Genomic DNA, 65,916 nt, shown 5'->3' with positions numbered 1-65,916 from the left:
TATATGGTGTTTGGCGGACTTGAGTGCTGCAATAGAGCTTAAGAAATAATCGTGAATCAGTTAGGGCCATAAAAGGTCATGGGGAGAGCTTAAAAAAAGCACATCGAGGAAACAGAAATGTGAATACCAGGAGCTGCTGTTAATAAAGATAAGGGATTATAATCCTAGACAAAGCTATTGCTATAGCAGCATGTCCCAGAACTTTTCCCCCACCAAAAGGCTGGAGGGGAAACCATGGTCTTGGGTAGCTGCATGTCCTCAGTTCTTCATGCTGGGGGGACTCGGGGTCCCCCAGCCCCTTGAGCTGTGCCTGGGCTGGGCATCCCACGGGGGGTCTCTGTGGGGCTGCAGCCCGGCCCATGTGCCCACTGCCTGGCCTGGCTCCCGGCGAGCCCCCACACCGCTCTGGGTACTCGGGTTTTAAGGCTGATCCGAAACGGTCTGTTTTCTTTCTGGGAACTTCCCCACCACCACTTCTGTTTTCCTCAATGAAGAAGTCAAAGTTACATATTTTGGAGAAGGAAAAGTGGACATGAGTCAAAACGCAGCCTTATGAAGAAAGGGAGCAGCTGGGGGGGAAAGAAAGTGGAAAGAAATTTTTCTGAAAGTGAACAGTTGTGGAAATAGAAATAGTATTTCCATAGTATTTTCATAGAAATGGTATTTTCAGATGTAAAAGAAGTTTCAAGGGAATATTGTTACCTGTGTTTTTTCTCCTTTGAGACTGTCTCGGACAACAGCCAGCACTAGGAGAGCACTGGCTCTGCTAGTCCCAGATACGTCCCACATTGCTTTCCTCTGTTCCTCTTCATGTCTGCTACCTACCGTGGGGACAATGTACGAGGCACACACCATGTGCATCACGTGCTGTGCTCCTGCCACTGTCACCTCTGCTGCCTTTTTATTTAACTTCCGCAAAGTCTCAGCTGACCAGCTGATATCCAAGCCTTACATCAACCTTTACTTACATTTATGAGCCCAACAGGGGAGGGGAGGCTTGGTTGCTTAATTCTCCGATGATACAGAAAAGCAAAGTTTCTGAAGCACCTGCATGTGCCCCTCCAGTCAGCATTCTGGTTAAAGTGAAGGTCTGGAAAACAAAACCCTTCCCTCAGGAAATGCACTGGATCCATGGAGGGAGCCTTGGGCTCATTTTCCTCCTCGCCAAACAAGTGCAGGGTTTGGTTTCAGGGAGATGAAGCCTCTCCTCCCCGTACACCTTGCAGCCTGGTGAGCTGACCGGTCTCCTGGCCAGTGGGACAGTTGGTCTCCTTTGAGCATGCAAAGAACTGGATTTGGGCTGTGGATACAAGAGCAATTCCACCTTCAGGTGTGCTTTGAATGAAAAAATTCCGTTCAGCTTTTGAAGGAAAAGGGCTGAGACACTCGAAGTCTAGGAAAAGACTCCAAGAAACAACCCGCTTTGCCACAGAGGTAAAGTGTAAGTTAAAAACTTTGAGAAGCACTGGCTACCCGGCTTCTGACAATCCCTCTGTAAGCCTTGGTGGGCAAGTTCCGCACCTTTTTTCCGTGCGGTGAGCGTTATCTGCTCAGTGTCAGCACTCCAGGAATAACCATGGGGTGAATTGCCATAGAGATTTGCAGCAGGATAATTGCCTCAAACACAAGGATAAATAGCTTTTTCTGGCATTTGAGGGGCCCCTTAAGTGAACGGCAATAAACTCTATGTGAACAGATGTTTTCCCTCTTTTTTTGTCCTCTTGCATCTCATCTATAATTATGCACTAAAATGTTCTTGTCTGGGTTGCTGAGAGCAATCTTGCTGCTGTTTGTCTTCGCAGTTTAAGACTGAGCACTTCAGCACAAAGATTCATTCAAAAAGCCCTCGATTCCTAAAGGTTCCCATCAGTGTGTGCATCAGCGATCCTCTTCTTGCCTTCACCTGAAGCCTGAGGGAAGAGTGAGAAGTCAGCGGGAACACGTGCCTCTTCCAGCCGTGGCTCTGCGGCTCCCAGCGCTGGGGTCTCTCCCTGCCTACGCCGGTGCCAGGGGCTCCAGCTTTGGGCTTTGGGCATTGACAGCTGCAGCTCAGAGTAGTTGCTTTTCCTTTGCCTTTCAGGGGGAGGTAAGTGCCCTCTGAGGCAGTCCTCCCCGCTCCGTGCCACCTCTGCTACGCTGACCGGACTGCAGGCAGGCGGCAGGGCAGGCTTTCCTCTGTAGCTGCTGGCTTTGCCTCTAGCCTTGCCACCAGGACCCTTGCAGGCACCGGGCAAGCTCTGCAAAAAGCCTTTACGCTTTGGGGAGTGTGCACTTTACCTCCTGGCAGAGTACGGAGAAATGACCTTGTTCCTGAAGAAATTCAATGTGTTCTGGCAAAGGGATGTCCTCCTAACTAGGAGCCTACAAGCGAGACGGGAGCTGGGGCACAACCACAAGCGTTAGCCTGGCTGAGTGTTCATCGCCTGCGGAGGTGCCTGTGTCTTCACAAACCCACTTTGTCCTTCCCAGCGCATCTTTGAAGCGTCTGGCTGGCCTCTGCTTTCCCCACCCACGGCTGAGGACGGGGGCAGACGCGCTGTGGGAAGACACGTGCCAAAAGAGTGCCCCTGCGGTAACACCTACCCATCTACAAACGCTCAGCTAAGGAGGTTATTCCACTTCGAATTGATACGGGTACCTCTGCATCCCTGATGCTGCTCTACATAGTCCTATGGGCAAACTGCCTTGAAAGGAGCCTGTGGGAAGAGCACAGTTTTATCCTCACCCTCTGGTCCTGGCCAGGCTGATCAGCTGCAGGGGAGCTGTGGCATCTTTTCTGCTGAGGGCAAGACCATTTCCCTCCTTCTCATGAGGATTTTGTTTAAGACATTTAAAATGTAACCAGTTGGAGGAGAGGATTGGCTGACCACATGGTAATAGTTTAGAAAAGCAACCTTTTTGTTATAGATAAAGGCAGTGACACTGAATTTAATGTCCTGCAAAGATGGGATGCTTTTCAGACATGTGGGTGAGAACTTTATTAAAGGTGGATTCATATTATTAAATCTATTGAAGGTGGATTCATATTATTAAATTGGCCTGCATACTGGTCCAGGACATTTTTGCACACCTCCTGTCCTATGAAAGCTACTTTTTGCCCATCAGGTCCACAAAGGATGCTGCCAGCCACTCCCAACTTTTATTTTATCCTATTGCCTTTAATGAGACATAAACTGTACAGACACATGCCAGTATATCAAACAACATCGCGAGACAGACTGCAGAAAAAGTGCAGCACAGGGCATTAATGATGGGTCTTCGCTGGTTTGTGAAACTGCTACCCTGGAACATGTCGCTGCTGCTCTTCTCCTCAGCAGCCCCGGCGCTTCGGCTTGCACCTCTTCTCCCCTTGGAGAGACCTTTTCTCCAAGCGCTTGCAGATGAAAGTCACTCTCAGTGATCAAGCTGTGACATCTGCTACATTACTCCAGTGCCGTTGCCATCCCTTGTATACATCCTTTGGCATTTGTACTCTACTAGGTAAACCCATTAAAAACATGTAATAAAAAGGCTTATATAACTGTTTAAAGCCATAATTACTACTCCAGCTGTGGTGTTTTGTGGAATTCTGAGCATTAGAGAGTAATCCTTTTGCCAAATTACATTTTTTAATGAAAGGTACTCATCCTCGAGCTTAGAAGTGTAAAAAATGCCAGTAAAATCGATTGCATCCAAAAAAAAGGGAGAAAGCTGAGCCCAGAGTAATGCTAAGGTAATCTTTAAAACATACAGAAAATAGGAGTTTGTAATAGAAACTCAGGGTAATTTTTAAGCAAAGTTGGACATCTGTCTGGGATTACAGTACAGATACAGGGGAAATACCGGCAACAAACTAATATCACAAAAATCTTTGTGCAATAGCACATGAACTGCATTCGAGCTATCACAGCTGAATTCCTGTAAACTGAAAAGTCTTTTTAAAAAAATGGTGATAGTTGTTTTCAATTTTTATACCACTATCTGCTCAATAAAATTGCCAGCCCTTACTTTACAAAGCAGGCAGAGTTTTGCTTGTTCAGAATGATGAGGCAACTTAGTAAAAGGCAGACTGCAAAATCACTGCTGTTCCTCTCCAGGAGTGAAATACGGCTGCTGGAGGCAACAGTCGCATTTGTAGATACCATGATGATAGGGTTAAATAAATAAAGCTAAGGCCCAGGGGTAGCAGAGAGCTGCAGAGCATCTTCTACTGAAGGGCCATCTTGTTCCCCTTCTTATTCCTGCAGCGCACGTGTGCACACAGGTACGGATATGTCGGTGTGCGAATGCACAAGAGCGTGACTCGGAGGTAAATCTTGATCTGTACTCCCCTCTCCAGGCCATTCATTACCAACGATCTCTTCCACCAAATCCGGAGCACAGGGCGAGGCTGTGGTGTTTGAATCGCTCTGTAGCTGGAGGGAAAAGAGAGCTTCATGCCGAGCTGCCGAACAGCAAGGTCCATCTTGCGTTAAGCTGCCTCAGTAGCCCGCGAGCTTGAGGGGAGCTGATGGGAGACTGCATGAACATGTGGTTTTTTAGCTGTTACCTTCAAACCTACCAGCGGCGAGCTGAGAAGTGGTTTTAATGATCCAGGCAGCTGAGCTTTAGCCCTTCAGCCGTTCAGACACGTATTTCTCAGCTGCGGTAAGTGGGTAACAGACCAGTGGGCCAATTCACTTCACCGCTAACATCTAAAAGATAACAGAGATTCTTCCTCTGAGTTTTCGGTGGGATTTAAGGCATGGGAAGGAGTAAGGGCTGCACACCCCTTGCAGAGCTGCTGGCTGCCTGTGGGCTCCAGGGCGGCCGGTCACTTGGTGTGTAGAGAAATGCTTCCAGGAATTCCAGCTGCATTTTTAAGCAACAGAGGAGAGACGGGGCTTGCACCGAAGCCATCACCGAGAAATCACCCGGAGAGCTATAAAGATTTCATCCCACTTTCCTCAGGGCTACAGCCCGTAAATACGCAAGACAATAAAACAGGCCTGGACCAAAGCTCTGACTCCTGCAGACTCGGGGTCAGATGCAGACGTGTCTTCTGCGGGGAAGGTCGCACTGTGCTTCTCTTCACGCAGCCATTTTTAAAATGACCTTGTGAAAGTTCCTACACAAAACCTCTCTGTTTTCATGCGCTCAGACCAACGTCACTCTGGTTTTCAAAGCACTAGCCGGGAGTGTAGGAGGGAGGAGAGGGAAAAAGGTCTTCCTTCCCTCTTTCCGGTAGATTTTGGCAAGGGGCTCATACCAAATCCAGCAGGGTTGTTAAGTAGAGTCAAAAAGAGCATTTTTATTCATTTACTCATTTTATAGGAGGAATGTTTGACTTCCACTAACAGCCCTTGGAGAATCCAAGGAATTCCCAGTCGTACTTTTCCTGCCTGGGATTTTGCACAGAGATCTGGGCAGACATTGTGACTAGCCAGAAGACAAACAGAAGCCTTGACAGTGGGTGGAGGCAGAAGATGGATGGTGGTAGGCAAGATGTTTGAACTGAAAATGGCCGTAAGAGAGGTCAATATTAAATAACTGTTGCAAAGGAGAGATTTTGCTACCAACAACATCCCGGGCAAGATGTAATATATAAGCAGAAAAGACAGCACCAAAGCAATGAATTTCCATTGATGTTAAACTTCTTCCTTCCAGAGGTTTAGCACTGTGCTCTCACCATAGACAAATTTGTAAATGCAGGAGGAATTTTATATTTTTAAAGACTTTTCCTGGAGAAATGAAGGGAGCTGGAGAAATCTGTGGTGCCTACACAGAAAGCAGATACACTAGGACCAATGTCTGATCTTGGTTATCAGGGCATAATGCTCGCTGCTCTCAGCAGAAATTGCACACATATTCAGAGTCGCTCTTTCAGTTACCCCTTGCATTACGTGGCAGTACTTTATGCTCTATTGGATCTGGCATGACGTGTTTTCCTCTAACACTATCCATCTTGCTTTGGGGACAACAGGGAGGGGAGGCTGTTGGCTGCCTGACTCAAAGAGTGAGCATGTTTAGCAGAAGCTGTGAAACTCTGCAGAAGCTGTATTTCCCAGCAATCACCTCAAAAAGGTCCATCCTCCGGTTGAACTGGAGCTGTATGCAATACGCTGCAATTTTAATTGGCTTTTCTTCTTAACAGGCGTTGCTCCCATACAGGTGTCTTTGCAGCTGATTCCTGGGGAAAGGAATTAGTTTGGAGAGGTGAGAATATTTAAGGTACAATCTTAATTCCCATTGATTCTCATGCTAATCCAGATAAGATTTCTCACTGTTCCTGAGATTTCCTGAGATCCTTCTGCATCACTGTTCCCTTTTCCTCTATCTTTAGAAACTCGCTGTTGTGTTTTAAACAGGCAGACTTACATTCAAAAGAGATGGGGGACAAGCATGAGAAATTCAATGCTTTGTTAAAATACCAAAGCAAAATGAAAAAAAAGTAAATTCACAAACTGTTCTTTATCAGGATCACTCTTAGCATACTCACAAATTGGGGCCGATTGGCTTTCTAAGGAAGGGAATGTCTTGTACAAGGTCAGCGTTTACAGTTACAGCTCAGCGATGACAACAGTGGCTGGATTCAAGTGTTTGAGCTTTCTGTTGAAGCTATACAATGAGAGAAGAACAACAAATGAACCTGTGATGCTAAAACCAAGAACGACCTTGTGGTTTTTATTCTGTTCAAACCTCTTTTTCTGAATATGCGTTGTTCAAGCTTTTAGGAAAGCTCTGGTTTCTCAAGATCTAAACTTCAAGAGAGAGTTTTAAAATGTATTTGGGAACTTTATACATTCTGAGTCTTGACCTTTATACTCGTGCCTTTAAGATTTTCTCTATAACCATACAAACACAAACTTTTATTTTAAGAGGACCTTCACACTCCCTTATTTATTGACCAGGTGCTGATATTCTAAAACAATCTTGGTCCTAAGAATTTTGTGATATAATGATTTTGGCTAGCAGTACTGCGAGTCTTGTGTCTTGTCACATGTATCCCTGCATTTAGCATACCCGACGTACGTCTAAACCTCTCTTCCCTGAGCAGCGGCATTACTTCTGTCCTCCAGATGAACGATGCCGTTTCACATGGAGGAACAAAATGATGCACAGGCGAGCCCGAGCGACCTTCTGTTGATGCACTCCATGCAATGCTCGCGGATGGAGCCGGGTGTCCGTCCTTTCAGCTGATTATCAGTCACGGTTGTTGCAGTCACACTCACCCTCTGCCCTCACAAATGTGTTTCCTCCCTTGCACTAGCACCAGGGCTTGTCTGATCCGCTCGTGAGCCTCCTAAGGCGGGGTAGAAATGGAGGAAAAGCGTGTGGTTGTCAGACAGGTCAGCAGCTGCCAGAGCCAACTCGCTTCCCTGCGGCAAGCAGCAGCGCCTGCCCAAGGCAGGGACGGGGACCCCTGAGCAGGGGCAGGGGAGAAGTTCTCTGACCTGCACTGCAGTTCCCCAGAGTCCTAAACCACCCAGAGGCTGGTCCACATTGGCTGCCTGAAAGACAGAAGAGAGACAAAAAGGGTATCTGGGTTAATTAGGAAATTGCTCCAGATGGAAAGAGGGGGGTTTTGAGTTATTTTTCAGCTGGGTCATTCCCCTGGTTTGGCTTAGCTTAGGACAAAGGAGCCCCCCTCCTGCTACAGGAATGGCAGGCAGGACTGTCACCTACCCCCTTCCAAGAGCAGCCTGCATTTCGGTCAGATTAAGACAACCGTGGTCCTGTTTTAACCTAATTTAGAAGAACAGCTTACCTAGAAAAAGAGGACAGCAATGTTTAAGTGGCAGGGAGCATGCACCTGGCCTGCTAGTGCATCTGTGCTTGGAGCCACGTTTGAAATCCCACTTCTGCAGCCAGGTCACGTCTCCCTCCCTCACCTTCCTGCCTGCAGCTCCTCCGTCCTGCTGCCAGCAGGTCTGGTTGCTGGGCTGCTGGCGGGCTCCGCTTCTCCCAGTGCTCCCCTCTGCCCCGCTCCCGGAGCAGCAGCCAGCTCCGGCTCTGCCCCAGGCCGTCACCAGACCGGAGAGGTCAGAGAGGAGCAGCGCAGGCTGCTGCCGGGGGAGAAGACAGCGGAAAGGAGGGAGAAGGAGCTCAGTGCAGAAAGCCTCTCCCCTGCCAGCAGACATGGCAGGGGTGCCGGAAGCACAACGCTGCACGCAGGGCACAAGAGTCACAACCTCTCTCCCCTACTTGGCGAAGAAACGGGGAGTAGCTTTGCGTCCGCGTCCTGCACATCCCACCTGGGAACACACTTAATTACTCACTGAGCTGCATGTGCTGCAAACCGGCTGCCATCGCCCTCCTCCCCGTTCCCGCAGAGCTTGCCTCCTGCCAGCCACATGCCTTCCCACCTGTGGTTCCTGCTTCAGAAAATCCCACCAGCCACCACTAGCGGTCGTTCAGCCTTGTGGCTTAAGCCAAAAGCCGGCCTGTGCACTTCAGTATTTCTGTGTAGCATGTCCCATTTCGAGACTTCCCGCGGAGGTGAGTGGGATGCCCGGCCCTCACGCTGCCTTGTCGGCCCTGCTCAGCTCACCTGGAGCGCTTCCCTCACGGGTGAGACCAAGGATGTGTCATGAAAACTCACGGCTGGCCCATGCCGACTGGGGAGAGAGGCTGGGACACAAAGCGTAGACTTACCCGAGTAGTTCTTCTATTCATGCGCATGAGGTGTCCCGGTCAAAATGGAACGCCTCAAAACTGTGGTTTCAGACAGGGTTCTCATACCCTTCAAACGTTCAGGTCCAACACGATTTGCCCAATCACTAACGCCCACACTGCCGATTACGAACCATAGTAGAACTTTGCAAAGGAACTCTATTCTTGCTGCATGTCTGTTGATCCAGACGTCCCTGGAGCCAGCCTTGCCAGAGTCCCTTGTCTGTAATGCCAGATGATGCTGGGATAACGCCGGACGATGCTGGGAGGCTTTCAAAGAGGTGTCAGAGGGGCTGGGACACTGGCATTATCTTGGCTGTCCAGGGGTATCCTTTATCTGTGGTGGAGAGCTCTAACCTTCCAAGAAGCAAAGTCCTTACTTCCAGAGCCAGTTTGTTTTACTTAACCCCGAACAATACCAAAGTCTCCAGTAAAATTTCACTACCCCCTTACATATAAGGTGTATATGTATATATACATATATGCATATAATGTGAACTAATATATAGATTATATATATATATAAACAAGCTAACACACTTTCACCCGGAAAAGATGGGTTGTATTATACCAGTCTATAAAGACGGTTAGGGAGGGGGCTTTTCACAACAGATGTCGATTGTTCCGAGGGCAGCGTGGGTCTGGGTGCATGCACGAGTGACACGCACCCGTGGCACTCTACGCGGCAAGGACCGCGCCAGCCCCACGCTGCTGCCCGGGCACTGACCCACGCCGCCTGGGGCAGCCGCCGCGGGCACCTCCGGCGCCCCGCAGCCCCCGCCGGGCCGGGGCAGGGGCCGGGGCATCCCGGCCCCTCCCCGGCCAGCCCCGCTCGGGGCGGGGTCTCCCAACTTTCGGCGGCGGCCGCGGGGCCTGGCCCGCCGGCGGCATGAACCCTGCGGCGGGGCGGCCAGGGCCGGGCAGGGCGAGCCCCCGCCGCCATGCCCAAGGAGCGGCCGCTCTGGCGGGGCCCGGCCTTCCGCCTCTGCCTGCTCTCGGCCGCGCTCTTCCTCTGCCTCCAGCTGGGCATGAGGCGGTCCTGGTGCCCGGAGGAGAAGCCCCGGGCGGCAGCGGCGGCGGGGCGGGCGCCCCCCCCGGCCCCCGGCACGGAGCAGCACCCGGCGGCGGCGGGGGGCAGGCGGCGGGTCACCTACGTGCGGAGCGGCCGGCGGGGGAGCGCCGCGCCCGGCTGCTGCCCCATGCAGCCCCCGGGCGGCCGCCGCAGGAAGGTAGGGCGGGCTGGCGGGAGGTGCGAGGGGAGAAAGGGGCAGCCGTGTCTCGACAGGAGTGCCGCTGTGTCGCGACAGGTGCCGGCGACACGGCGCCCGCTCTTCCCCCTGAGGAGGAGCTGAGGATGACCGGGCGCCTGGGGTCTCCACGTGGGCCTGTGCTCTGCGGCCGCTGGTGGATATCCATCTGTCCGCGCCTCGGTTCACAGCCGTGGCCTCTTCCCAGTGCGGAGATGTTGCTGGTACCCGAAAAGCGGTGGCTGGCAGGTGTTGGTGAGGTGTGTTGGCCGGCGATGGGGGCTTCCTAGCGCGGCATCTCGTGGTCAGGGATTTTGGAGCGATGCCGTTAAGCAGCAGGAAGGGTGGAGACCTGGGTCTGGACAGGTGGCCTTGGCTTGGAGTCACCAAGCCTGCTCAGGAGGCTGAAGCACCCCCGACGGGAGGAAGCTGGGGAAAGGCCTTGGCATTCTCACCATCCCAATGCCATTTCATTGGGTGAAGGACTGTCAAGAAATGATTCTAAGACATGGTCTGCGTGACAAATAGTGAGTTAGTTAATGAGTTGGGAAATGGACCTGTAATTACGTTCAGACATGGTAATGACTGGTAAAGCCTGGAGACATGAGTACCACAGCGGGCATGTGGAATTCAATAAGAGTGAGGAGTGCCAGGACTAACCCCTTCCCCCAGTTAGCCACATGTGCGACCAGCAGCGGGATGCTGCCTTCTTCAGGAAGCTCTGTGCCACCTTTGGTTTTGGCAGATGCTAGTCTCTCAGGAATCACTTACAGATTCAAATGTGTATTCCGTTGAGGTTTTGGGGGTTTTTTTTGCAATCTTTTGCGGGAGAAGACCCATCTTTCAAAGGCTGGGAAGAGTGGTTTGTCACTTATCTTGAGGCCGCACTGTTGGGATGCAGGGGTAATGGTCTATGTGGAGATGTGCAGATGCTTAAAGAAGCTGGAATGGCCATGAAGAGGTGCAAATGGGGTTTTGTTAGAGGTGAGACCACCTTCCTGGTCAAAGCAAATAACTTTCTGATGTTTGACTTGGCAAGAATAAAACCAGAGGTATCTGTAGAATGGCTAAACCTTCTCGGGTCCTTAAACTGAAGCTTTATCTGGGGTTTGCTCAGTTTTTGGGGAACTGGCTACCCAAAACGTCAGACACCTTGTGATGTCCATCTGAGTTATGACACACTGTGGTCACGCAGGTGGTGTAGAAGGCATTAGCTCAAATCAGGGTGGGCTTTGGGCATTCTCGTTTGGCCGCTTTCAGCCCAGGTGCTTTCTTGCAGATCATCACTGTGCAGTTGGGGAGCCGTCCCAGATCAGGTGCAGGAAGAGAGTGCCGTGATGTCCCTAGTAGTGTATGAATGTGTCACCAGAGATGTCTCTGACTGCAAGAAAAGATACGCTGAGTGGAGAAAGAGGCTCTGTCAGTCCCCTGCATACGTTAATGCAAACATAACATAGGTTTCATTGCGTGGAAGTGTATTGCGGGTGACGGGTGCCCATCTTCTTCCTGCTAAATTGCTTTGTGCTGCTCCTTTTTGCCCTGCAGCCTTCTGCACCTACAGTGACTCCAGACTCACTCAACGAAGAGGCCTTTTGCTAACATGCAAACCACCACCTGAGCAGATGTCCTGTGATCACAGCGTCTCATTTGCACATCTGCTTTCTTTTCCTCACCTGTGTGCCCCCTGTGATTTATTTTTTATTTAAAGATGAGGTGGACAGTGAAGTCACGTGTAGTTTGAATTTTTGTTGTTTTACCTCGTCTTCCATGGGGAGCTGTGACGGAAAAGTAAAACTCCTGGTTTCCTGAAAGGTTTAGAAGGAGAAATGAGATAATCCCTTACTTCCTTCACCACTGTGGCCATGATGAGGGCGACACTGTCACGTATTTCTTCAGTCCAATGGCTATGTGGTGTCCTGATGTGCTGTGATGTTGGTACCATGTTGAGGCATCTAGATCTTGCAGTGTCAGTTTTTGTGATTTTTGTTGTCAATGCCGTGTTACTTGGTATTCTCCTAAAGCCCAGCTTCTGAGAGACTGTAATTATTGGAGAGTTTTAGCATTCATGGGAGGAAAAAAAATTGTAAGCATGTGGATTCAGACAGTTTCTTGAAAACGTGTGCTAAGCATGGCATCAAAAAACAGGAGGTAAAAGCAAAGCATTTCCTAATTAAATTTCATGATTTTGGATGAAATCCTAGCAGAGAACTAGCAGTAGGAGAAGGTGCTCGTCATACCGTGGATCCAGCAGCGCCTGGCAGTGTTGGAGAGCTCGAGGCCCTGGGAAGCCCACGGTACGTTTTGGTGCGTCTCCAGGTGAGGTGTGTGAAACATCACTGCTGTGGTTTGTGGTGTTTGGCACATTGCTGCTGAGGTCTCATTTGAATCACACTAATTGAGTCAAGTGAAAAATATTAGTAAATATACAGGGTGGAGTTACCAGGTTAAGTTTGAGACCGTCAGGTGTCTTCCATGTTCAGCTACTTGACTTGAGCATGTTACTTCAGGCTAAGAAAACCTAAAGTGAGGGTAAGGCTTTGGAGACAGTGCGAGTGAAATGCTGGGAACTGAAATAGAGCTGTTCGATAGAAATGCAGGGAGGAAAAGTGATGAGAAAACAAAGTAGAAGCAGTCTGAGTACTGCTATTTTTTCTTGTGGAAGTGGAGAATATGCATGATAGCTAAAAAAACCCCCAAATGGGTGATTTACTTTGGTTTTATATATTTATTTATTTTTCATCAGGAAACATTGTATTTCACTTCGGGCTGTTTTAAGACAAGACGGGGGCTTTTATCAGAAAAGGCTGCTTAAATTGGTGGTCTGTGGCTTCTACCAGCAGCGCTGGAGAAAGACGGCAGGGAGAGGGGGTTCTTCTGTGCTGTACCGGGTCGGGGTTGCTTTTTGCTGGGGGTTTTAGATGCTTTCCTGTCTTCTGTCTGTCCGTAAGTCGTTGTCAGTCCATTTCGGAAGACTGCAGAGGCTTTCAGGTATGTGGTGGGGTTTTTTTGCCCCCTACTGCTGATTGTGGTGGTGGTGGAATATGTTGAGATATGTGAGCCAGCAGGATGGCAGTAATGAAAAATCAGCTCAGCCAGACTTTGCTCTGTTTTCCTAGAGTCACTTGGTTGTAACTCTGCTCACACTTACATCACTGACTTAATGCACAAGACTGGCAAACAGAGTATTTCCATAGATCAAGTGGAATATCCTACTTTGTGGCCATATTAAAAAAAAATCTGCAAAAACATACGAGGAAATTATTTGATGCCTACTTTGAATAATTTTAAGGTTTCCTGAAGCAGAGTTGTGTTATTTATTTACCAAGCACAACTGCAGTCAAGCAACCAACACCACCAAAAGGGGGAAAAAAAAGACCCAGGCAGGATGAGAAAGACGGAGACTTGTCCCTAAATGCATCCGCAGGAAACTGCCTGTGCAGTCGTGCGCTTTTCCTGACCGCTGGTAAATCTCCGTCAGCGGAGAGGGTGACTGTACAGCAGACGGCGGGGTTTGACCACCAAGGTTACAAGTGTCTGGTCGTGCCTTAAGATGCATGCATAAAAAAATGCTAACTGAAAGCAGCAGGGAATAAAGTAACTTAGCTGTGTGGCAGCTCTGGGAGCTGCGGGAGCTGCCTGCTCTGGTGCCTTTGGGAGCTGTGTTGCTCCCAGCTGCTTTGCTCCTGGTGGAGCCTACAAAAGAGCAGACGCTGCTGCTCTTGCTGACAAATAATACACAAAATTGGGCACTGAGAGCATATGATGGCCATCTGAAGAATGGGAAGAGTTAGACGTTGTGCGGCAAATGTAAAGCAAATGGAAGTTTGTAATCTCATTTGTATTTTGGTGGGAGCGCTTAAAACTGTGTTGTTGCTATTAAAATTCCCAGCTACGTATATAAACTGTGATTCTAAGATCTGGTTGTGTTAAGCACTGATCTGGTAACATATGGAGCAGGTAACAACTCCAGCTACGTGGAAACATGCAGATTTTGCCACATGTACCTGCTCTTGCAATAGGTATTAGTAAGGTCTGTGCCCACATAGCACTGCAGATGCGTGAGGTGAGTTTTAAAATGTTATTGCAGGGTGTGATGATAAAAAAAAAAATCTTGCATTTGGCATTTGAAATAACAGCAAATTCTTATCACAGTGATTGCAATAGCAAGGTTATTTTGGCTCTCGTGCTCTGAAATGGAGAGGAGCTCAGGACTCCGAGAGTCTGGTTAAGAAGAGCTGGAGTCCTTTGCTTTCTGGGCAGATTTATTTCCGTGGAGGAGGAGGGGGGGAAAAAAAAAAAGCATATGGTTATGCATGAAAGAAAAAAGGCTGATGTTAGTCCGGGCAGGTGTTTTCAGCTCCTGCAGTTCCGCTTGCTGATGCAGTGGAAACGAAACTTTTCTCTCCTAAAAACCAGGGTTCAGGGTCTCGCTTTCTGCGTGGGCGTAGCTGGGCTGTGCAGTGGAGGACTCCTGGAAGGCAGGCTTGGAGAAATGCTTGAGGCTGCTAGGCTGCAGCCACAGGTGTGTCTTCTGAAAGCGTGCCTCCGGGAAGAGAAGCAAATTGCTAAATTTAGTGTGAGAACTGTAATATCAGCTGGAGATCACTCTGTCTGTTGTTGTGGCTGTCCAAAGGCGGGAGCGTGGTGCCCTGCAGAAGTTAACCCGATGTTATTTTGGATGCTCTTTCATCTCGTAACTAGGGATATAAATATGTTTGCCTTCAGTGATTAAAAGCTAAGAGTTAGATTTTGCTGCTGGGCCCATTTGTGTTTGTCTGGGATTATAATGTATTTTGAAACATGAAGTATCGTTGCCTAAAACAGAACAATCTTTTGAGATTATATTTTTATAGGTGTTACTTACTCTTGTATATGTTTGTGTTTTGGTTCTTTATAAATACTGATTGTCTTTTGCTGTTTTCTGTTGAATTGCCTTTGGTTTTGATTTCTTTTTTTTTAACAGGGTCTATTACTGCTTTTCTGCTGTAATGACTGTAACAGTCTCATTTTTAATGTAACAAATTATTTTGGAGTGATATCTTTGAAGTGACGTGGAATAACTGTTTTGCAATTAATAATATGGCAGGTTCAAAATTACTTTATGCAATTTAGCATAAATTTAGCATTATTGCTAAGATTTTACTTAAATTTTACATTTGATTTTTAATTTTAAAATGATGATGCTACTTACGCTTATGTCAGTGATATGTAGGGCTTATGCAAAGAGTCCTTTTTAATTCTTCTATAAATCTAGTAAATAAATGTATCGGATGTTTTCATTGTCTATTTGTATGTATAATGTTTTCAAGCTGACTTCACATCTTAAAAAAATCTGGTAAACTTTGGGTACTACTTGAATAGGAACTTAGTCTGCCTCTTGAAGAGCAGGAGCCAGCGTTCTTGGAGAGAACTTGGTTATTCTGAAGTCAAATGTATCCATCTGTTTTTCTGTATCCCACAGTGTAATAGCTGGCCTGCTTTGGATTGGGACTTAACTTTTATAACAGTTTATTCATTATGTATGCCTGGAGCAATGTTTGAACATTACAGCAAAGTTTAACATGTCGGGGCTTTGGAAAGCTGTGCAGCGAGCCACGTCAGGCTGTGTTTAAAGATTTGCCCAGGCTAAGACGAAACAAGGGAGCTGCTGGGGCAGCCACAGGGGTCAAGGCAGCCTTTTGGACATCCTAGTGAATTTAAATCCAGAGCTTATTCCAGGCACCTCACCTGTGTACCGGACGGAAAAGCTTTGCAGCGTGCAGCACTCTTCTCTAAATGCCGGGGCGAAGAGTGAATAGCATCCTAGCTCTGATGAACGTGAGCTGCAGAGGAGTGCGGTGCGGAAGAGCTGGATATTGGTTATTCTTTTGAGTGTCCCTACTTCTGGGCACCTCCTTTAATAACAGGTAGACAGACTGGAGAGAGTCTCAATGGGAGGAAAAAAGCGTTAAGAGGCGCAGGAAGCCAAGCCTGCAGGGAAAACCTGGCAGAACTGGTACTTGTTTTGAATAGGGGAAAGTGGGTTTTGAGAGGAATGTGCCAAGACTCTTCAAACTAAAAAAAATAATTTTTTTTGAAGGGCATAATGACCAATTGTTCCCTAGGTTCACTGCAAGTAGGACAAGAAGTATCTGGCTTAATTTTCAGGCAAGATATTAGGAAAATGTTTTAACTCTGTGGTTGGGTAAGCAGTGGAAAGGCTCCCGAGAAAAAATGTGAACTGTGGGTATCCACACAGGGAAGGTCTAGGTATCCTTAGTTGTGCTTCAGGGCCGGGAGGTAGAGTCAGTCAAACTCCTGAAGTCCCTCCATCCACATTTACCGGCTCTGCAATTAGAGAAGCAGTCTGGCAGGTACAATGTGATTAGCCAAGCTAGAATTTAGCCTGAACAATGATCCAACATCAGTGTAATAAAAAGAGGTAATGGGGTCTTTAAAGACTATCTGAGATCCTTGACCTGGCTTAATACATCACTAGAGAGGCCAAACCCCACCATCATTGTGGGATCATCATCACTGTGATGACTTAGTGGACCCCAGAGGAAGAAACATTACATGACAACTTTTTTTCCCTCCAGCGCTTGGAGGTCACTTACCAAATACCAGCTGACCCAAAGTTGCTCAGCTTGTAAGATTAGCACAAGGTAGGAGTTCATGGCTTCAGGCCATGAGTACCTGGGGAACAGCTGCGAGAGCCTTGGTTGGTTTTTGTTCAGATATTTGGGCTAATAGCAGAGACTGAGAGAGGTTATTTTGTTTGGAAGAAAAGAAAATGCTTTTATTGATAGCAGTTTTCAACAGCGGATAACCAAACGTGGGGAGCACCAGCCAGCTTTGCCTGTAAATGGGGCCAGCTGAGGCACTGGATGGTACCCAAGCATGGGAATCCTTCTCCAGGTAGCCAAGTAGGGGCAATACTGGGCTTTTGCTGTATTTTAACTGCAGATGAGATGTGTTTACGGTAGATAGTGAAGAGGAGATGGTGATGTTTTTTCTGACAATGATGCCGCTTGTGAGGTAAATGATCACTCAGAATAACTTTGATTCTTACTCACTTTTTATTGCCTATAATAGGTTCTTCCTTCATGAATTTTTGAGAAGCAGCTGGGGAATATTATCCTTCAGAAAGTCATTACAGCTTTATGAAACTTAATTATATCCAATAATATAGACTTCGTCCAAATACCTACTCAAGGGTTTCTTTCAGCATATAAAGACAGGGTAATAATTTTTTCTAGATAGCTGTGGCACAGAAAAAACATTTTTCAGGGTATGTAAGCTTTCCTATTTAAGGACATGACCCAGGGACCGAGGTGGTAATTTCCTCTGCAGATGCCTTGCTCCATGATGGCCATTACAGTTGTGCCATCTTTTTCTTGAACCAGGCTAGGTGGTCCACGTGCCCTATACAGAACGTGAATCCTTTGTGACTGTGACAGAAGAACCCCATGCTGATTCAGTCCTATTTGCTGTCTTCAGCTCAAACTGTTAACCCGGACCTCTGTGTGGGGAAGCGACCCACACTGCCCTCCTGCCCGCACGGTGATGCTCAGAGAGCAGCTGAGCAGCTCTGGACATGGCCTCTGTGTCCCACTCAAGGGCACCAATTCAGTAAACGGGTCCACTGCTCTCACCTCTTTCTTCACCCCGCCACCGTTCACCGTGGTTGGGGTACTGGATTGCATCGTCTGGCAGACTGCTAGTTATCGGACCTTATCAGCAGCGAACGAGCAGGACTTCCCTTCAATGTGCTGTGCACATGCTTGGAGGAGGAAGGATGTCTTCTGCATGAGAGCAGCTGTTGAGCAGGAGGTGGGAGGAGGTGAGCACTGGTATTAAAGTCAATTGTACAGCAAGTTATGGTCTTGTCATGGCAAAAGAGCAAGAGTCCCTGCAAGCTGGAAATTTTGACAGCCTTGAAGACAATGAGCACAGGTAATATGAAAAATTATCTTTTGACATGTTTCATGTTTTATACTAGAAATAATAGAAGTGAGGACAGTTTTGAACACGCAGCTTTCCTTGCTGAAGCAGTTCTCAAGGTGGCCAAGCTTGCTTCATTCTTTTCTAAAACTTCCTTCTTTAGAGAGAGAAGAGTTTGGAAACAGAGATGTGGGATAAGTAAAATTCTCCCAGAAAGCGTTAGAGTTTTTCCTTTGCATCTCTGACCATAGCTTGCCTTCTTATGAGACAAATACTTGATTGCGTCACTAGTAAGGTTTTCATCCCAGTGGGTTCCGTCAATTCACATCAACATTTGCCCGTCCAGCCAGGCAGTTAACACACACGTGCGTCTGCTTGAAGGCTGCATGGTAGGTGGTAGCATGCCGGACATCTCTCATGCTGCTTTTACTGACCTGTGGACACGGTTCAGAGTGAGTTGCAGGTGGTGGATCTTTGGTGTGAACCCAGAGGAAAACTCAAGTGGCCCATGTCAAGGCACACAGTACTGAAATCCAGTGGTGAAGAACAAATCCCTTTAACAGCTGCCAAGTGTTAAAAGACAAGACAAGTGTAAAAAGACAAGTGCATCATCTCTCTTACAAAGCAGACATAGAATTTGGAGGTTTGGACAGCATCAATGAGGGACCTCTGGTCCTCACATAAGCAGTTTGGTTTGGTTGTGGTAGACCATGCTGTCCTTCTCCTGCAGCCTGGCAGTGACGGCTGCCACTCACGGCAGCGCTTAGATAAAAGACTTAGCGCATAGGTGAGAAAGTCCATGTGAACCACCAATAATCTTCGATGGCATCCACAGCAGCCCCCTCTTACCGCTTATTCTAATACTAACTTGGAGCTGTGTTTGTCTTGGACGGCTGTTCGGCGCTCCAGAGCCGTGTGTGGTGGATGTGAGTCATTTAATCAGCTCGAGTGTTTTCATAGCTAGCAGATATGCACCGAGATACTTTTATGTATGATGAAATGTTGTCCAGAGCCCTTCTGTGCTGTTGAAGTCTACGATCAAATGGCAGTGGAATAAGTAAAAGGGGGGGGAAAAAAAAGATATTTAATTTTTCTTTGAATTGTGGTATATAGCATGTATATCCTGGAATCTGTAACATACATTACTCACCCTGATGTTATGTTAGTGTTTTTGTATGCAAAAGTGACAGGATGACATGCTGTCCTATTTTGCATTAGCAAATCTCTAAGGGTAATAGACACCATGGGCACAAATGGACTGATGGCTTCGGTAACAGGTAGATGAAAGCCTTAATTTTGAACTCGCTCTTAGGGCAACAGCTTGGTCAATTTAAGCAGGAAATGGCAGAAACGTTCCCAGCTGTTTATGCAGTACTAAGTGGAAGAGTTTGGATCTTCAATGAGACATGTTTTCCCCTGCTTGGTCTTCTGTCCTGTCTTTAGTAGTCTTGCTTTTAAATGTGCCGTCAGTCTCAGGTGCCTCCAAGAAAGGTGCTGGCCGTGAGGTGCTCATGGACTGCACTGTCAGGCAACGGGTGGACAGGGTATCCTCGGGTGACTGCTGACCCCTTGAAGAGCACAAGTCCTGGGTCTGGCTCTGGGGCCACCCCTTGGTGGTTATTTTGCTTCCTTTTTCATTTTTTGCAAGGTTTAAAAACTAGTCCCATAACTTATGTCCTCCCTGACACATTTATAAATATGATAAACAAACCTTTCCTTATGCCTTTGTGTAATGGTAACTGTAATAGTTCCAGCAGCTGTTACCAGGTACACAGAAACCTTGCTTCTCACCAAAGTCTCTGCAGAGGGACCCTTGTGAGGAATGTCCTTTTTGTTGCCACCTCCCCCCTATGCAATGGGGGCTTCTCTTGTCTCTGGGACTATAGGACCAGGAGGAGTTCTGTTGGCTGTTGGCTTCTGAAGTCACTTAAGATTTTCAGGTCAAGCCAACGGGCTTGGGTTTTAGATGCAAAACCTCTGGATTTATGTGCTTGTTGAAGAAAGAGCTAAGCAATAGCTCATCTAACAAGTGTCCCACTGAGGTTTGCTTCAGGTTCCACTTTCTGATAGAGCTAAGGTGCAGCTTTAGTTTTGCAGCTGTAGGTTTTTCTGGAAGTGACAAAATTCTGGGTTGTTTCCAGGACTGACCTTGTGGCTCTTGCAGACTAAAGGAATTGAACCATCCACCCTTCTTGGTGTGTGGAAAACTAACTTCGTGGGCCTTGAGAGCTTAGCAAGGAAAGGCCTGCAAAGAGCCAGTTAGGCAACCCATCTCTCTTAAATAGGGGATGCTCTGTGTTCGTGCTATCAGTTTTGATGAGGTAATAAGTCACTATTTTTTTATTTTTTTGTCTGTGCGTGACGGAGTGGTCTGCTGGGGAAAACTAACCTACATGAAAAGTAAGCAAAGAAGCAAATATTGGTGACGTGCCGGGGGCTAGACCTGGCTGGGAAAGGCATGCAGTTGAAAATGACGTTAGAACCAGGGAACATTAACATCGTAGAGCCGCTGTTGCTGCTTTAACCTCCTCTGCCTTGCCCCATCCACCCCCAGCCCTCTTCCTCATTCCTCTCCTGGTAGCTAGCTAAGTCAGTCAAATAATTAACTGGGAGCTTCAAAGTCAGTGCCCTTTATTTAGCATCCTCTTTCATATTTTACAAAGAGACAGTGTTTGAAATGCTAGGGGGAGGAGATGGTAATGTCTATTGACACAGCATGTAATGTTAAATAATACTTGCCACTTAGAAGCCTAAAAATGATAAGAATCGGTTTGAAATCCTTCCTGCTCCCTGCAGAGCTGACGGCACTAGTGGAGGATCGAGATTTATCCCAGAGAGGAACGCTGCAGGGTAGGAGCTGCCTGGAAAAACCCCAAAGGAACAGTGAAATTCGTTAATACTGATGTCGTGTCTCATTTTGGTCTTTCCTCACAGTTGTTCTGCAGCACTGAAACTTTCAAAGAAGTGAACTTTGTTTCATCTTGAACAGGGCAAAGCAATGGCATCTTGTTCCTTTTCCCTCACTCTTTTGAGAAAATGAAACAAGAAGCAATTATGTGTCAATTGGCTGCTGCTGAGCTGATGTGTTTCTTCTTAATTCGCTGTCTTGATTAATGGTTTGATCTTGCAATCATTATTCATTATGAAATCTGTGGGAATTCTGTGTACATCAGGAGTTCAGGGTCAAACCATGTAGCTGTTCAGTGCTATATTCTGTATAACTCTCAGAATTAGTAATAAAACATTGGAAAATGTCCTTAACTAAAGAGGATGGTGCATATTTGCCCAAGCCCATCCTCAATAGGCTTATGATACTTGGATCTATACTTGTCTTGAACAAAAAATATTTTAAATTGTGTGCTTTGAAACAACCTTGGTTTTCTTCTCTATAAATTGGAAAATAAATGTGTCGTCTTGTACTTAAAATCCTAACCACTTGTAAGCTAGCTCTCATATTCCCTTTCTAGACATGGGGAACTAATTGCCCAACACAGTGTTTTATTTTGGTTGGAAGACTTTCACATACTGCTAGACTAAGGGCAGTAATCTGTAATCATATTAAAAACAAGAAAGGGAGTATGTTTGTAGACATTTAAAGTTAGTGTACATTTCATTCTGCGGTGCTCCGTTACCTTATTTTATGAAATAACTCTTGTATGAAATAAGGAGTTGAAGAAGAAAAAAAAGTGAAGTTTGGCTTTTTAAGTCTTCCCTGGCTATCAGGTTGTGCTGGTTTTGGCTAGATAGAGTTGGGATAGAGTTAATTTTCTTCATAGTAGCTAGTGTGGGGCTGTGTTTTGGATTTGCGCTGGGAACAGTGTTGATAAATACAGGGATGTTTTCCTCACTGCCAGGCAGTGCTTACACAGTCAAGGCCTTTTCTGCTTCTCACATCACCCCACCAGGGAGTAGGCTGGGGATGCACAAGAAATTGGGATGGGACACAGCTGGGACAGCTGAGCCCAACTGACCAAAGGGCTATTCCATACCATCCGACATCATGCTCGGTATATAAGGCTGGGGGAAGAAGGAGGAAGGGGGTACGTTCGGAGTGCCATGTCTGTCTTCCCAAGTAACCATTACACGTGATGGAGCCCTGCTTCCCTGGAGATGGCTGAACACCCGCCTGCCCATGGGGAGTGGTGAATGGAATCCTTGTTCTGCTTTGCTTGCGTGCGCGGCTTTTGCTTTGCCTGTTAAATTGTCTTGACCTCAACACACGAGTTTTCTCACTTTTACCCTCCCAATTCTCTCCCCCGCCCCACTGTGGGGGAGTGAGCGAGCGGCTGCGTGGGGCTTGGTTGCGGCTGGGGCTAAACCACGACACAAAGTAAAACCCAGTATGATGAAATGAACTGATGGTGGGTTGGAGGGATGGAAGCCCTTAGGAACCCTTTGTGAATATTTTCCATCTTACCTTAGGTTTTCTGCTGTGAAATCTAAATACCTGTAGAAGTCACTCAGCCTTTCGGTTTACCCATGGGTAAGAATTGATGTTTACTTGCTTTATATTCTAGATACCTAGTGACAAACACTGCTCTCTCCCGCTCCCCCGTCATGGAAGGTCCTCCTGGTCCTTGCCCAGGAGGGTCAGGTAGAGGGGAAGGGGTTTTTTAATGCTTCAGATCTCTCCTTAGGCTGGAAGGTGTGGTGGACCATTTCTGTTTAGACATTTGCACTCCACTTGGATGAGAAAGCTGTGCAAGTGTGAAATGATCTTATTTGTGTGAAAGCATTAAGTTTCACTTTAAAGACCACCTTTTTCCCCGGTTCTTAGCCTCAGGCAGAGCCTGCTGAAGTCAGTGGATAGGCTGCCAGAGGCATCCCTATCTGTAAATCACAATTAGAGTGCTGGAATTTGCACAAAATAAACTCAGCTTATTTGGCGAGCTGAGTATTTACTGATGAATTCTGTTTGTACGCTGTGGTTTGGATATCGCAAAGGAGGAGGAAAATAGCTTTTTTTCCCCCCCCTTTTGTATGGTTTATGACACCTCCCATACTTTCTCAACCAAAGCATTTTATATAAAGCAGTTACGAATACAGATTGAAACCGTGGTCTTGCCTCTGCTTAGCTAAAGTCTGAATTTGACAAGCAGTGACCAGTAGTTGCTGTATCTATTTCTTGCTGTTACCCTTAAGTGCTGGCAAAGGCGTGCAGACACTGGAAATAATTCAGCTGATTGAGTATTGCACTGCTTAAGCGGTTTCAAGAATTTGCTTCCATAAATTTCAATCTGTTCTGGCTCCTGGTTTTATCTCCATCAGACACAAATTATCAGGCTGTCAGCCTCTGGATAGCGCTGGAATGCTGCTGCCCGATTTATTTATTTTATTTTATTACCATAGCAAAGGAATCCCACTTGACTGTTTTTAAAGCCGTGTGTCTCTCAGTGGAGTAAAATCAATCTCTCTTTTAATAAATGTAGGTTTCTCCCTGATGTGTCTGGGATTTCCAGCGGCAGAGCTGTCAGTCTTTGGTGGCCTTTGAAGGTCTGAGGAGGGGTTCCTGGTGCAGCGCTGCCCTTTCCTACCTCTGCAGTTCCCAGCTCCATTGGTTGCAGTGGATCCGTTCCTCAGAGGCAGCAGGGGGTGGTAGTTACGCTAGGTAAATAGTAAAATAAATGCAGTGCTTTCCAAATTCATAACTACCTACGAATTAATATTTTGGCAAGCATTCTGAAACACGTGCTTCCTGTAGGTCACAAACCTGCACCCAGGGTGATGTACATTAGTTGCTGAAGCCCAGGTCTACCGGTGGATTTATGGGGAGGGTGTCCACAACCACTAATTTAAACCTGGGAAGCTGGTTCTCAATACCCATTTCCTATGTAAGTCAGGGTTGTGATGTGAACTCAGTGAAGCTTTAGTCACCTAAATGCCTCTACAGATCTGGCTGTGTCATGTTAGTTTTGGAAGATGCTCTTTATTTTTCCAAAGCCATATCTTAATTCTTAAAGTGATATAAATTCTGTCACTTAAAGTTGGTGCCGAGCACCCTTTATTTCTGCGTCTGCTTTTCTTACGAGACACTTGTTTAGGGGAAAAGACACAAAACTAGAAGCAGAGTTGGAGAGAGCTTGAGCGTGGGCTTTGCGTGTGAAATGCTGAACCTCCCCGGGTGACGAAGTTGGTGTTTTGCATCGAGGTCGCTGGTGTGGCTTGCCTGCAGGTTAGGCCAGCAGTTCCCCTGTGAGTGCGAGAGCTGTGGTTTGTATGCGTGTGGCTCCGTTTCATGCCCTCAGATGGGAAATCAGAAGCAAAAGGAGCAGAAAATAAACATGAATATTAACAAAGGAGAGCAGAGGTGATTACTGCCTTTCCAGGGGTGGTTATGTATGCGTGTTCAGACTGATTTGCTCTACAAGGGTAAAGACTCTTTTGATTTCAATTACCGTGCAGTGGCTCAACGCTTTTCTAATGGGAATTGAAGTCAGAAGACGGTTTTCTTCATTTCAATTTAAAACTTTGCATTCAAGACGTATTGCTTTTTGCCTTTTCCCTGCAAAGCGTAAGAGTTTTACTTTTGGTGCAAACTGCAGCCTTGGGAAGCAAGTGCTGATAAACTGCTCTCAAGTAAAGCCCTCTGGGTGATGCTAAGAGCTGCATAAGTTGGTTCTTGCAGCAGTCGAATCCTACTCCCAGGCAGACAAATGTGTGCTGCACTGCAGAGGCTTGGAGGAGGTGATGCACAGAGAGCTCAGAGCTCACGGAGAGTTAAGTCCATCCTTGAAGTTCCCTCTTTAATAAAATAAAACACACATGTCTGGACACAGAAACACCTCTAGTTATTAAAATTCTTCATATACAAGTAGTGTCAAAAACTCATTTAAATTGAAGACACCCACTTATTAATGCAGAAAACGCTTTTATCACAGGACTAGTTTCCATAGGCAGGGTTTACTCTTGTGAGTAGCCTTGCTGCACAGGAGAGCCTGCCTGTTTATGTTGCTTGCTCATCTTGGCACAAAGTTTTTGTTCCTCAGTTTAATGTTCCGCCATCAAATCTTTGGATAAGATTATGGAGCAGATCCTCCCGAAAGTTATGTCAAAACATCCTGAAGACAGGGAGGTGGTTAGGGACAGCCAACATGGCTTCACCAAAGGCAAGTCATGCCTGACTAATTTAGTGGCCTTGTATGATGGGGTGACTGAAGAGCTACAGATGTCATCTAAGTGGACTTCTATAAGGCCATTGGTATGACTCCCCACAGTATTCTTACCTCTGAATTGGAGAGATACAGGTTTGATGGAGAGACAGTTAGATGGATAAGGAATTGGCTGGATGGCCGCATCCAAAGAGTTATAGTCAGTGGCTCAATGTTTAATTGGAAACCAGTAATGAGTGGTGTCCCTCAAGGGTCCATGCTGGGATCAATACTGTTTACTTTGTGCAACCTGATCTAGGGGAAGATGTCCCCCATGACAGGGGTGGACTAGGTCACCTTCAAAGGTCCCTTCCAACCCAAACCCTTCTGTGATGCTGTAACACACTACAGTTCTATAGCGCTGGAGTTTGTCCATGGGAGGGACTCCCTGTGTGGCCTGCTTGTTCCTCTGCACCAACCTAATGTGTACAGAGGATGGAGCAATACTGTGGTGGCTGGGTGCGAAGAAGGCTGTGTGCTTGTGTGCAGTCTTGTCAGAGGTGCCTCTGCTTTAGATAAACTCAGAAAAGTAAAAAATGGGGAAGTAGAAAGATTTCCTGTATTAATTTTTTTTTCAGCTCATGATGGACTTTGTGCAGCACATGGAAGTTTCACTGTTGGAGTGGAAATTCTCAGTTTAGGTGGCTGCATTTCCCTGTGATACTCCCAATGCCTGATGCCTCAGAGGGAACCCACTGCTTTTCTCTCAATACAGGCACACACATGCAGAGCAGGAGTCTATGTAGCAGTTTCTGCAATATGATTTCTTAAGCAAAAACCTCCTATGCTTAAGAAAGACAAACTGCAAAGAAAAATAGAAAATAATAGTAATATAAAGAAAAAAAGGGAAAGAAACAGTTCAGACATGTAAGGTTGGGATACCTATAAAGCCAGCCGTGTTAGAAATTAATTCGCTCAGAGCTTTAAATATGAGTCATAGTCACTTTGAAAACCTGCATTTTAAATTACAGCTTACTGAGCCTGTGCATGTCCCCGCTACTTCTGACTTAACGATGTAGCATAGCATGTTTTTACAAGTGTACCTCTTGTGAGCCCTCTGTATGATGCTGATTACATTGAGCTAACGGGGACCACGTGAACTGCCCCTTCTCAAGGAAGTCTTTGCCAAGGCTGAGGCATACTTGTTCTTTCCTATTGACACCTCTGCTTTGAGGTGGAGTTTGTTTTACTTGTGCCACATATTGCTGCTCCAAACAAAACATTTGGAGTTACTCAACCTTGCTGAAGAATAAAGGGCAACTAAATGTTGCTTGAGGCTTACAACTAAAGAGTAGGCTCAGTCCGCTAAAATACAAGTTTTTCTGCAGCATGGCATGTATGATTAGTCTGGTCTGGGGTTCCTCTGCTGTGATGTTGAATGTCTACGGTGTAGGTGTTTCTGAGCCTGTCCTCCAGGCTTCCTTTGCAGGTCATGGAGAGACATGGACATTTCCAGGGCGTGACTCATCGTACTTATTTTAGACATCCACTCTATAGTGAGATGAATCATTCCCTTAAAAAGCCTGTCTGCCTTGTCTGTCCCGTCGAACAGCTTAACTCCCCAGCCCGCTGTGGGAGCTTGGTCCCTTGTTGTCCACACTGCAGGAATGCTTCTTCACTCCCGGCTCTCCCTTGGAGTCACCCAGCTAATTGCCTCTGAAACTGAACGTGGGCGTTCACCAGGGATCGTTCGCTGCCGGAGCCGCTCCGTGTCGTCAGCAAGAGGAGCAGCGTGCCAGGTTTGGCCGCCTCCACCCTCAGCAGCCCTCCCACTCATCTCAGCAGGCTTTGCACTTGTTGCGTGTCCCTCATGAGGCGTGCTGGTGTGTCCCGAGAAGCCAGTACTTGGGTGGGCTGCAACACGCTGCTTTCACTATTTAAGGTGCTTTTGAAATGGGGGAAAACCCAAAACAACAAGACCACTACAAAATAATATGCTCAAGGTCACAGGTGCTCCAGACGGAGCCCAACTATGTCCAAGCCCTGTAAATCATATCTAGGGACAATCTGCTCTCGTAAGGGCGAGCCTTCAGGGATGCAATCCAGTAACTATACATTTGCCGTGTACATGTCTGAAATTTTGCAATTTGAATACCACCCATTGCATTTTAAACTGATAAAACCCCTGAAAAATTTCACCCACGAGCAAGCTTTGTTCCGCTGTACCCTTCTACAAGGGGTGAGCACGCTGATATGCAGAGTTTAACCAGAATGATTGGAGATGAGGATGTGTATACGGTTTATTTGTATGGATAGCAAATATTTATGGTTATTGATGGAGTTTATTGCCACAAGTGCTTTCCACTCACATTTGGTCCTGCCTCTAATGCAAAAAATTATTGTGGCACAGTTTAATCAGAGGATTTAGTATTTTCCCCTTGCTTAAGACGTCTGTGTATGTATTGACAAGTCTCTTGTGTCTTTGTTGGAAGCAACAGACTGCTTGGCAGGGCAGTGGGATCCCCAAATTTTTGTTTATAAACATGGCAAATATGTTTCTGTATTTTAATAGGCTGCTAAAAAGGAAGGAGATTGAAAGGAGGGAAAAAACAGTTACTGAATTAAAAAAGATAGAAGTATGGAAAATTTACTAATTCCCTTTCAAATGTAAGCAGAAGGGAAGGGAGGGGTTGGGCTGTTTGAATTCCTGCATGGAAACTAGGATTGATCTGGAAAGAAGGTAATGATTTATGTGTTCAGGTTTATGCTAGGAAAGCCAGAAATTTTGCAAACCTACAATTTTACACCTGCTGGTTTGTGAGCCCTTTGCACATGTTGATTTAAGCTTTATGTTATGGTTTCAGATTTTTAGGACAAATGATACCATATGTATACTACAGATTATTAAGCGATTACCAGATGACTATTGTAGATGGCTGATGAGGGAGAAAAAATCTAGAAAGAAGCGATCTCCAGAGAAAAGTCACCACAGATTATTGTCAGATTGGTCTGAAGGAAACATCAGTCCTTATCCTTAAGTGTGAAGTACCTGGAAAAAAAATCGGACCTTCAAATGCGTCCTAGTTTTCCTAACAAAGCAATGACATTGCCTTAAGATTTTCTTTGCTCTGTGGTTATCTCATGTGGTGAAAATTTATACATCCCTCCGGATTAACAGTTTCTGGATATCCACTACCCTTCTAGGGTAGCTGAAGTCAGTGTCTGACCAGTGCCTGTGATAAAGGCTTACTGAAAACTGATTTTTCTTACAATGCTAATGTCAGGTAAGGTGTCCATAAGTGGAACAACGTAAATAGAGCGTTACTTCAAGATATTTGGTGTACTATTTTTTAAGCAGCATTGTAGCTTTCCAAGTACTGTCATCTCTCTATATTGTGGAATCAGGTTATATTGGTTTTTGGGAAACACAGTCATGGTGTCTTGTTGGGTAAGTCCTTACCCTAGGGAGGTAGCACACTGATGGCGATAGCCAGAGACGCAGAACATCTTGAACCGGTTTTCTGGCTCTTCCTGGGTGACCTTGGGGAGGTCTGTCTGAATTTCATATCCAAAGCTGCATAATACGGACCGTAATGCCTCCTCTGCTCCTCTCATGTACCTGCCATAGAAGCCCCCTGTGAAAGGAGCTGCTCCTCAGCCCGTTTTGTACAGCAGCCACAGGGACCTGCTCTCGGTTATTTACTCCAGAGGTTTCTGTGATACAAGTGAGAAAATCCAAATCGTGATGCCACAGTCAGGTTTGCTTTCAGTAAACGAAACTGCAAAGTCTAGAGGGGTGGAAAACCTTCTCAAAATAAGGAACATGTGTTTATCAGGAATGAACCTGGTTTTCACAAAGCAGTTGGTTCATGGGGACTGGGTGCATTTTATCTGCAGAGTTTATTTGAGAAGGCTTACGTGGAAACACTATGCAACAAGCTGAAAATTACCTGAAAAGCTATAAACAAAGGCTACCGACATACATAGGGAATGGCTCCTTCAGGAGGATATTTTGTGAGTCCTGAACATACCCGTACCACATCACTGACACTGGTGAGTTACCCGCTGCGAGGTTGTACCTGGTCCAAGAGAGATACTGGAGTTTCACCCCCGTTCATCATCTCAGTCGTGAATCTCCTTGTACTGTAGCTGTTGAAGTGCCCCAAATGGCTGTTTAGGAGGTGTTAGGAACAGACCTGGCTGATGTATTTGCTAGAATGGCACTGGTGAGGCCACACCTTGAATCCTGTGTTCAGTTTTGGGCCCTTCACTACAAGAAGGGTGCTGAGGTGCTCGAGCGTGTCCAGAGAAGGGCAATGAAGCTGGTGAGGGGTCTGGAGAACAAGTCTTACGAGGAGCGGCTGAGGGAACTGGGGTTGTTCAGTCTGGAGAAGAGGAGGCTGAGGGGAGACCTTATCGCTCTCTACAACTACCTGAAAGGGGGTTGTGGTGAGGTCAGTGTTGGTCTCTTGTCCCAACTAACTAGTGATAGAACAAGAGGAAATGGCCTCAAGTTGTGCCAGGGGAGGTTTAGATTGGGTATTAGGAAAAATTTCTTCACTGAGAGAGTGGTCAGGCATTGGAACAGGCTGCCCAGGGAGGTGGTGGCGTCGCCATCTCTGGAAGTGTTCAAAAAACGTGTGGATGTGGCGCTTCAGGACATGGTTTAGGGGACATGGTGGTGCTGGATTAAAGGTTGGACTTGATGATCCTGAAGGTCCTTTCCAACCTAGTGATTCTGTGATTCTGTGAGAGGGGCTGCTGCTTAGTGAGGGACCAGGGACCAAGCGTGGAGTTTGAGAAGCTATTCAAAAGCATTGCCGTCAAACAGGAGCTCAGGTCTGACCTCTGTCACAAAAGTAGCATTTATGTAGTGCTCCTAAATTTAAAGGACTGTATAAAGGGTTGATCTCTCTCCCTCCCCCCCCCCCTTTTTTTTTAAGTGAAACCGCATTGTTAAGTCACTGGGGTTTTTATCTTCATACTCGTGTGTTTATGGATACATTTTGGAGACACCGTGGAAAGGCAGTTTGTCACCTTTAAGATTTTAAGAACCTGAGAGAAAGCCACGGTGGCTCTTTGATATTGCACTCTGCTGAAAAAGAACTTCATTCACACGGTTAATTATAGGGATTTTTTTTTTCTTCCCAGTCAACTCTGTGCAGAGGAAATTCTTGCTGAATGGTGCCACAATGGCCACCCTGCAATTCCCCTACTTAACGAGCTACTTCTCACACAAATAGACTTCAGAAGAACTGGGCACAGATGTTTAGGTGTCTGGGTTTTCTTTTTTTTTTTTTTTTTCCCCCCCTGAAAACGATTGTCAGTCTTCATTTTCGTTTCAGCTTTCAAGCCTGTTGGAACGGCAGCATTCCTGTCATTGCGAACGTTATTCAGCCATGTGAACTCTGACTCATTTTGAAAGATTACAGGCATTTTGCTCCCCGGCGTGCACCTATCCTCCCACTGTTAGCTGTTTGCAGGCTGCCTTCCGCAGCCGGCGGGCCAGGGCTACGTGCTGCTGCAGAGCTTGCTTGCTAGCTTCCTTCCAGCCTTGTGCTGTGCAGGGTGTAGGAGCCCGTGTCTGCTGCAGCCGGCAAGTTTCAAGGTGGGAAATGCTACTTTTGTCTGGAAAAAGGAAAAAAAAAAACAAAAAACCCCTCAATGTCCTTTTCAGTATCTCTTTACAGTAAAAAAACCCCAAAGAGCAAACCCTAAAGGATCAATAAACCTCATACAGACCTCCTGGCTCACGTTCACTCCAGACTATGGTTACTTAGGCTGCAAAAATATCAATTAATGATATTAGCTTAAGGCAAAACTCCATCTGGTCTGGTGATCCCCTTCAATCACCTTTCTTTTCTAGTTTCGCCTTCTCTTTTTCTTTCCCGCGTTCCTCTCTGGCGCCAGAGGATCCCCGCTGTCACCGCGCTGGCTCCTCACCTGGTGCTGCAGACCGGTCCTGTGCGGGGGCTCAGCACCTCGCTTCTCCGGTCTGCCTCCGTCCTCTCCGGTTAATCGCCGTTTCCTGTACGTTTTCCAGGGCTTCCTTTGAAATAAGGTCCTGTGGGAATCCCGAATGGGGTTTCTGTTGGGTATTTTATTGAATGTCAACACGAGCCTATGGGGAAAAAAAACCCCCATCCTGTTCATTGTGGAAGCTCAGTTAATTGGGGATGATTAAAGGGAAGCTTGATACTACCCAGCCATAGAAGTGAATTATGGCGCCTGAAGATGAAAAGCCAGGGGGAATCAATCTTAATTTAGTACAACTTGACACCGTGTTTGTATTTTTATCTACTTGAGGGCAAGAGATAACACGTTTAAACTTCCCAGTGTGACAGAAGTGGGCAGAATTTGGAGAAGGTGGCACAGATGGGAGCGCAGAGCCCCGTTGCTCTGCAAGCATGTGTCTGAAAGACCTCTTCTGTCCCATGCTGTCTATGTGGGAAGTGTTGCTGGAAAAGCTGACAGGATCCCCAAGGTTCAGAGCTGAGAAGCCTCGCAGGGAGTGCAGAAAAGCATCCACCAAAGCTACTTCCCTGGGCCTATGAAAATGAGGAGTGGTAGGGCTATGGGCAGCCACACTGACATTTTTTCAGGAAAACCAAAGAATTCTGGTGTATGTCATCAGGCAAGTGTGGGAGAGGAAGAGGACTTTTCTCAAAGGCCTCAAGAAGCTTGCTTTTCTATTGAATCTAGATTTTAAAAAAGGAAAGAGATTGCTTGCAGAGATTTCCTTTGGCGATTAGTGTTTGCAGTCCAAGTTCTTGTTTCCGTGGACATTCAAGTGGCGATACATGATAGATATAAAATTAAAATTATTTCACTGTTTTCAGATGTTTTGCTAGAGCATTTAGTTATTTAAATCTTGTTTTTCTCCATGTGTTTCTACAAGCCAGGGCTTACTTGGGAGTCCTAGAATAACTGTGATGATACGTGTATCCTGGATGAAGAACCCTTTCTTTCTGAATTACCTACATCTGCTTTCAAAGCTGATCATGATAAATCAGTTAGATGTTCTTTCACTGTAGTTCAAACCCTACTTTTTTCTGAAATGACTTTCATGTGTAGGAAAGCCTCTAGGAAACTCTTCTTGTTTGAAATATCTCCTTAATTTATTAGCCTTTGCAATTTATGCTTGTACTGTGAAATGAATCCTGTTCCTTTAAGGTGTTTTTTGTTTTGATTTGCTTTGCAGACTGTAAGATGGCACATTGAACTACAGCCCTGGGCAAGTCCAACTCCCTCCCTCGACTATGAGGCCCTGAGGTTCCTGAAGTACATTAGCACTTCTCAGGTAGGTTTTTCATTTCAGTCTCCATTTAGAAAACAGTTTGCCTGGCGCAGGCTGTTCCCTCTCAGGTAAGGAATTAACCTCACACCAAACTGTTTTCGAAACTGCTCTGTTTCTAAAGTTGCTTAGCCTAGCCATGATGGTCAAGATGAATGTAAAGGTCAAAACACAGGGTAGAAAGAATGCATTATTTCCTTGCTTTTTATTTCCAGGTGGGTTCGTGTCCTGACAGGAGTACAGTATGGCTGAAATTCCAGATGCGGTTCCTCTCCCGCTCGCGCTCTCTCTTTTTCTCACTCTCAGACACAGAGGAGTACAGAGCACTCTGTAGTGAGAGAACTGTGTATTCAACCACTCCACCTCTGAATAATAATGTGATAACCAGACTCATTTTAGCTAAAAAGAATGCATTTGAGCTTCACAGTAAAATGAGAACAAGTCATCAGTCCCTAACTTGGACAAGTTGTCCCAATGGTACCAATAGAATCCTGATATTTTGAGGACAAAAATGATGGCCTGGCAAATTAGCTGGTTTATGTGCTTTTTCAAAGATGACATTTCCAAATCCAGAATGCATTGACAGATACTTCCAGGGTTCAGGATATGTGGAAATTGGGCCGCCATGTCTTCATGGAGGCATCACTTCTGCATGACAGCATTTACTCATACATTTCCTGTAATTAAAAAATGGAGAAGGTTCTGGATGCCCACAGTTCCCACAGAGCGGCTGCTTTTGGTACCCTGGTCTATCAAGAATTGACCGTTGAATACAGAGTTAACTGCACCATCGCTTAGACTGCAGAGCAGCAAAAAGCCTCAGGTGCTAATGTCACTGAAATGTCATTCACATACAAAATTCTTTGTTAATGCAATGCTTTCAAGGCTGAGACAGAAGATTCATTTGAAACACGTCTAAAAATATGCTGCTATGCTGATGGTGTCCTGACTGGGAGGGTAGCACTGTGTTCACTTACCCTCCAGCTGTGGGTACCCCTGGGTAAGTGCTCAAGAAAATGACATCTCTGCCTCCACTCGGGCCAGCAGTGAGAGGGCAGGAGGCAAGATGATGCATGCGCAGACAGCAAGAGATATGTGTAGAGCTGTTTGTTTTGTTGTACAGAGTTTAGGCTGCGGGAGGCATATTAAGCTGAAAACATCCTTCATCTCAGTGACTTAATAAACAGTGGCAGATGCTGCTAAACTCCACTAGTTGGGTCAAAGCCTACAAGGACATCAATTACTAGAGAGTTTATTGCTTCTGACACACTAATCGAGAAGTTTCGTTCCCAGAGTAACTGACCCTAGTTGCGGGGGTGGGACATAAGCATAAATGAAAACAAAAAATGAGAGAAATCCTTGTTCCTGACCTGGCAGATGTTATAGGATTAATAACTGACAGGATAACACCATCACTAGTATGAGCACTTCTGGAAACGGGATCCTGCTTACGTAGATGAGCAGGGGATCTCATTTTCCTTGTTTGCTGAGCAAGCATCTACAAATTACTGTCCCTGAGTTCAGCTCCCTGCCGTTAGTGTAGAATGGCTCACGCTCCTGGAGGGGGAAGATGCCGTGTCAGCAGGGTCAAGGTGCGACCAGAAAAAGCTTTTTCAATGCTGGTATCTAATGATCAGAAGAACCATCTTACATGTACTGTTGTTTGTATGATAGTAGTGAGTAGAAGGCCAGAACAGGACATGAGTTCAGTGCATCAGGATCTATAAATCATGCAAGAGACTGGTGGTGGTGCTAAAGGCAGAGTTCAGTTGTTTGTTTTTTTTTAATTTTTGATAGCAAGAACTGTTAAAATTGCTCCAAATTCTGAGTGTTGTAATTGCTCATAATGCCATGAGTCAATTAAGTGGCAGCATTGCAGAATCTTAGTTTTCTGTAGAGAGCACACTATTCTTCTGTGTCTTAAAATTAGTGCCGGTTATTGCAATGCCATTTATTCCTTGATTGTTATGTGACTGAAGGGAAATGGTTAATGGGGCGCAGTGCAAATCATTGCTTGAAACTTAGTGAATCCTGAGAGCGGCATGAAGAGGTACTGTGTTAGCTTTTATGAATTTTCCGTGGGAATTATGAGCTGAGCAGGAGCAGGGAGGTGGTGATGCAGCATGCAGCTCTTTGGGTGTAATGCTCCAGGTAATGATCTTTCGGAGCTTAAGCTTCTTAAAGAATGAGAGTTTTATTCACTTTATTATAAGGCATATGGTGGAGAGTGCCTACCACAGCAAAGGCTGGATTCCAGTTTTTACTCTCACCCCTGTGTAAAATAGTTCTGTTTCTGTGGTTGTAGGTGGGGCCAGAGCTGTGCTTTTTAGTTTGGCTAAAACCCAGATCTGAGCCTGGGCAGCCTGCTCTAGAGGAAGGAAGGAGCAAGACGAGAACAGTCAGTTCAGGACTGATGTTTAACCTGGTTTTGTCTCTACTACTGTTCTTTCCACCATTTATTGTTGGCTTTCTGGCAGTGCCAGCTCCCATCCCTGCAGCCAGGGTTGGTACTGGGCCCAAAGAACAACTTTTCGTCATGATGGCTCAGCTGGGTTCCTGCAACTCTCCTCAGTCTTTGCTTTCCTATCTGTGTGTTAGCAGCCTGTGCCTGCCTGTGCCTGCACCCCCTGAATTTGATGGCTGGGCTGCACGTGGTTTGAAAAGCCCTTCAACAACCAGCTGTAAGCCGATGCTGGTGCAGCATGGCACAGCCTCTCTTGGGCAGAAGTAGCCACAGCTTTGGTGCTTGCTTCTGCTTCACGTTACTGCCTTACCACTGCTACGGCGACAGCCGTACCAACAGCACTGGCCTTCCGTCGCCTGCTGGCTCCCGAAGGCTGGAAGGGCTGCAGCACCCCCCAGCTCCACGCCTGCCTTTTCCAGAGCAGGTCTGGAGGAGGAGGAGGAGGATGGTGCCGAGTGGTGTGGGAGAGCCTGGGGGCGAAGCGCTGGCCCGAGCCGCCGGTGCGGCGGGCAGGGGCTCGTCCGCACGGCATCACTCGCAGGGCCGGAGCTGCCTCGGCTCAGTCACCGCCGCGTCTCGGCTGTTGCAGGCTGCTGCTCAGCCGCTGGCGAAACGGACTTCGCCTCTCAGTCGAGTGGTTTTTGACACTTCCAGGTTTCTGATGAATCCAGCACTTCTGAGTCCTTGCTTTCTTGGCCTGCCCAAGGACCTTGACTCACAGCGTTCCTCCTTTTGCAGTGTTTTTATCCTGGCTTTCGACTCTAGGTGCCTAAGCCAGCACAGCGTAGACACACATGCTACGATTCCTCTGTTTAGTTAAGCACTTGCTTAAATCCCTTTGTTGCTGGAGAGGGGATGCGTTGGGGTAATGATTAAATCCCCTCTGGAACTGAGGTCCAGGACACTCTAGGTGAGGTATATGGTGTATGTTGCAGCGGCACTGCAACTTGTGATTAAAATCTTGAATGGTACCGTGATTTTAACATTATTCAGGATTCAGAATCCACTCCAAGGTTGAGAAAGGAAAAAAAAAAAACCCAAAACATTTTAATGCCAAAATATCTTGTTCTTGGGAAAATTGATTTTTGGGTGTAGTACTAATGTTTAATTATTTGCTTTTCAAACTGTGTTGCGCTCTGGGGCATTATGTAAGACTTAAATTTCACCAAGCAGAACAGATGAACAAGGAAAAAAAAAATCATCGGATCTCCATAGCTGTGTGTCAGGATGATGATCAGATTTAAATGAAACCAATTAACATTTTTCTTCTTTCCACTCTTTCCCCAGAAGGCAAATTAAAAACAAATTACAAGTCATGCCTTAAAATGAACCATCCTTTGATTTCAACAGATTTCATGTGAACACATGAACCTGAACAGCCTGAGAGGGTACTCTGAGACTGCAAAGAAGCCCTGGTCGATCTGTCTTGACGAGAGGTTTAGCCTCATTCATCGAATCAGAAGCAAGCAATGCCGTCTCTATTCCCTTGGGTAAGTGCTCTTTTTAAAAGACTGCAAATTGTTTCATGACACCCAGCCTCAAAAAAACCCTATAGATACAACACAAGCTGCCCAAGGTTGTCTTTTAAAATACAGACTTTGTTCGGGTGTGTTTGTTAAATGTTGATGTGCTTCTGTAAACTCTGGTTTTTAGGGAAAAACCTTTCTCCCTGAGGGTCTTTGTTTTCTTTCGCTTTTCTAATATCAGTATGAAAACAAATTGCTTAATGGCGAATAGCGAGTGGTAGCTCACATTGAGGAAGATGGAAATTAGTGAGACAACCTGAGAAGCATACAGCATCTTCCCTGAGCTGAAATCACTTGCATAATTGCCAGGTACTTCAGCATCATTACTTCTAAAACTTCATTAACTACCCCTGGGACAAAATAGTACATTTCCATATGAGAGTGTGTTTGCTAAGCACTTCGGGGGTGACCTGTGCAGAAGTGATAATAGTAAAGGCAGTTGTGGCTTTATTTTAAAATGTTTGTAGTGTTTATGATGTTTACAGCGCTTGAGAGAGAAGTTTTCACTCTTCACAGAACAAGTGCTTTTTCACAGGCAGTAAAACCACAAATGCAGCCCATTTCCATGCTGATAAAATGCTCTGCGTCCCGGGAGGATGACGGAGGTCAGTCCTCAGAGTTGGTCAAGCCACTGGCCTTTCGCGTTACCCATCAGCGCATAGGTGCGTTAGGGGAAGGGGATGTGGAGCTCGTTTCACGCACCTCACCACATAGCTGCAGCCTAAGACGACTGTCTTTGCTGTCCTGGGAGACAGCTTTAGGTTAGAGGTGTGTGAAGGGTTTCGCCTCCCTTGAGCCAGCACGGTTTATTTCTGTGATCTTGCTGCTGTGGGTTTACAAATGGTGGACAGCAAGGAGCTGTGTCTGGGCGGCATTTCTCAGCGATTAGCACGTGGCGGTTAACACCAGCGATTAACGTCGAGTGGATGCAGAGTGCCCTGCAGTCAGAAGGAGTGGTTTCTGTTTATTTGGGTGGGCTCATATTTGGATCGAGCTTATATTGAGCTATAAAGACCAAGCTCCTCAGAGGGTGAGGGTCTTTGGCGAGGTTTTGTTCAGCTTGCATTGCTCCGTGGCAGAACAACAATAACGTGCCCCTTAGAGACAAATCACATAAACGGAGAGCAAACTCCTCTCGACTACTGTTGCTTCTTATTTTCCGAATGTTCTTCGCAGTCTATTTCAAATTATACTTACCTGGTTTTAACACAAAATACAGGTTTACATGATTTTTTTCCCCTCGATTTTTCACGTTCCTATGCAAGTTAGGAGAGATGCTGTGTTATCCCATGCTCAGGTCCAGACTTTACCTGCTTGACTGTAGTACTGACTCATTGCCTGAGGCTCCTTCTGGTAGTCAGTAGGGAGAGGCAGGCACATTCATGTGGAAAATCAGCTAAGCCAGATAACATTCTGGAGGTAGGTATAGCTTTCCTTTGATTACAGAGGAAGTCTGGGATAACATGGCTGTTGATTTTAGAGGTCTTGACAAAGTACTCAAAGTTCAGTGGAATTAATCTAGACCTTGCCCTTCAAGTTACATGATCATTAATATTAGACCTGAGGTCCTGTATTAACATCCCTTTTTCCTTTTGCTATGGACCACGTGTGGGTTGAGTATGGTATTTTTGTTAGATTGGCCAGTAGACGTAATGCAGAATTGATTTCATCTGTGCTAAGAAATGCAGGTTTGGCACGAAGCTGACCAGCACGAAGATAACTTGCTAATGGTTTTGAGCAAATCTGAGCTGGTGCACGTATACCAGTGCTTTATATGTGGTGCTGTTTTGGGTATGGTACAGGGAGCCTGAATGCCAGGTTTTCTGTACTGATGAGAGAGTAGGGCTTAGCAGAGATTGAAATTGATGTTGGCTCTCCCATCAATCATCACGTACACATGTGCAGTAAATCCCCAACCATCACATGACACAGCTAAAAAACAAAATGGAGACATTTGAGGTTAAGGAGGAGCAGTCTTCAATCCTCCAGTTTACTTCTGCAGCCTTTGGAGCTTGTTACTGCATAATTCTTCTCTCAGACTCACTTTCTTTAGCTTATGACATGCAGAAAAGTAATTTTGTTCTGAGTAAGACAAAAATCCCCTTTAAACATTTTTGTTATCTCATACAGTTCATAAAGAGCAAAGGGGGAGCAGCTGCTGCCAGTGAAGAACAGTCTCTGTGGAGAGGATGGATGGAGGACAAATGTGAAAGTTCAGTGCGAGTGTTGCTGTGAATCCTGAATTAAATCCATAAATCATTAAAAATGGAACAAAACATGCTGCTTAGGCTTTGCCTTCTTGAATGCTATAGAAAAGGTTACTTGTGAATGGGAGGGAGCAGTGTCTGATAGGTCTGGAGATCTTTTTAGATTTGTATTAGTTGCTCCCACTCCTGGGAGGCAGCAATATTTTCCCTTTGGGAACAGGATTTCCCAGTATGATACATAATTGCAGTATACATTAGTGAGCTCTAGTTATTAGTGCTAAATCTGCTTAGATTAAGCTAAGTCTGTTACAAACACCACAGGCAGGCACTCAAACTGGGACAATATAAATTAATAGGATTTCAGAAATTTACCAGTTCAGGTTTAGTCTTGCTGCAACAGTGTATAGACGGCCTTTCAGGTGGATCTTAAGGTGTAGGGACTTTGGGATGCTTCTTTCTTCCAGAGCTGCAGAGCTCTGTTACCTTCTTTTGAGAAAGAAGGGGAAGGAGGGGGAACACAGAAAGGGAAAGCTGGACCTTAACATGCGTGTTTTTACAGCTCTGTCCCTGTGGGAGCTGGAGTACCTGCAGCTACCAGGCTGGATCGGCTACAGGAGCCCACTTGAGCTGTGCCGGAGGAGACAAAAGCAGCTTTTGTGCCACCCGCGTGCTTGCTGCACGCCAGGATGGGGCAGGGGCCAGCGCGACGCGCCGTTCAGTGCAAGCTGCAGCCCGGTGCCCGTTCTGAGCGCGGGGCTCCGTGTACCGCGACCCTCTGCGAGCCCTGGGAGCAGGGGACAGCCAAGGGACACTGCTCCCTGCTGTGCTGCGCCCTGTGCCGGGTCAGTGGGGAGCGGTGCCAGCCTGCCCTTCCCTTCCGCTCGCACGCAGGCTGGGAGGGTTGGTCCGCAGGGTCCTGTCCCTGCTGCTTTCAAAGCCCACCTCTGCCCCCGCTGCAGGGGACTGCGTGCGACTGCTGACTCTGTTCTCCTTTACAGTAAAAATAGGTTGGTGTCTTCAGCATTTTTCGTTTTGCTGTTGCTGGAGGCAGCAGCTGCTCTCTCCTGATGGTGGGGAAGGGCCTCTCTAGTCTTCTGTGACCTCTACACCTTTCTTTTAAAATCATGGTCCCTTTTTAAGTAACACAAAATCTTAGGAGACCACATTTGTTTACCTTTTTCATGCTGCGTTATCCCTTAACATGATCATGTGTGAGCCACGGATTTTTCAAACTAGTTCTCTTGGTGATGACCTTATTTTCCCTCCTGAAAATTTGTCATGGGTTAGATTTTTCTTCAGGCATAAATATGAGCTGTTAGCTGGAGTGCCAGAAGATAGATCAGTACCTTCCTCACTCTCATCTCTATTTTTTTCCTATTTTGCACCACTGTGAACCTCCCTTTGCAGTCCACATGAGTAGCAATCTGTTTGTCTACATCAAAAGCATCTGGCCCTGTGCTTGTACCAGCTGGTACATTAAAAGTGTGTCATGGACGCATGTGTCCGTCGGTCGCTGGTAGGCTCATCACTAATGCTGTAACCGTCCTAAACAATTCACATGTTGTTCATTTATAGCCAGCTTCTCATTCCTAACGGATTACACTGGTCTTTGTTCACCAGTGTCCCTTCTGTAGAAAGCCACATGCAAACAAATATGTCGATTCACTTGGTTAACTTCTGAACTTTTTTCCTAATGTGTGTTGAATGTATTAAAAGAAAACTCTTCTCTTTTCCTCCTACACGGCTGTACAGGCTGGAATCCTGTGAAATAGAGTTGTTCTTAAAAGCACGCTGGGCTGTTTTTGCAAACCCTGTCTCCTCCTACTTTCCCAAGATGCCCAAAGGGGAAGATGGTTGAGGAGAAGACCTTCTAATAGAACATTGTTTCACTGTGCTTAGCCAGCATTACAGCAAGCATCATACCGTATTGGTAACTTCCAAAACATTTGCTCTTCCAAACATTGTTTCAGGAGTTGGATTCATTTTAGTTTACCAGTATGTCATCTGTATAAAATATGTAGCGCTGACTTAATGCCATGCCATAGTGTAGCATGATTTAAACGGTATCGCGTTTTACATATTGATGCAAATAGCCAGAATTATTTCAGACTCACAGAATCATTAAGGTTTGAAAAGACCTTTAAGATCATCAAGTCCAACCATCAACCCACCACCACCACGCCCACTAAACCATGTCCTGAAGTGCCACGACTACATGTTTTTTGAATACTTCCAGTGATGGTGACTCCACCACCTCCCTGAGCGGCCTGTTCCAATGATTGACCACTCTCTCAGTAAAGAAATTTTTCCTAATATCTAGTCTAACATCTAACACCTAACATATAGTCTTATACCATTTCTAAGGATAATTGTGGTGTAGTGTAGCAGGTGCTCTGACAGTACATCTAAGGGTACTGCCCTGTAATGGTTTGTGTATGATAGATAAATGCCATGCTGTTAGTACATAGTGGATATTCTCAGTTGGTACAACTGGTTGAAGTGCTGATTTAAAAATCTTGATTCTTTTCCCAGCGCTACATGTGTATATCCAACAGCGTAATTTTGAATAAGTTTAAGGTTTAGTGCATGATTTGAACCGCATTTGGAACAAGCTTGGAGGACTAGGACTGAAGAGGAGGAGCTTGGAGGAGTAGGAATGAAGAGGACATCCTATTTTATGCAGTGAGGAAGGCCTGTGGTCCAGATATGTGATTGCAGTGGTAAATACCCGAATGTTTTAGTGTACCCTGTGTGAACCAATGGGCTGTAGGAGGTCGGGATATGGCACAGCCTTGTGAAGTACATCTTCTCCTTGCAGAGACAGGGACTGAGCCAACACTGCTGTACGATGGGGCTATTAATTTTTCTTCTTCTTTGGGGTCTTTGCCAAATTAGCAGCAATCTTAAGTCTGTGTAACAGCTCAGCTAGTGTTGTGAAGGGGTTATTTTTAAATTTGCTTTTTTATCTGTGTCTTCCTGTGCACAGAGAGAAACAGGCATTTGGTTCTTGTGTCTTGTCCCTGTTGGTGGCCATTGTGGCTCATCTTTGTAACACCAGATTATAGACATGGTGGGAAATATGCCTGATTTTTACAAAATGGTATTGTATAAGTTTTAACTGTATTTGCTCTTCTGCTTATGACTTGGTTATTGGAAGTTTGTGCAGTGGGGACTAAGGCAAGTATTGTAATCTTGTCAAGAAAAAGAAAATTGAAAATAGATGAATATATATAAATATAAAATAGAGGAATAATGACAGCACAAAGGTTCTGATGTTTACTTTCTTATAAATGAAGTCAACTTCTGAATTAAGAAAAAGTGCATTGGGAAGGTTATCAGCCTGGCTAAAAGTGGTTTTTAGTTTTTGCCTTGAAAGGAGCCCTTCATTCTAATGTTATGCAGTATATTGCACTGAGCTTGAATTTTCTGGTGAGGTTTGTTCATCCAATCCACTCCAGTAGTTTCATTCTAGAAATGAAATATTTCATTAAAAGTTTCTTAAGGTGAATTATGAATGTGACGTTGGGGAAAAAACACATGTTCCTTTAAATTTCTTCTATCTAACTACTTATTCCAAATCTTCAGCAGGTATTATTGTGGACCCTTATCTTTATTTCTGGTTGTCTTGTCAGAATTAGGGTTAGATTCTGTTCCGTGCTGTGTATATATCCCAAGAAGGATCACAACAGCTCCTCCACTTTGCTTCAGAAACAAATAGGTTGGATTTTTACCTTCTTTTACTATGAATCCTCAGAATGTCCTACTCACTAATAGTACTTTTTGCAGCATTAATAATTACATCTTTTTTGTTTTGTAGGCTAGGCAACGATGACAACCAGTTTGAGATCAGCATGGCCAACAGTGGATGTGAGGTGCATCGCTTTGACCCAAGCATCAAGTCAGCACACATTCATGAAGGTCAGCACCTCTGGTATCATCGCCTGTCCATTGACTGGAGGGATCCCAATCCAGCCATTGCTGCTCATAAACTTCACAGCAACACGAAGAAGCTGGGGACAGTATTGAATGAATTTGGACATCAGAAGGTAAGGACTCGGGGGTCAGGTTTCTGACTGCAGGATTAGGTGTTGGGAAAACTGCAGAACTACCTCCTCACTGTCTCAGGGGTTTGGGCACCTTCCAAGGTTATCTCCTGACAATGGGCCTTTCAGCAATACTTGTGTCGTGGTTTAGCCCCAGCCAGCAACTAAGCACCACGCAGCCGCTCGCTCACTCCCCCATGGTGGGACGGGGGAGAGAATCAGAAGAGGTGAAGTGAGGAAACTCATGGTTTGAGATAAAGACATTTTAATAAGTAAAGCAAAAGCCGCGCACACAAGCAAAGCAAAACAAGGAATCCATTCACCACTCCCTATGGGCAGGCAGGGGTTCAGCCATCTCCAGGGAAGCAGGGCTCCATCACGCGCAATGGTTTCTTGGGAAGACAAACGCCATCACTCCGAATGTTCCTTCTCCCCTTCCTTCTTCTTCATCCCAACTTTATATACTGAGTATGACGTCGTATGGTATGGAATATCCCTTTGGCCAGCCAGGGTCAGCTGTCCTGGCCGTGTCCCCTCCCAGCTCCCCGTGCACTCCCAGCCTTCTGGCTCGCAGGCCAGCACAAGAAGCTGGACTGTCCTTGACTGCTCAGCAACAACTCAAAACATCAGCACATTATCAACATTTTCTCATCCCAAATCCAAAACACAGCCTCACACCAGCTTCTGTGAAGAAAATTAACTCTACCCTCGCTGAAACCAGGACAACTTGTCATGCATTTTTGTGTAGGGGTGCCTTTTCTGTCTTGCTTTTTTTGTGTGGTGATAACAGCCACCTTGATTTTACATCACTAGCCATATAGCTAAATACTTTCCTCCTCCTCCTTTCCTTTTCTGTTCAACTAGCTGGTGACATTGGGTGCTAGTACTTTCAGTCCTGTGGAAGTTCTGGTCTTTGCCTGAGTATGAGCGCTCAACTATTCATACAGCCAAGTTTATAAAGAGAAAAAAAATATTTGCAACAATAATTAGAAGAGAAGAAGCAATGGATGGGTTGTTTACATTTTCAAGGTCACTGGTCCTAATTACAGTCATCAACAACAAAAACATCCTGTTTTGAAATTGGCAGCAATCTGTGGAGTTTTTTAACATTTCCCAGTTTGTTTTTAAGGAACTGTAAAAACATCAGAAATCTTCAAGTCTCAAATAACTGTTGCCAGAATACATTTGAGGAAGTTCCTTACATTGCTTTTAAGAGAGTTTTTCCTTCAGAGGATATACAAACATGAATTCAAATGCTTATATACTTCATTGCCTGCAGCTAGTTCTGCTTGTCGTTATTTTTTAAGAAATAGGCAGCCTGAGCTAAAGAGGAGCTTTTCTGTAAGATTTACAAAGCAAGCAGTGCAATATTTGTTTGATTTGTTATTATAAAATGCAAGATGTTCTTTTCAGTTCACTTCTTGCTTTTCTTTAGTACTTTCTTTTGGTTCAGCTCTACTGATTGGACCATTTTGTAAGAGCAGAAAAAAGAAGCTTTTTCCTACTTCTTAGTCATACTGTAACTATATACTAGGCTGTGCATTAGTGAAACATCTGGGGAGAGACCGAGATGGCTTTCCTTTGATGTGTGCCTTACATTGATTGTTTTGTTTTTAGAAGAATTAGTCACAGAGCAAACGATTAATGACCTGATCCAGAAAAAGCGTGAGTCTTGTGATACACCAGACCTGCTGAGGACAGTCAGTTCTCAGGTTATTATGGTAATACAGAGTGATTGTAAGAGCTTCCGTGAATGAGAAGGGTGTAGCTATGAATTCTGAATATATAACTTTCTGGGTGAAAGATACCTGATGTGAAAGCCACCGGCTGGAGGGCAGCCAGGGAACATAATGCACATGTACCACGTGTAATCAGGCTTTCCTCCAGTTGTGTACACATGGCATAGGATTGGGTTAAGTGTGTTGGCGCATTATGAACAGCGTATACAGCCTCTTGCTTTATTATCATTTGGGTAGCTCCCCCGTGCAAAACTATGGTGTTAGTGAAGTCAGGAGCTTACTTTCTCCCGGTGAGGATAAAGCTGCTATACCCTCTGCAATCTTCTGTTACTTCCTATTTGTGAAATACCTGAATGGGCTGACTCTTCTCACATTGTTCAGTTTAGCTTTTCTTTCATTTGGAAGGGAGCCTGAGAAGTTGTAAGTTGCATAAAGACACCGATAAGCTCCAATGTATGAAGAGAACATCAAAGTAAATACTGTGACATTCAGGTTTTCATTCTTCCGGTGAATGTGAGTGGAATGTTCCCTTGACTCAACAAATAAGTTAATTCAAAACAGTTTCACAGTATATTTTCCAAAGCACTTTTTTTCAATTAGAAAGTTAAAACATGCTCTTTGTCCCATTCTTTTTAATTTAAAAAATCCTTCTGCCTACCCTCAAAGCCATTCCATTCCCACTTCAAGGCAGGAATTCCGGGCAGCTGCATTTGAAGTTAATGCCTCATTTTCTCCTTGCTTTTATTCTTTAAAATTTGGGACTTGGTCCAAGACCCTCCAAGTGATGGAGACTATTTCTGCTGATGTCAGAGACTTCGGATTGGGCTGATGAAGAGGGGACAGACAAAGCCTCCTGGAGTTCTTGCCGCTGTAGCCTTGAAAAGAAAACATGCAATTCGGCGGTTTTATGTGCAAGGGAATCAAAGAACTTGGATGGGCTCGTTTACACTCTGGCTCAGATGAGAGCACACCTGCTGTTCTGCAGTCAGTACTGGGACCTCATCCACAGAAAGGGAAACTCATCTGGGTGTTAATGGCAAGAAATACAAACAGGGTTTTGGTATCGGAGTGGGTCTGAGGAAAGGTTAAAAGAACCTGATCTTTCTAATTGGCTATGTGGCATAACAGTCCTCTGTTCTCTGGGGAGTGCAAATAGCCTGGAGGTAGAGGACTTATCTAGTACTATATTAGGATGAGACTGACAAAGGAAATATGTAATCAGAGTAGTTTGGGGAACTGTTAGGGTGTGATACCTTTTAAGCCCTGGAATAATCTCCAAAGGATGTCATGAGAATCCTGTTTCCTGGTACACAAATCTAAACTGAAAATTTACTGGTGTATCTTCTAAGAGCAGAGCAGTATTTTATCAGCCACAAAAAAGGATAAAGATGTAAAAATTGGTCTTGCTAATCTTCCCTCCCCACCCCCAGTCTTTTTGCTGAACATGCGCACTCTGTAGTGCACTGCTGATGAACAGTGGAAAAAAGGGAGAAAGCCACTGAATGCACAAGATTTTCTTTCTTATTGCAGCGGAGTTCAACTTTGTGAAAGCTTTAATTTCTATATTCTCGAACTACCTACTGGAGTGAGGATGCTACAGTGCTCGTGTTCCCCATGGATTAGTGATATCTGCATGGGGAACTTCCTTCATACAGAGTCACTGGATAATTCCAGTCAGAAAGGATCTTGAGAGGCCTGTAGTTTAACCCCTGCTCAAAGTAAGGCCAGCTGTGAAGTCAGACCAAGTTGTTCAAGGCTTTATCCACTCTGGTCTTGAAAACCACTGAGTTTTCTCCAAAATGGAGACTGCATAACTTCTCCGGGCCAGCTGTTGTCCTGCTTGACTGTCCTCATCATGAAAAAGTTTCTCCTTATACCCAGTCTGAAAGCCCCCACTTTCAATTTATGCCTGTTATCTCTTATCCTACTTCTATAGAACACTGCTGAAGAGCCTGTTTCTGCTGTCTTGATGACCTCTTTGTAGGTTCTACAGACTGATGTTAGTTCCCCCCAACAAAGCCACCTCCTGCCTAGGTGGAACAAGCCCCATTCCTACAGCCTTTCCTTACAGGGCAAGTGTTCCAGTCCCCAACCATCTTTGTGGCTCCCAGCTGAACTCACCTCAGTTTACACTGTCTGTCTTGTGTTGTGGGAACCAAAACTCTATGTAGTATCTCGATGCACTCTCACAAGCGCTGGGTACAGGGAAATAGTCACATCCTGTGGTCTGTGGGCCATGCTCCTGCTAATGCGTCCTGGGATGCTGTTAGCCTTTGCACCATGACCCCCAGGACCCCGCTGCAGAGCGGCTCCCCAGCCAGGCAGGCAGTCCCCAGCTTGTATCATTGCATGAGGTCCTTCCTCCCCAGGTGCAGGACTTTGGAGTTTGTCCTTGTTGAATTTTATCAGGTTCCTGTCGGCCCATCCCTCCAACGTGTCTGGGTCCCTCTGGATGTCAGCTCTGCCCTTGAGTGTGTGTATTGACTGATTCCCCAATTTGGTGTCATCCACAAATGTGGCAAGAGTGTCATCTAACACCTCCTCTAGGTAACTGATGAAGATGTTAAACAGGACGAATCCTAGTGTCGACCCTGTGGCATTCTACTTGTAACTGACCTCCAGGTAGAGTACAACCCGTTAAACGCTGCCCTCTGAGCCCAACCATCCAGCTGCTTTCTTAATTATGTGGTTGTCTGTTCATCTAGACTGTAATGCCCTGACTTGAATACAAGACTACTGTGAGAGACAGTGCCAAATATATATTCCAGTGCTCTTCTAGCCTAGTCACAGCTGGTTACATGGTCTTGCAAGGGGATTGTCAGTCTGCGTTTCAGTTACAAGACTGACAATTCATCTGTCTAAATAAACCATTCACCTAGTCCCAGCATAATTTGCATTGTGTGTGGTATCCGTGCCCTCCTCAGAAGGTTGCTATGTTTTATGTAGCCCAGATTTCAATATGCAATGAAACTATAAGGGGAAGGTGGTATTGAAATGTGAGCTCCCTCCCCCCACTCCAACATTATCCCCTCTACAAAAAGTCCTAACCCTTAACCAGAAATTCAAACCAAGCTACTACCTGTATTCCAAAGGTTATACTTTACAGCAAATTTAAAACCTTTGACATAAAATCACAAAAAGACCCTGAGCAGCAGAAGCAAACAAAAGTTCATTTTGTCCTGAATGGGCACGCATGAGTATATCATGCGCGTTCACACATGCAAACTCTTACTTCATTAGTAGTTTTCCTCTTTCTGGAGCTCTGTAGGACAATCTCGTGTAATGCCATCAGTAAGTGCTATGAATTTGCATTCCTTGGCAATATAGCTCAGCAGTGGATAAAATGGTTTCTTGGAAAACAAATTAAGCTGGAAAGGAGAATCTGAGAATGCAAAGTAAAACCTCCATTTAATCAGGAAGTGCTCATAGGTGTAACTTTCAGGGGACGGCAGAGTTGCGTTCAACTCCTGCCATTCAAGTCATCTTGAAAAAATTGTGTAAAAGGCCAAACTAGTCATTGTTTATTACAAAAAGAAATGCAAAGCAATCTTTTAAGTCCTGATTTTGATTTGAAGGCTTTAATTTACGCTGGCTAACAGGTGTCTGCTTCATTTTATTGAACAGGCTTAGATTTATGGTTTCAAAAGGAGAAACCTCCTCCCTTTCACCTGTTATTTAATACTCAACACAACTTCAAAACACTATACCCTTCAGGCTATTTTGATTAATAACCTCATCTCCTCCTAGGCAAGTAATTTATCACTTGCTCCTCTCCTAAAGCAGATACTATAGAGTCTATTTTGTGCTGCACTTTCAGTTTTGTGAAGACTGGTGTGAAAGAGCAAAGATTAAAGAAAATCGATTTACCATTTTGGTTTAAAATCAGCTCTGTTGGCAGTACACAAACAAATATAAAATAAAAGCCCTGGGAAAACTGTATAACATCTTAGTTGTGCATGGAGATTTGATTAACGAAACAAAAAATTAACTCTCTGCGTAAGGAAAAGTCCATGTTCAAGTTTCAGAGCAACCAAATCCATGCAATGACTCTTTACTCTGCACACCTCAGGACTGCAGGGGCCAGAATAGTCTTGCGAATTCTTGACCCAGCCTAGACAAAATCATTTAACTTTGATTAACCCTTGCGAGGGTAGACTTGGATACTGCATATGGACCCAGGGGGTTAGTGTGAGTTACGTTCACTATGAGGCTGCCGTGCCCAAGCTCAATGTGGATGCCACCAGTGTTTATAATAAACTCAGCTCAGCTGCCATCTTAACTCACAGAAAGTCCTCAGTACTGGCTGATGAGCGCCTGCAGACTGGTCTGTGTCCTGATATGGAAGCCTGAGCTTGGGATGAGAAGCCAGGAGCTCAGAAGCCCAGGAACTCTTGCAGCTCTGCTCCACTTGGCTTAGTGTCAGAAAGACCAAATTAGACCAGATCTCTTGAATTGCTGCATCATACAAATCCTTAAGTAAATGTTTGGTGTTCTGTCTTAAAAGGGCTTTCCCAAAATCTCAATTCTAGACGGAAAAAAACCACCCTTCATCAGATTTTTAGCCTCATTATTTTCACATCCAAGTTTTCTTGTGTAATCACTGCTCCTGTGGCTTAAGTCGCCCCTTTTCTGCAGCTGTTATTTACCGTCCAGATATATTTGTACTGTCCAGATACAGTTGTGAAGAACAGCTTTTGTTTTGGTGGGGTTATCATACCAGCCTCTCTAAGTCTCCTCTGACATGAGACATCCTGTATTTCCCATAATATCTTACTAGCGTTTCACTGCCCCTCCTGCAGCTGGAGCATCACCAGTCAGTGCCATTCAGAAGTCCCAGTGGGATCTCTGATAAGGCTCAGGCTGTGACCGCCTCATTCCCCTTCCTCCCCTGGAAATGTCTGCACTGCTACTGCTTGTCGTCTCATTTGCTTTTATGTGGACACATCAGGCTGTCTCTTTGTTGTATCAGTTTCTGCATGGCACAGTAGAAAGAGTTTTGTCCCAGAGCATGGATGTTTTTAAAGTGTAAATGGCTGGTCCTGGCCTATTGGTATTAGGAGTAACTCTGCACAGCAAAGGCGCATGTTAGCACTGGACCCTTTTGCACCAGGGTGCATACCATAGCCGTAAGAGCTAATAGTCTAAATAAATGACCTCCCTGATGGAGGAGCATGCGATTCACCTCCATTAACTTAAATTTATACATTTGAGATAGCTGTTGAGGTCCTCATGAACTCAAGGGAAACCGTTAAGGTGCAGTTCATCTCATTCAAGGGCAGATGTTTAAAATAGGCTGGATGATGTGACCTGCACATTTCAAATTGCCCTTCAGAAGTTCCTGTTCTTCTCTATGATCTATAAAGGGAGCTTGGAAAACTGATTTGGGTTTAGATGCCTAAGCCTGGGTGAAGTACATCCCATCTTGAGTGACTTGTCCACAAACTCAGCTCTGTACTCAGCATCTGTCTGTCCAAGATGCTGTCTGTGTTCAGCATCTGTCTGAGATGCTATTTGTGCTCAGCGTCTGTCTAACAAGTCCTGAGATCAGGACTTCAGAGTCCTGCAAACCTGTCTCACATGCCTGCTTTCCGCACTGGTTGTGCTGAAAGGGAGAGTGCTGGAGACAATAACATTTGGCAAGCTAGCCAGAAAATGTAAAGTAATTTTTTTTCCAAAGTCATCTCATTAAAGCAAAAGCTCAGAGTGCTGAAGAGCATGTTATTCTACAATAAGCATCTGCCTCTAGCTCTGTAATTTGATTTATGAGTTCTTGAGAGACTTACTGCCCGTAAAACCCGCATTCAGTCCCTCTGAGGTTATGTTTGTACATGCTGGGCCAAATTCATCCTCTGTGTAACGCGACTGATTTCCTTGGAGTTACAGCAGAGCTGCAGTTTGGGCACTAACCGTTGCTGTGTGTGAACCTTTTGTTTAGGGTTGCATCAGTGAGTTGGTGAATGTTACTCCAGTTGCTGAAAAAGCACAATCAAACTGGTGCAGATGTTTTCAGCTGCAGCTGGAAATGTTGCCTTCTGTAACCTTGTAATTGTTGCCCCTGAGTAATCTACAAGCTCCAGACGCACAGTGTGTCTTCTGTGGATGTATATATTTTTTAATTTTAGCGATAATGAAATCAAAGTGCTAATTGCTCTGTATTTGCTTAGCCAGCTGAGGCTGCTGCTGTGTAAAGTATTTTAACTGTAACTACATTGAAGAGTTTGGCTGCAAGGAGAGATGGGCTTGACAGCCTCATGTTTCTGGAAGCAAAGATCTTTGGACAGTGATTTACTGCTCACCACCTCTCCCACTCTCTGTGCTGTATGCAAGGAATGCCTCATACGCATTCCTTTACGAGGGTTTTCTCTTGGTCCCTTACATCTCCTTTCACCTCATTTAAATTCTTTCCACCAGGAGCAGTTCTCAAGATATTGTAAGAATAGGGCTGTTTCTAGGGAGCGACCTGAAGGTGCTGTTTAGTATGCAATTGTCAGGCATGGAGCAAAGATCTTTTTAACGACAAGGTGGGCTGAATGTGGTGCGATCCATAGCCTTTTCTTCCCTTAGTTAAAAGGGGGGAAATTCAGTGTAATGCCTGAATTGTAACAAAAGTTTTTCACTGTTGAAACAGAACTTCTGCAGGTTGTCTTAAAAAAACCCACAACACTTTCAAAGCATATTATTGTTTGCTAAAAACTGGAAAGGAAGGATTATTTTTTAGTTTTGTTTTCCTTTCTTGTTGCTTTTGTTGCTGTTGTTAAGGAAGACCCTTCACAAAAATCAGATGTTAAAAATTTGCTTTCCCCCAGCTTTACTAGAGGGCTGCACAAGATACATTCATTTCCCAGCACAGTTCAGTGCACTAATATGCCATTCCACCTTCTTTTTGACAGCAGCAGCAGGAACATAACCACTATTTCAGCGTCAAACAGTTGCATTCAGAAGAGCACGGCACTTGCTGTAGGCACCATGGAGTCATCGTTGGTACGCTGCTGCTGTAAGAAGCCAGTCACTCCTGGTTCCCTCCTCTCACCAAAACTGGAGTTTGGCAGGAGTCTGAGGAACCTGCCCTATTTCACAAGGTGGTACCAGATGCAGGGCATTTGCTAGGCTCAGACCAGTATTCGTGCTTCCCAGCTCCTGCTCTGTGCCATTAACACTGGCTTGAGCACAGTAATGTGAATCTGTATGGTTCTAATTCAGCCAAGGTGCTGAATATTTGCTCAGGGTCGTGGTCCATGGCGTGACACTGGTTTTATGAGAATTGAGAGCAACCCCCTTTCCATAAGCACCCTGGTCTTTCTCCGCTACCCATCTTTCTCACAATTTCCAGGGAGTAATTGACATTAACAAGTTCTTTAGATAAATGCCCTATCCAGAGCACTTAGGAGCTCTCCTAAAAAATGTAATTTTTTCCCCGCCCCATCTGTCCCTAGTAGCTCATCCTTCCTCCTGTCACTGTTTACAAATTCTTGTAGTTGGAATAGGCTGTCTCTTGTTTGCATACTTTCACCTTAGTGTCTGGATCCTTTCTGGTCTCATTTTTGACCTGACAGCAGTTTAAGTATCCCTCCATTCTCAAAAATCTGAAATCCAGAAGTCAAAGCCACAGTGGCGCTCCTTTCCCCTCTGCACTGCCCATCCCAGATGAAATCTGATTGTCGTGCAGGCAGTTCAGGGTGTTCCTTATTCATGTTTTCAGGAACGCACTGCTTTCTTCCTGCTGCTGCTGCAAGCAAACAGCAGGGTGGGCAGACAAACAGGGAAGCAGAAGAGAGGTAGGTCGGCACCTTGGACCAGAGAGAGAGTGAAACGAATAAATCCCCATGAACGGATGTATTCTTAAAGGACTTTATTGCACTGGCTAGTGCAAATAGGTCCTCAACCAGTTTTAATTAGAGCTACTCAGTTATACTGGGGCTGCACATTCTCATCCTGCAAGAGATGGTCTTGAACATGTGGTGAACATTTTTTGAAGATGGGACTCTGAGCCCTCTCTTCAATTACTTACTTTTGGAGGCCCCCGTGGGCACTGTATTAATAAACAGTAGCAGGTCTTGCAGACGAAACGCTGTTTACTGTGCACAGCCACTTTACGGTAGCCTAAGCCCTCGGTCCCTTGCAATGCGCGCACACACACACTCAACACACGCTTGCAGGTTTTGCTCCTCGGGGCTTCGAGATAAATTGCTGCCTAACTGTTTGCCTTCCAATGCAAACCTCCCGTGCCGACAGCCCCCTCATCCGCTCTAGTGCGTTTGTCGTATTGTTGCTGGCTTTCACCTTTAGCAAGACGGGGGTAACGTGGCCTTATGTAAGCACGGAGCCGGGTCCCTCTGTCCTCGCTTGGTGCTGGGGCAGCACAAACAGACTGCAAATGTTTGTTCCCCTTTAATGAAGAGACTTGACGGTCCAGCATACAGCATTTCTTCTTTTGAGTAAACATCCGTTCCCACAGGCATCCAGCAGCGTCTGGCAGAGAAGATCAAAAGAACAGAAATGAAAGGATTTTCCCCCTTTGCGGGGGGGAGGAGGGGGGGAGGCAGGCAAGCAGGCAGCGGGACATCTCCTGTGAGATTAGATGGCTGAATGGTTTGCAAAGCAACTCGTGTGCTCGGCCAGGGCTGTGGGCAGAGTGACTGTGCTTCCAGCCTGTGCTGCTGGCTGCTCATGGAATAAATGCAATATTTAAAACGTCTGTTTGCAGCATGGGCTTCAGCGGGCAGAGGTCTTGCTGATTATCAAGTTGATAAATAATTTAAGATCAGGATTTCTGCATCTCCCTTGTGGGATTTTTCTCACTTGGGCAATCTAGCCATCAGATTGAGGGACCTGGTGAGGGGATGTTGTTTTCATCTTTTTCTGTACAGCAGAAGGGCTGTGCAAACTGAAAAAGGTAACGTGGTGCAAATGGGAGCACAGCGTTTCTGAGCAGGGATGCATGCTTGTGAGCTGCTGCCACTCTGCACACACGAGGAGGTCACTGGGGGCTCATGTCCTCACGGTGGCTCTTCACCTTGTTTCCTCCAAGAAAGCATCACTTTGAGTTCTCAGCTAGTGGTGAGGTTCCCATTGCCTGCTCTGGAGACTGGTCTCAGTTCAAAGAGATGGGGAACCAAGGTCTTTGATGCTCAGGATTTTTGTGAGGGGAAGGTCCTCTCCCTCAGCATTGTCTAAGTGTATTGCCGGCCTGCCACATGCTTAGGGCTTGTAGATCCTCTTCTCTGGGTCACTTAACGGGAACCTTGGCCTTGCTGGGTAGCAAGCTAGACAAGATGTTAAGCACAATACCTCTAGCTTTAAGGTCATTATAGTGTAATGCTAGCTAAACCCATCAAACCTGTCTGAAAATCAATTCAGGCTTGGGGATGTGTATTATTTTATGACCAGAAGATGATTAATGAGTGAGCTGCTATCTCTGCCTGGTCCAGTGCCCAGAGTGAGTTAAGATGGGAGGATGCCAAGAACTAATCCCCTAGCGAAGATGTTCATGATGACAGGAAGGCCACAGGTGAAACCCTACAGCCTCCTGACCAAATGCAGCCAGGGAGAAAGGATTTCAGGCCATGCTGATCTCCTAAGTCAGGTGGCAGTTGTTTGTCCAGAGTTTATTTTGTCGTCTGGTAAAGTGGCGTCAAAAAAAACCTCCTGCCAGATAAAAGGCCTCTTCTTTGCCTGCCCACTGGTGTAAGTGGCATCGCTTAACTGAACTGGACTGGAGGGCGGCAGAGGGTGTGTGTCTCTTTTTCTGTAATGAGTCTTCAAAGAGAAATTGCTTCCAGATGGAGAGAGTATGTGGGAAACATCTTGGCATCAGAGACCTAGGGAAGAAGTGAGGGATAGAAGTGCCGGGTGGCCCCACACTTGGGCTCTGCAGCTGAGGGAGGGAGTCCCTTAGGGTTCCTGCCTGGGCCACCATGGGGAGCAGTCCCCTGTGGGACAGCACAAGCAAAGTGCTCGTAGTGCTCCTGAGCACTCAGCGGAGATTGATGCCTCCTGCATCAGGTGGGCTTTCCAGATCGGTACCTTTGTCTGAGGCTGTTACTGCTTCTGGCAAGCAGTGATGCCTCCTGCATGGACCGGGTTGGCTTTCCAGATGGGTACTGTTGTCTGTCTGGGGCTGTTACTGCTTCTGGCAAGCAGTTTGCCATCAGAGAAAGTTAAGTAAGTTTTCTTAATATGATTTTGAAACATTTTCTCTGGCTTTAGTGGTAAACATAAAATGACTGTTAATATCCTGCTCCTGCTGTGTAACACTTTCATGGAAGCACATCACCAAAACTGAGGGAAAGAAGACTTTCCTGTCCCTCGCAAGGCTGCAGAGGATCAGCAGTGAGAGCAGAGGAACAAAGGTCGTCTGCACTTACTGCAGGTTTTCTGTTTTGGTGATGTGTATATTGTGTGACTTCAACTGGATGGTTACCCTTTACTGTAAAAAAAGACCAAAGACCATGTAAGTACCCAACTGCACAAACTGGTTTTGATGCCTTAAGCAGATACTTGAAGATGTGCCTGATCTGTCACGTCGGGAGTGAATAATCTCAAATGACACATTTGTCCCAGAGTCATTTTGAAGTTGGCCGTACAGACCATCACGGAGAGGAATGTAAATGTGAGTAGGAAGGAGAAGTAATTTGAAGGAGAAGCTGTTTGGAGCTCTACACCACTGTAAACCAGTAGTGATTGACTTTTCTCCTGATTTCAGTATCTGTTGCTCAGACCATGCCCATGGCAGTCCCCATCTCCCTGCTGGATGGCTCAGAGCCGAGATGGATCCTTCTCCCACTGATTGCAGGGAGCCCGGGGAGAGGCAGTCACAAGCTGCGGGGAGCGTAATTTGCTATTAGGCTACGTGGCATCCTGTCTGCCATCAATTACAGCCTCGGCTCAGAATAAAAGGGAATGAAAGGGACTTAACGTCCAAGCTGTCGCCTGCTGGTGAGGAGGGGCTGAATGCATTTTGAAAGGAAAGAAAGTGAGGGAAGTATCATGCTGAAAAGTTGCAGATGGGAAAAGAGGGAAGCTAAGTTTAAAAACACCGCACTCAAGAACCTGTTTGTTACCTGAAAAGTCATGTGCTCTCAAAATATGAATTAAACAGCTTTTTCTGGAGTTTTGTCTGCTGAAAACAGAGACTTGTACTTAGGTAGAGAGGGGAAAAACTGATGCATAAGCAAGTAGAGTTTGTCTTGCTGTACAGCTGGTGTCAGGGAGCTGGCACGGAGACTTATTTCTCACAGCCTCAAATCCCAAGTGCAGCACTGTGGTTCAGGAGGAGGAGGGGTTCTGAGCTCTGCTCCTCTGCTTGAAAGCCATAACCAGCTCTTTTCTCCCTGCTCCCAGCTTATGCCGCAGAAAGGGCGGGATCCTCCTTGCCTGACCTGTACCGCGTTTGCCATTTTTGCCTTTTCTGGCTGTCGCTTCCACATGCTGAGTTCGTGCTGGAAGTAATACAGCTAAATTGCTTCCTCCAGCTACTCATTCTCAATTGACTCTTCTCCACGGGGAGCTTTAAATGGTGCCCATGGGGCAGTGCAGAACCTGAAATCCCCGTTAACCCTGGTAGTTCAAAACCGATCAAGGCAAACAGAGCTCTGATCTCTGCTTTAGGAAATGATGTACAGTTGTAACAAGTCATTACGCTAAAAAGAAGAAATGAGCCTTCATACAGTACATGTTAACCTTAACTAACTAAAACACGTTCTTTTTCAGCTGTTTTATATGCTTGGTTGTGCATGAGGAAAGGTGTTTTTTTTTTCTCCAAGTGTAACTGGTACAATGCTGCAGTGCCTTTTTAAGGGAGCTAGACACTGCAAAAGCATTGAAAAATCCACAATTTTTTTTCTTTTTCTGTGATAACCTAGTTAGTTTGTGGAAGATAAGAGGATTTGTGGAAGATAAGAGGAACCAGCCTTAGTCCGAGAGTGCTCGAAACCGCCTGGCAATCTACTGCCATCCTTTACCTTCAAGCACTGTAGATCTTTGCCCTCCAGGATTTACTCTCAACAGCGGACTCCAGCTGGACTCCCAGGTGAATTAGAGCTCTGAATTTATAGATTTGTTGACTAATCCTTCCATGGGCACTCTGAATCAAGGTGCCTGGAAGGTGGTAGTGCATTTCTTACCGGTAGTGTGCCGCTTATCACTGAGGGTAAATATCTCCTGAGTGGTCTAATCATCACAAAACCTGCATTCAGTGTTAGCAGGACACTTGTTATTCACTCGGATACTGTGACACAAAGCTGTTCTGCTGTTTATTTTACCCTATTTGTGGCATAAAATGGAGACTCTGGGCTAAGATGGACCCTTTGCCGGGCCATCACAACAGTTGGTGGGTAGAGGCAGGTACCGTCCTCCCTCTGGGTCTCTGAGCAGTGCAGGGCACTACAGGTAACAGAGCCTCTGGTTTCTGTATGCAGCACATCCCCAGGCTAGCGTTGTGTTTCTTTCCTGGTCGATTCAGTATGTGTTTAAGCAGTTATTGCAGTAACTCATTTTATCCTACCAAAACATTGGTTAGTAGCCACTTTTCAGATCAATTTTGAAAATACAGCATAGAGCGTGCGGAGTGCCTGCTGAGCAGCCAGAGCAGCATCAGGAGAGAAAAACAAACCAACCTGGATGATGACTGAAAACACTACCATGGGAAAAAGATGTTCTGCTGTTGCCATAAAGCAAAATAATGGGAAAACAAAAGGAAACACTTAGAAACACTTAGAAACAAAAGCAAACACTTAGAAACATTCCACCTCTCCCCCCAATTTGTCTCCTTTCAAAGTTACAGAAGTCTCCCAAAGATAAAAATCTGTGGGTTCTGAAGTGTGGCAGCACAGTCCTATGGCAGTTGCACCCATGTGGAATCCAAACTACCTACAAAATTGCATTACAGGTAGAGCTGCAAGTTGCTGTCTGAAAAATAAGTAACCTATTTACATGTATAAAGGGAAACAAATGAGCTCAGACATGAAGTAGTTCTTAGCTGAAATGTCACGAGCAGCATCATTTACATTCAGCCTCCCCTTGAACCCAGAGGACCTCTATACTAAACTGTTTCACTGACCCACGGCAGAAGTTAGGAAATACCAGAGCTAAGGTTGTCCTTGCAACCTTCCTCTCCCCTCCCTGGAGGACGTGCCACAATACAGGCTTTAATTCCATAATCCCTCGGTCATTTTCCACTGGCTCCCTGCCTCCCTCCGTGTGGAGGAGGCACAATGCTGCCTTAATGAGCAGACAGGCAGCGACTTGGCTTGTCATTATTTGGTCTGTGACCGTGGACCTCATTCAAGTCCCACTCTCCAAGTCCTGCTCTGAAAACGCAGTGTTTTACAGCTTGTCCCCACAAAAGTCTCACAGCCCTTCAGGGACACAACCCTTGCACCCTGCAGTGGAGTTCAGTGGTTAATACCCTCATTTTACAGATGGAGACTACAAACGACAGGCATTTAACACCTACCGATTCTTGCTATCCCATGCCCATCCATAGCGCTGGAGTACAGCCCCTGAGGAGGGTTGATGTGGTTGTCAGTGCGCTGTACCTCAGCAGATCAGACCCTGGTGTCTCTGGTCAGCCAGCCAGAGAACAAGGGAAGGTAGATGTGGCCACCCCATTGGAAACCAGGATGTCACCAAGCCCTCCATGGCAGCTGCCTTGCACAGGGTCCTCAGATCTTGGTCCTACCCTCCTAACCAGTCCCCTTGCGATGCTTCACCCTGTTTGTCTCTAATGACCTCTGTTTTCCCACTGGTGGCAGCATTATCCAGCCCATGGTGTAGCTCCAGGTTGTAGTAAGACAGGTGGGAGTAGCCATACACTGTCCTAGCCTTTACACCATTGGGAACAAGAACAGCCCAGGGCCCATTGTCTCCCTTCTCTGGGTTCTGTGTTTGCAGTTGGGAAGCACTGAGCTCTTCACCTTCCATTGGCTTCTTCCTTCTTTCAAAGACCCTCCTAAAGCTGAGGAAAGAGAGCACTCTATGTTGCTGCTGCTGTGCTCTGCGTGTACCTCATTACTAGAATTTCTTCCTCCACTGCCTCCACCCCTGCCTCTTAAATCTCTGCCCAAGCTCTCCATCATACTCCTTTTTCCTAATGTCTTTCACCCAAACTTCCAGTCTGAGGACCTTTGCCATGAAGTAAGAGCCCCTGTGTAGGAAGCCTTTCCCTTAGCCAAGGCAGAGTTGAAGAAGCAGCCACATGAGCCCCTCACATGGTCCTGGCAGCTCACCTCACCCAAACCCTGCCATGGTCCTGTGGTTTCTGGCTATGGCCCCTGCAAAGCAGAGCTCTGGTTGTATGGGAGGGGGGCTCACAGCACAACCCAGGCCCTGCAGCCCTGGGCAGAGGGATCCATGAGCCAGGGGTCCATGGCTGGGGCATGGCCTGATGCCAGTGAGGCGTCCTGGGATGGCATGGCTTAGGGAAGCAGTTATCTTGGCAATGCTTTTACATCACCTGCCCAAATTTCTCTCCTGTACCTGCACAGGTGCCTTTTCCGACACTGCTTCGAGAGTTAGGGTAGGCTGCTGACAGAGACTGCGTTTTTGGATTTGGGTTTTTTTACTATTCTTGACTCTATATAAAGTCTTCAGTTTTCACTTCAAACGCATGTTGAGCATGAGTGAATGGGCAGAAGCAGCAGCTCAGGTGGAACTGGCACAGGCAAAGCCTGCTCTCACGGAGGGGGAGTTTCCCTGTTTGGCTCTGGGAAACATGGGCCGTTGAGATCTGTAGCTTGTGAGCCCTACTGCAGTCATCGTTTTCTACCAGGTGTGAAATTTTGATGAAATGCTCTTTTTTTATTAAAGCATATAACTTCCCTCCTCCGGCTAATTGCCAGGCAAAATCAAGCTGCAGTTGTGTTGGGCTGTGAAAAGTTGGTTTGCTGAATATCTAATGACAAAATTAAAAAATCGTCTAAAATTAAAACAGGGCACTTGTTTATTAGCTATAATTTTCCCTTCAAGCAACTTCACAGCTTCTTTCCTGCTATCCCTTTTTTTTTGGTGGAGCTGCCCTTAATACTCTGCAGAGTCTTTGCATAATTCTCCTTTGAATTGGTCCTCCTCACTCAGCATCCATAGTGATGCCTGCAAAAGCTTCAGACAGCTTGGCCGGGGGTAGCTGGTGACCTGAGCTGCTCATAGTATTCATTTCACTTTGGCCTTCTCTTGCACTTGTGTGGTGCATGTAGCATCTGGTACATGAGGACCCCGCTCTACTGTGGTGCAAGTAATTCCTGTTAGTGTGTTTTGTTCTGTCGTAAGATTTTGTGATGGAGAATAAGGAACAGTAATGCCTTAGTGTCTTTGTTTAGTGAAGTGCATTTCTTTTTTCCATACCTTTGATGCCACCACAATATCTGTGAAGCAACAATAACATGCTTTGATTGTAGGATCAGCTGCATCAGACACTTTGGGGTAAAAAGCTTTTCAGCCCAGGTGTTGGAGGCAGGAGAAGGGCTGCAAACACGCAAGCGTGAAACTTCACCTACTTCCATATTAGCCCCAGCATGTTCTGAGATTTGTTGATTTTGTTTTCTTTTTTAAACACTAAAGGAACTGTACATAAGAACAATTATGTATATTATAAAATGGACAACCCTGGCCCCAGATGTTACTGGCAATGATTGCAAAGCCTTTAATTTTCACTTTTTTATTGCAGATTGATGTCCTCAAGGCAGATGTGGAGAGTGCTGAGTGGAAGATTTTGGAAAACCTGATCCTGGAAGATGTTGTGGAGCACATAGGACAGCTGGTCTTTGAGGTGCACATCCACTGGCCTGGGTTTGAGGTCAGCGGCAATGACAGCACTGTGGTGCGGTACTGGTACAGTCTGCTCCGAGAACTGGAGCTGAAGGACTTCAGGCTTTTCCATACCTACAAAGATTTATCAAAACCACAGATGTTTCTGAAAAAGGAAGCCTTCAATGCCAGTAGCTGTTACACGCTGAGCTGGGTAAATACAAGATGGAAATAGCAGAGAGGAATTTATGATGTGTGACTGTGAGCCATCTGGCCCCGTAGCGTTATTGAAGAGGACTTTGGCGTCACTGGCTAAAGTTGCTAAATATGCACACAGTGACTACTAACAAAATGGACTGGCTTTTATTTCTAATTTTATGTCAAAAGAACTGGCAAGAGGAGAAGACAGATGATGCGGATTTGTATAGCAATATATTTGCCAGTGGGTACGCTGTCTCAGAAGACAGCGGTTTCTGTAAAGGTTTGTCCGAGGTGGCTAACAGCATGGCATTCCCAGGCTGCCCTGAGCGTGCCGGCACAGAGGGCATCCCTCTGGGCTGCCCTGGGAAGCTCTCCTCGCTGAGCTGCACCGGCCCTCAGGCAGGAGAGTGCTGGTGAAGGGGTGCCTTTCTCAGGAAGGGTCAAGCGTTGCTTCTCTGTAAAGCGATCGTCTTTGATTTGCACCTTCTTTACTTTTGCCTTGTTTCCTATGGAACAAATTTTAGGCAAGATCAGTACGTTCTTCAACCCACTGGCAAATTTCAGCTGAATTTTGCAGAGGCAGAAATCATCACCAAACTAAATTCTTACCTATTATTTCATTTATCGGCTTCCGAGTGCTCTGACTTCGGCTCTGTAGGGCAGCTTGGCTGTGGGAAACAAGTTCAGAGCTTCTCAAAGCGGCGATGGTGAGACAGAGAGAGTCAGCTGCAGGAAAAGCTGCCACCAGCGCTCCCCATCGTCACCCTCCTGAGGCTTCAGCCACAGAAGACAGGGTTTCCCTAGTTCATCTGCTCAAAGAACGGCTTATTTTAAATTAACTCTTGCAATGGCAGTAGCAAATGGTTTTTCATCTAGCAAATTTAAAAGAGCTGAAAGTGAAACCTGGTCTTTTTTGTTCGTTTGTTCTGGGGTTTAGCTGAATGTTTCGCCATGTGCCTTCTCCAGTGCTGTGCCTGGAGGCCTGCTGCCTCCTCAGTGCCTGCCCGGCCCAGCCACCCCTCCCCAGCGTGAGCAGGCCACAGCCCAGCTCCGCGGCGGTGCCCGCAGAGGTGCTGGCGCCGGCCGGTGCCCTGGCCGGGGGCTCGGCAGAGCATTCCCGGCAGCCAGCCTTGCCCATTCCCCTGAGGAGCGAAGGAATGGGGCGAGCTAGAAAATATATAGCAGGTTGGGTTTTTTCGTCTCTGTAAAAGATTTTTGACATTAAACTTTGCATTAAAATACAAGATGACACCACTTCCATGTCTTTGATATACGGCCTTTGTAACTGCCTTTGGTTTCTGACTTCTGCAGGGCTCAGTGTTCCTCCCCTTGGTGTGTTTTTAACAAGTCTCTCTCCGTCCCCGTGATGTTCCTTCTCTTGCAGTCCTGGCATTCCCCTCTCTCCTCTCATACCTTCCTTTCCTTTTTCACCCTTTTGGCTGCCTCAGCTCCCTCATCCCCTCCTTCCCAGAACAGGGCCCTGTGTTGGGCCCAACATGCCCACAGGCCCTCAGCAAGCAGCCAGAGGGGAGGAAAAAAAAAGAGTAGGAGCTTCCTTCCAGCCAGGCCGGCCAGCTTTCTCCCAGAGGCACTGCTTTGCCTCACCAGTGGATCGAGCCATTCCCCGCTCCTTCGCCAGGCTTCACCCCGAGTGAGGCGCCTGCTTTCCTCCTCTCCCACTGCTCCGAGGGCTCCCGCTGCCCCAGGGCGGGCAGGGGCCGCTCTCCCAGGCAGAAACTGCTTCAGCCCTCCAGGCCCGATCCCTTTCTCCCAGAAGAGGCCAGCAGGCGGGTGACCCTGCTAGGGTGACAGGCTTCCTCCCACCGCCCTTGCTCTGGGGCTGCGGGGAGCCACTGGCCCTGGCCCCAGCGCCCGTGTCCCCCCCGGCCCTGCAGAGCCCGCCCTGGGGCTTGAAACTGCTGCAGTGAGCCCGGCTTTGAGCGCCCGTCTGGGCCACAGAGGCCACAGACCTGGGGCTGCTGTGGAAGAGGCAGAAAAAAACCCTCTTCCTGCTTCGATGGTGAAGGACTAGGGTGGTGAGGGGCTGGTGGAAATGGGGGGGATTTTAGTCTCTTCAGAGAAAGCCAGCTCTGTGCCCTTGTGCGTTCAGGTTTGTATCAGTCTTCCAAATCACATTTTGAGTTTTGACTTGTGGCTAAATGTCAAATCCTTTCTTTTTCAGCAAATGCATGCTGGTTTTCAATCTACTGCCTTTCAGTCATGCTGAGAGTGCCTTGTGTTGTATGGAGTCTCTGATTTATTGCCTTCCCATTTTATTTTCCTTTTAAAACGAAATCCATCTACTTCTTTAGTTACACTTGGATTTGTTGAAGTGAAGTTTAAGTCTAAGAGGATTTAACATGGGCTCCTGCACATCAAACACCTCGTTTAGGGAAGAAAGGGGATGGTGTAGCCAGACCGGGACTACTGACCAGGTGATGATCCCAGCTGTGCCTGTGCTAGTAAATTAGGCAGTGGCAGGCAGCCTGCACAGGCTCTGGGAACGGCTGCCTGGTTAATTAAGGAGTTCCCTGGCACAATTTTGGCTCAGGCCATCTAGGACCCTCCCAGACGATTCCTAGGCACAGCTGGGGACTTAGCCCAAGCCACCTTGTTTGGGAAGCTGACAGAATCTAGTAACTGGACATGGCCAGGCCATCTTTGCCAATTTGCCTCAAGGCTGGGGAATACCTCCTGGCACCGTTCTGTTTTCTGGTGTAAATGTAGCTTCTGTTTCTGCTCCTGCACATCCCACCTGGACCGAGGGACGAGGGGCTTTGCAATCACCCAGAGCAGGGCGCTATGGGGGGCCCACCACTTCCTCAGCTCTGTGGCGCTCAAAATCAAGGTGACGTGTTGCTGCTGTGTTGGATTCCCCATGTCCAAGACATTAGGCAAAATGCTTTGCACGGGGCCAAGCTATGTATTGCCATCCCTGAGCCAGGTAATACACAACCCAAGGGAACCGCAACCTCTGAAAATGGGTAGGAAATGCCTTCCCTGTGACAGCCATGCTTGCTGCAAACCCTCCTGCATTGGGTACTGAGGTTGTTTAATGATGCAGGTCCATGAGGAGATTCATTAAAATGCAAGAGGGTGCCAGGGTTTCCTAAACCAATATCTAGCTTGTTGGAACGATCACGCTTACTGCACTACGGAATGGCTCAACTTCCATTTTTCAAAAAATGGGGTGGCAAAAGCCCAGCTGTGAGTCCTGCTTTATTAACAAAGAGTAAAAATACTGGCTCTAGCACTGCACAGGTTTTTCCTCCTGATTAGTCTTACAGTAACTGGCCTAGTAACTTATTATCATTGGTTTAAGAAACCAATAGATAGAGGTTAAAAAACAAATTTCATGATCTCTTTCAGATGTTAAAATTCCAAAGGGATACACATCTTTCATAATTTATTGCCCTGAAGAAATAAATGGTGATGTATATGTAAATTATAGAGATGGAGTAGAGGTCCATCCTGGTTCTTCTTTGCTTAAGACATAGAGTTCAGTAAACCCTCAGCTAATCTCTTGCTCAGGATTGACAGGTAGTGTCAGAAACAATTCAGGCTATAGCAATACTCTTCTGCAAGAAAATATTCCAATAAATATGGTAATTTTTAAGGAAACCTTATCTCAGATACGGGATAGTTAAAAGCTATTTATCATTCTGGAGGCAGTTATTATGGGAGAAAATGAACAGCTTTTATTTTACGCACTGTCTGTGCCTTTCTACTTAGCATCTCTTAAAGCAGAGTTACAGCCTTCCTTTCTGAGGTCATGCTTTTGTGCCCTTACCCCTTCTCTTTTATTGACCTCTTTTACCTAAAGGAGAGACCCTTAAATTAATTCAGTTCCCATCTCATAACGACTGAGCTGCGGGGCAGGTGCACAGGGCACAAGCCAGCGCTGGCTGGCTCTGCCACAGCAGACAGGCTGGCATTGAGGGGTGCTGGGTGGGTAAGTGGGTGTCCACCCACTGCCATGCTCAGGCGGCATCTCCAGCCCGTTATGGACCATGCGGAGAAAGAAAGGCAGGGATCCAGGGCTGCTGGCATCCACAGGCTCTTGCTGCTACAGCCAGAGCTGAAGATCCACCAGCCAACCCCCCTGGATTTACTGCTCTGTGCTGGCTCTCAACCACACCAGCTACTCTGGGGACACCCACACATGTTTGGCACCCGAGACTGAGCCTGCCTTGCTCGTGTAGGATGTCTCCTCGCAGGGAGCGTTGTGCTGCCCAGGAGCAGCTCTGGAGGAGAGGGGACAGTTAGAGAGGCCATGAAGCAGGTGAGGAGCTTATGATCTCCCTACAGCGTGAGCCCTGCAGTAGCCGCATGCCACTGTTGTACCCCACACCTCCTCCCAGACCAGACCTGCAAAGAAACTGGTAGCTTCCCCCTCTTCAAGTACAGCGTGCACCATTAAAACCAGTGTGGGCAGGGCATTTTCCCATTATAGCCACAGCCTGAAGACTGGTGACTGCATGGCCGTGCCTGGGCAGGAAGAAAGGGCTGCTGGCCTGTCCTGGCATTGCTAAAATACTGCTGAGTGCCTGGTCTGAGCAGCATCCAGCATCTCCTGTGGACAATGCCTTTTTGTCCTCCTGGTTGGCCTGAGAGAGAGAAAGGACTCTCCAGAGACCCACTGCGGGGCCCTGCCCTCGGCAGCATCTGAGGAAGCAAGTGAGACTCATTTTTCAAACTCCTGCTGCCAGGAGCAGCACAGGAAGGTGCCCAAACCAAATCAGGGCAGGGCAGGAGCACTGGGGCCAAATCATCCCAAGTCATCAGGCGTCAGCTGGCAAATGTGCGTCTCTGGACTGACCTTCCACCAACATGCCTGCCGAGCATGCCTGCACTGCAGTTCATTGCAGAAGAGTGGCCTCTCCCCTTTCCTAAGCTGTATATCTGTACTATGCCATCTACCAGGTGCTCCTGGCACCTTTTGCTACTCTGGATCCGCTGAGTGTCACCGTTACAGTGCTGCATAGCTCCGCTCTCCTCCCACGCTTCTGGCCCTCAGTCCCTAGGTGCATTGGGCATCTCCCGGGGCTCCCTGCAGGCATCTCCATCAGCTCTCCATAGCAGCCAGCCCATTGCCTCCAGCCTGGCATGGGGTGAAACTCAGCCCAGGAGCCTTCTTACTGCCCACACCTCAGGTCATTCACGGTGGCCACAACCAGGGCCAGCCTCAGCTAACAAGGACATAATGACCAGGTCTCATTCCTGAAGTGGAGTCATTATTGCATTAGTTGGACACCTCTACCAGGAGGTGTTTCAGCTTGGTCTAAAATGGATCTTTGCAGAGATGACCTGTGTGTAGCGGCAGTTCTATTTGCACAGATCCTTCTGTGGGGGTGAGGGCATTTCCCTTCCAGAGAGGCCCACACTGATTTATAAATCACACACGTTTGTGAATCAGAATTTACAGGTGCTGCCCATGACCCGGTGAAGATGAAGCGCAGCAACAGACGTGAATCCCCCAAACTATCGCAGTTAATACTGCAACATGGGCTTGCCAGAGAGAACCCATGGCAGCACAGAGAGGGGTGTGTTAGGACATTAACACAGTTTCTCCAGGGAAACTGGTCCCTTTCTGAATGCCACGCTGGCTTCCTTGGAGGTTCCAAAATTTGACCAAAGAAAGGTCTGCCCTCCTGCCTCGCTCTAAAACCTGACGTTTATCACATGCATTTCTGGCCCCAGCCTTTGATCCCATTGGTGACTTGTGAAGGGCTGTTCTTTGCAAGTGCCTCTCAACCGTGAAAGTTCGAAGAGAGCGTAAAGTGAACATATGTCTGGTCTTTCTTGCCAGATG

At 46.3% G+C, this 65,916-nt stretch overlaps 1 protein-coding gene across 1 annotated transcript; it reads left to right on the top strand.

The window, feature by feature from the left end:
* Positions 1-9,572: 9,572 nt before the first annotated feature.
* Positions 9,573-60,138, top strand: METTL24 (methyltransferase like 24; the record flags this gene model as incomplete). The annotated part of the gene is made up of 5 exons (XM_081997458.1): positions 9,573-9,860; positions 32,091-32,189; positions 35,998-36,137; positions 42,198-42,426; positions 59,824-60,138. 5 exons carry the CDS (start codon positions 9,573-9,575, stop codon positions 60,136-60,138), a joined length of 1,071 nt encoding a protein of 356 aa, XP_081853584.1.
* Positions 60,139-65,916: the final 5,778 nt, after the last annotated feature.

Source organism: Phaethon aethereus (genome assembly GCF_964289735.1).
Source record: "Phaethon aethereus genome assembly, chromosome: 3".
Taxonomy (NCBI): Eukaryota; Metazoa; Chordata; class Aves; order Phaethontiformes; family Phaethontidae; genus Phaethon; species Phaethon aethereus.
Note: the sequence above shows the minus strand (reverse complement) of the source record. Positions and strands in the feature narration are given on the sequence as shown.